Raw genomic sequence first — 72,089 nt, 5'->3', positions numbered from 1 at the left:
CACTTCCAGCTTGAGTCAGGTCATTCCTCTCATCAGGCTTTGACAGAAGCATCTGGAGAAATTGAAGGAGGAGCTAATAATGAGCGATTATTGATGATTGAGCCCTACATTCGCTTTGCCAGGATTCAAGCATGGTCAATCTGTTGAAACCAGAGAACTACATTTTGATCCCCATGCTCGATCCTAGGTTTAAAGCCTGTGTTGTATCACTCTTTCCAGCAGAAAAGAGTCTGCAGAGATTCACAGACCTGCTAGTGAGAAAATTGTCAACTCAAGTAGAACATGATCCATCGACAGCTCCTCCTTAATTTTCTCCCGCAACTGGGGCTGCAAGGAAAAGGATAAAATTTCCTAGCCCATCCGCTGGCAGCAATGCAGGGCAGTCAGGAGCAAGTGTTGACATCTGGTCTGGACTGAAGGAGCTACTTACAATTACTGACATGTCTACTGTCACTGCATATGATGCTGTCATCATTGAAAGAATGGTGGAGGATAATATGGGTGACAGCATCCAAGTAGGCATGTCAGACAGCCCGCATGTATACTGGCAGGAAAAAGAGGCAATTTGGAGGCCCTTGCACAAACTGGCTTTATTTTACCTAAGTTGTCCCCCCTCCAGTGTGTTCTCCAAAAGAGTGGTTAGTGCAAACCTTGTTAGCGATCGGCACAGGAAGTTACTTCATCAAAATGAATGATAAATTCCTCCAGGAAGACCTTTACCAGAAATTGCCTCCAGAAAGTACACAGGGACCTGTGATGGTGGATTCCAGTTGGGATGAATTAATACTCTGTGAAGATGAGGATGTACACAGTGAAAGTAGTGAGGAATTGGAGGATGAGGATGAGGACGACATCTTGCCTCTGTAGAGCCAGTTTGTGCAATGAGAGAGTAATTGCTTTTTTTTGGTTGGGGAATTAATTGCTTCTTTTTTTGTGGGGGCCCAAACATACCAATCATTTAAGCCACAGTCATGTGGTAGACTCTGTCGCTTGAAATGATTGGTTTGTTAAAGTGTGCATGTCCTGTTTATACAACATAAGGGTGGCTGGGAGGTCCCAAGGACAATTCCATCTTGCACCTCTTTTTTTTTCTTTGCATTATGTGCTCTTTGGGGCCTAGTTTTTAAAACTGCACTCCTGTTTGCCACTGCAGTGTCACTCCTAGATGAGCCAGGTTTTTGTGCCACACACTTGTGTCGCTTAGCTTAGTCTTCCAGTGACCTCGGTGCAACTTTTTGGCCTAAGAACAATAATATGAGGTGTGATGTGTTCAGAATAGACTGAAAATGAGTGGAAATTAATGTTATTGAGGCTAATAATACCGTAGGATCAAAATTACCACCAAATTCTGTGATTTTAGCTGTTTTTATATTTTTTTCAAAAAACATCCAAATCCAAAACCAAAACTAAAAACATGAAAAGGGTGGTTTGGGCAAAACCAATCCAGATCCAAAACATGAGTGGAAATCCAGATCCAAAACTAAAACACAAAACCTGAAAAGTGTCCGCCGCACATCTCTACTAGCAACTATACAAAATTCTCAATAGAGCAAGCCTTTAGTCCAGGTATTCATGTACAGCAGCTGCGTTACTTCATGCATGACTGATCTCCAGGATATCAAAGAAAGGGCTAGATCTATTATCGCTTGGAGAGTGATAAAATGGAAAGATAAAAAGTCCCCACCAAAGAGCTCCTAACTGCTTTGTTACAGACTGTGAGAGAAAAATGACAGGAGTAGGTTATCTGTTAGTTTATCACTCTCCATTTTATCACTCTCAAAGCGATGACGCTTCTAGCCAACAATGTACTTTTGACCATGACTTGGGATTCTTGGAGGCAGTTTTGTGCACTTCTACACATTTCCCTTTTTCACTCCTTTTTCCTCCCCTTGTTGGAGTTAATCCCCGAGTTGGTAGATGTCAGAATGCCACAGCTACAGAGCAAACTTCCACAACTGTATATCCTGCTCTTTCCTTACCTTCACGTGATGGGCTACTTACATAGATATTGTAGTCGCTGACTGACGGAGATAAGCAATATGAAGAAATATACATACATTGGGAATCTAATACAATTTAGAAGAAAGTTGAACACAGCAACAACATTTTTTATTATGTTATCTACCTAAATGTTGTGTTATGTTAGGAATTTCACATATTTTTTGCATATTATTGTAGTGTATACACCAGAATACAAAATTATGTTATCTGTGCAGAAAAAATATACTGTATATCTGTGTAATTGAAATATTTTATTGTCAATTAACTATAAAAAAAAAGATACAATTGAATGCATATGTAGATAATGGGTGGTTGTGTCATGCAAATGGCGCTACTCAGTGATCCAATATGTTTACTGTTCAGAAATCAATCCTATAAGATATAATTAAAAAATACCTTATTTAATATAAATCACAATAGATAAACAAATAAAAGCAATTGCAATTTATTAAAATAATTTTTAAAAAGACATAAGAGTCATAAGAGATGAGGCATACCACATCTGGTGTGAAGGAGCAGCAGGTGTCGTTGGAAAGAACTGCAGAGTACCTGGTATACCTTGCATTTGGCTCCAGGTGCACTCCACCTATGGATAATAGAAACTTCATTTGGACCAAACTGGGGAACGGAGGTACCACCCACTGGTATAAGCTCAGGAGCCAAATGCAGGGTAAACCAGGTACTCTGCAGTCCTTTCCAATCACACCTGCATCTCATTCACGCCAGATGCGGTAGGCCTCATCTCCTATGACTCTTATGTCTTTTAAAAAATAATTTTAAAGAATGCAATTTCTTTTATTTGTTTATCTGTTGTGATTTATATTAAATAAGGTATTTTTTAATGATATCTTATACGATTGATTTATGAACAATAAACATATTGGTTCACTGAGTAGCGCCATTTGCATGACACGACCACCCATTATCTACATTTATTATTCAGGCTTTATTGGGGAAGCCCTGTGTCGTTTATTGGGGTGTAGTATGGTATGCTGGCTGCCGGGCTCCCGGCAACCAGCATACCGGCGCCGGGAGCCCGACCGCCAGCATACCGACAGCGTGGCGAGCGCAAATGAGCCCCTTGCGGGCTCGCTGTGCTCGCCACGCTGCGGGCACGGTGGCGTGCTACGCGCGCGCCATGCTATTTATTCTCCCTCCAGGGGGGTCGTGGACCCCCACGAGGGAGAAAATCTGTCGGTATGCTGGCTGTCGGGATTCCGGCGCCGGTATACTGTGCGCCGGGATCCCGACAGTCGGCATACTGAAGACCACCCGTTTATTGGCTTGCTAAAGCTCAGAGAAAGCGCCTAGTAAAACCCCTCAAACCCACATTTTCTCACAATTGGATGCATTTTGAGTTGGATGATATGGTCAGTCATTTTCAATGTAATATGAGAATTATGTTGTAAAGTTTATATTAATTTATATTTTATGCAGTAAATGGTTTAGAAGAAAAAGCACAGGGTGTTCTGTAAAAATCATGTTTTGCTGCAGAAAATAAAAGATAAAATATTTATTCTAATTTACATTTTTAATAAACAAATTAAAGACTAAGCAGACTAATGTTTTGAAGAAATTAAAATTACTGTTGGAATCCTTCCTCCATGTCCTTCTGCGACAGTTGTATAGATTATCTCATATCATCCATCTTTGTAGATAGTTATTGTAAATTAAATTACTTCAAATAGTCAACTGGAAAACAAAAACAAGTGTGCACATTGGCCCTCATTTCGAGTTGTTCGCTCGCTAGCTGCTTTTAGCAGCATTGCACACGCTAAGCCGCCGCCCTCTGGGAGTGTATCTTAGTTTAGCAGAATTGCGAACGAAAGATTAGCAGATTTGCGAATAGAAAATTCTTAGCAGTTTCTGAGTAGCTCCAGACTTACTCAGCCATTGCGATCAGTTCAGTCAGTTTAGTTCCTGGTTTGACGTCACAAACACACCCAGCGTTCGCCCAGACACTCCCCCGTTTCTTCAGACACTCCCGCTTTTTTCCCAGAAACGCCAGCGTTTTTCCGCACACTCCCATAAAACGGACAGTTTCCGCCCAGAAACACCCACTTCCTGTCAATCACACTCCGATCACCAGAACAATGAAAAATCCTTGTTATGCCGTGAGTAAAATATCTAACTTTTGTGTAAAATAACTAAGCGCATGCGCTCTGCGAACCTTGCGCATGCGCAGTAAGCGACTAATCGCAATATAGCGAAACTCGGCAACGAGCAAACAACTCGGAATGAGGGCCATTGTGTGCTATAGGTAAATTTCATGGAGGTTTCTGAATAAGAGTTACTGAGCTGATGCAAATTTGATGCAAGTTGGCTGTAATTGGTCCAGCACAGCGACATATATTACATATATATATATATATATATATACATATATTATAAATATACATATATTCCCTAGTATGAAAAGTTGCCAGATTGTTCCTTCCTATCCTATTGGCTTAATAATCAGCAACACCATCTGTGTGCACTTGCATCAGCCCTGTTCTTGCTGCAAAATATATATCTGAGCAAGACAGTTCTACATATCCAAACAGTTGCATTAACATTCCCTCATTGAACATTGTCTGTGTGATAACACTACATAACATCACAGTTAAGGTGCATACACATGGTGCAATTCTGCATAAAGGACGATTTTGACTTTGCGATTTCCCTTGAACTTCCCGGAGCCCAGGACCACCAATATTGACTATAAACATGGTGCGATTCTGACTATGTGTAATTTTAACTATATACAATTTTGACTAAACTAGAAACTAGATTATACACTTTATAGTCAAAATTGAGCAGCCTGCACAGTCTATTTTTTCTTGCGATACCAACCCCACAGGAGCGTGCATTGGCATCGCAAGCAGTATACACATGGGGGGTCATTCCGTGTTGTTAGCTCGCTAGCAGTTTTTAGCAGACGTGCAAACGCATTGTCGACGCCCACCGAGGAGTGTATTTTCGATTTGCAGAAGTGCGAATGCCTGTGCAGCAGAGCGCCTGCAAAATCTTTTTGTGCAAAACAAGACCAGCCCTAGACTTACTCTTCGCGTGTGTTGATTCTAATGTTGGAGGGTTGGCTTTTGACGTCAAACACCCACCCAGCGTTCGCCCAGCCACGCCTGCATTTTCCCTGGCACACCTGCATTTTCCCAAATACTCCCAGAAAACAGTCAGTTGACACCCAGAAATGCCCCCTTCCTGTCAATCTTCCTGCATTGTGCCGTGCGACTGAAAGCTTTGCTAGAACCTGTGCAAAACCACAAAACACTTTGTACCCATTTGTCGCGTGTGAGCATTGCAGTGCATATGCATGTGCAGATTAGCCATTTTTTTCACTGATCATTGCGCTGCGAACAACGGCAGCTAGCGATCAACTCATAATGACCCCCATGGTACAATACGTGCTATGTTTTCTACCAATATGGACTATATACTCCATATCGGTAGTTAAAATTGCACCGTGTGTATGCACGTTTACTCTCCTTCAGTAGAGAGTTGAGATGAGATGTTGCCAAGTATTAAGTCTAAGGGGAGTATTCAATTGGCCCTGATCATTTTTCTCCCAGAAAATCTGGCTGATGGTTATTATCGGGCTATTCAAATAAAGCCTGTTTTTTTTCAAGAGAAAATGTCCCATTTTTGAGCGATAACACATGCGACCTGGGGTAAGTATCTGGACCCATGTGTTTTCACAGGTTTTAAGGGCTTCTTATCAGAGATCATGCTTGAGGCACCCAAAGCATAATCCCTGATAAGTGCCAGTATCGGGTGTTAATTGAAAAGCCCCTGACAAATCCATTAGCTGCAGTAAATTACTGTAGCTAATTGAATACCCCCTAACCCAGCCGTGGCCAACCTGTGGCTCTTGAGCCACATGTGGCTCTTTCTTTATTCAAATGTGGCTCTGGACATGACCACAATAGATCCGGAAACTGCTGCACTCCAGCCAGACAGGCAGCAGCACTACGGTGGCTGAGAACTGAGGGAGCCAGATACTAGAGGTGAGACACCCACTGGCAAACAGAGGACACATAAGGAGCTGCTGCAATGGCAAAAGACAAGGGGGTATATTTACTAATATTCGTGGTTTTGCCGTTTTTAAGGGTGTTTGATCTCAAATGGTATCAGGTGCATTTTACTGCAACTTTTTGAATTCTGATACGGTCATTTACTAAGCTGCCGGGTTTTCCACAGTCGTATTTTCCGATGTCGATGTGATTTGTAATGTCAGGCAGTGTTTTACGGGAGTGATTAGTAAAACACTGCCTGACAAAACCCAATGAATCCCGGCCGGATCTGTGAGATCCGTGCAGGGCTTCATTGTGTGCATTGTGAGTAGTGCAGAATGGGTTAAAAACTGAAAAAAAATTGCGTGGGGTCCCCCCTCCTAAGCATAACCAGCCTCGGGCTCTTTGAGCAGGTCCTGGTTGTAAAAATACAAGGAAAAAATTGACAGGGGATCCCCCATATTTTAACAACCAGCACTGGGCTCTGCGCCTGGTCCTGGTGTAAAAAATATGGGGGACAAAAGACATAGGGGTCCCCCATATTTTTCACACCAGCACCGGGCTCCACTAGTCAGAGAGATAATGCCACAACCGGGGGACAATTATATATCGGTCCCTGCAGCCCTGGCATTAAATCAGCAACTAGTCACCCCTGGCCGGGGTACCCTGGAGGAGTGGGGACCCCTTAAATCAAGGGGTCCCCCCCCTCCAGCCACCCAAGGGCCAGGAGTGAAGCCCGAGGCTGTCCCCCCCATCCAGGGTGGCGGATGGGGGGCTGATAGCCTTTTTTGTAAAAAAAGAATATTGTTTTTTGTAGCAGAACTACAAGTCCCAGCAAGGCTCCCCTGCAAGCTGGTACTTGGAGAACCACAAGTACCAGCATGTGGGGGGGAAACGGGCCTGCTGGCACCTGTAGTTCTACTACAAAAAACAAAAACAAAAAAGCACAACACACACACCGTGATAGTACAATTTTATTACATACATGCACACTTACACCAGGGCTGAAACTAGGAGTTTTGGCACCCGGGGCGAGCCATTAACTTCATACACACATATAGCAGTCACAGAAACACACAGTGCCCCTTCCCAGAGTACTCACTGTTTAGGCTGTGCTGCTCTTCCCTCTCCCCATGCTGTTGCTGGCTGGCATGGCACTGTGTGTACAGTGCCGTTTAGCCCCGCCCCCTTTTTGGAATTTCATGTACACTGCAGCAGTGGCTGCAATGATTAAAGGCACTAACAGTGGGGTGAGGGGGGGGAGTAATTTCTCCCCTGTGCCCCCTCTTAATGCGGCTCTGCACGCTGCAGAGATGAAACTGAAAGTAAAGTACAACTCCCGGCTGCAAGGGCTGCTGGGAGATGTAGTTTAATTTCAGTGTCTTTCTGCGATGCAGTGTGTGTGCCTGCTGGCTAGACGGGAGCTTGCAAAGTCTGGAGCTCAAGCTGCCCGGCTCTATGCTATCGCTGCCGCATAGGGAGGGGGCGTTAGGGGGGAATTAAAGTGACAGTCTCGGCGCCCTCTCCAGTCTGGCGCCCAGGTTACATGCCCCCCTAGCCCCCCCCCCTAGTTTCGGCTCTGCTTACACACATACATACTTACCTATGTTGACATGAAGCAGTCGGTCCTCTTCTCCAGTAGAATCCAGGGGTACCTGTAAATAAAATTTTACTCACAACAATCCAGTGTAGATCGGTCCTCTTCTGTTTGTAATCCACGTACTTGGCAAAATAAAAAAACGAAAAAGTCGAGCCACGCACTGAAAGGGGTCCCATGTTTACACATGGGACCCCTTTCCCTGACTGGCGGGACCCCCCGTGACTCCTGTCAAAGAGGGTCCCTTCAACCAATCAGGGAGCGCCATGTCATGACACTCTCCTGATTGGCTGTGCGCGCCTGAACTGTCAGTAAGGCGGCGCACTGTAGAGATACAATTTAGCGCAGAGGCGCTACACTATATCCAATGGTGGGAACTTTGCTGTCAGCGGTAGACCGCGAGGTTAAGTGGGGCCAACCACAAGAGTGACCCCACTTAAACTTGCAGTCTACCGCTGACCGCAAAGTTACCACCATTGGATATAATGTAGCGCCTCAGTGCTACATTGTATCTCTACAGTGCGCCGCCTGACTGACAGTTCAGGCGCGCACAGCCAATCAGGAGAGTGCCATGACGTGGCGCTCCCTGATTGGCTGAAGGGACCCTCTTTGACAGGAGTCACGGGGGGTCCCACCAGTCAGGGAAAGGGGTCCCATGTGTAAACATGGAACCCCTTTCAGTGCGTGGTTCGGCTTTTTCGTTTTTTTTATTTTGCCAAGTACGTGGATTACAAACAGAAGAGGACCGATCTACACTGCATTGTTGTGAGTATAATTTTATTTACAGATACCCCTGGATTCTACTGGAGAAGAGGACCGACTGCTTCGTGTCAACATAGGTAAGTATGTATGTGTGTAAGTTTGCATGTATGTAATAAAATTGTACTATCACGGTGTGTGCATTGTGTTTTTATAGGGGTATTTTTTTGTAGTAGAAATACAGGTACCAGCGGGCCCATTTTTCCCCTGCATGCTGGTACTTGTGGTTCTCCAAGTACCAGCTTGCAGGGGAGCCTTGCTGGGACTTGTAGTTCTGCTACAAAAACAATATTTTTTTTTTACAAAAAATTCTATCAGCCCCCCATCTGCCGCCTTTGGATGGGGGGACAGCCTCGGGCTTCACCCCTGGCCCTTGGGTGGCTGGAGGGGGGCGATCTCTTGATTTAAGGGGTCCCCACTCCTCCAGGGTACCCCGGCCAGGGGTGACTAGTTGGTGATTTAATGCCAGGGCCACGGGGACCAATATAAAATTGGCCCCCGGCTGTGGCATTATCTCTCTGACTGGTGGAGCCCGGTGCTGGTGGAAAAAATACGGGGGACCCCTATGTCTTTTGTCCCCGTATTTTTTACACCAGGACCAGGCGCAGAGCCCGGTGCTGGTTGTTAAAATATGGGGGATCCCATGTCAATTTTTTCCCTGTATTTTTACAACCAGGACCGGCTCAAAGAGCCCGAGGCTGGTTATGCTTAGGAGGGGGGACCCCACGCAATTTTTTTCAGTTTTTACACTAAACAGACCCTTTCCCTTAGATAACCATGCACAGATCTCACTGATCCATGCATGATTATCCAAACTCGCCTGGAAAAAGCAGGTCTATTTTTTTGCTGTTTCTTTTAACGAATCGCAAAAAATACACCCGCATTTGAGCATTCAGAGACTAACACCCAAATACGAATTAATAATAAATTCCCGTGTTGTATGAACAAACAGCCGCGTTTGACCGATGGTCTATTCATTCGTATTTCTGAACTTAGCCGTGAAATCCATTATGAATAGCCCAAACACTGCCGAGATTTGTGCTTGGTAAATTCCCGTGTTAGGCCTTTGAGAAAAAATCCACAAATCGGACAAACACGAAATTTTAGTAAATATACCTCAAGGGAGTAAATTTACTAAGATGGGGGTTCTATTTAAGATTGGATGTTGCCCATAGCAGCCAACCAGATTCAAGATATTATCTTCTAGAAAGTGCTAGATAAATGAGAAGTAGAATCTGATTGGTTGCTATGGGCAACATCTCATCTTAAATAGAACTCCCATCTTAGTAAATTTACCCCAAGGTGTGTGTGGGGGGGAAACTGTAGTGAAACTTGAGGGTCCTGGCAGGAGTGACATAGGAGAGTGCTGGCAGGAATGACTCATGGGGGAGCTGGATGGAGTGACATGGGAGTGTGCTAGCAGGAGTGACACTTGAGGGAGCTGGCTGGAGAGACATATGGGGGAATTGAAGTGTATTATGTGAATCTGGCTTTTTCAATATATTTTATGTGGATCTTTCTTCCTCAATTATTTTATATGGAAGTGGCTTTTTAAAATGTATTTTATGTTGGATCTGGCCTTTTAAATGTATTTAATACCAGGGAAATAGCCTACCAGGCACAAGGAAACACCCCATTTTTGTTTGCATGCTTTCGGCTCAATGCCGACTCTTTGACGTACCTAATAAGATTTTTTGCTCTTTGCCTCTGACTGGTTGGTCACCCCTGCCCTAACCATACCGAACATGTTATGAACAGGAATACTGTATTTTTTCTTCCCTTAAAATGGCATACAATACTGTTTCAAAATGTCTTTAAGATAGAGATTTGCGCTGGCCCATTTTTGCTTGTTTTGGTTCTAATTTTTCGTTGGGTTTTGGTTTTGTCAAAACCTCCTCACATGTTTTGGATCTGTAGGTTTTTTGTTTTTTTCAAAAATTGATAAATCAGATAAATCACATAATTTGGCCCTTTTTGTTCCTGCTGTATTGTAAGCTCAATAATATTAATTTCCAGTCAGTTTTGTCCACATCACAGCTTACAATATTGTTTCCAACTTTTCACCAATATCGGCCAATAGTTGCAGCAAGCTGGCTGGTTAATCTAAGAGAGAGAGCATTGGCACAAATACACAGCACTTTACACATTACGCCGCACAGTAGTGTCCATTATTCACATTACACCACACAACAGTCCCTTATACATTTTACACCACATACAGATGTAGCCATACTCAACTTTGCTGTGATCCAGCATGCTACATCATGACTTTCTGCATTGTGTGACAGGCTGTGACTATTGGCAGCTGGCGATCGCTCCATTAATTCCTATGGATGTATGCGGGTGTACGTGTGCATGCATCCTAATGGCTGTCCCATATACAGTTTTTGTGCCAATTTTTGGCTTCATCTGTCATAGTACCCCTTATACATATTACACCATACAGTAGTACCCCTTGTACATGTTACACTACAGTAGAGGCATTACGCTACAGAAGAGCCACTTATGCACATTATACCATGGTAGATCCCCTACTCCTCATTTCTCTTCAGTTATGATCATCTTCATTCCACCTTCCCCTCCCTCCACTGCACCGGCATACACACACAGGGTTATACCACACTGCACCCACACACATACACAGAGTTACAACGCACTGCACCAGCGCGCACACAGGGTTACACCACCCTGCACCAGCTTATACACAGGGTTACTCCACACTGCACACCACCACATACACAGGGTTACACTTCACTTCATTAGCACACACAAGGGGTTATATAGTAGAGTGTTTTTATTTATTAGGAGGCTAGGAGGAGGAACGGACAATATAGTAAGCACACATCAGGGCCACCTCACCCCAACACATAGTAGTGGTAAGTACCCCTTCCAATACACACTACACACAGCAACAGCAGCAGCCCCTCAGCAACACTCACAACAGTCAACGCACCCCCATCTGTCCTTTGCTGTCTGGAACACAGCATCGGCCGGCAGCCCCCCTCCCACTGCCACCAGATTGGTTGCCAGAGAGTACAACCCCCATCCCAGTAAGCAGCTGCAGCCGGCATAACTCCCCCACCCACAATCAGCAGCAGCCGGCTTCCCTGCTGATGGACAGGTCGCTCCGCTGGGTATACAGTACATGCTCAGTTAAAATAACTGTCAGACTTAAAGACATATAGTATTGGGATAAATTTACAGATGTGTCCCACTTAGTGATGAGCGAGTTCGGTTCCTCGGAATCCGAACCCGCCCGAACTTCACCTTTTTTTTACACGGGTCCGAGCGACTCGGATCCTCCCACCTTGCTCGGTTAACCCGAGCGTGCCCGAATGTCATCATCCCGCTGTCGGATTCTCGCGAGACTCGGATTCTATATAAGGAGCCGCGCGTCGCCGCCATTTTCACACGTGCATTGAGATTGATAGGGAGAGTACGTGGCTGGCGTCCTCTCCGAGTCCGTTGTATTATATTAGAACTTAGTTAGTTATAATTGTGGGGAGGATTGGGGATGGGGAGCAGCTGTTAGGGAGTACAGTGCAGGGTTTTGAGTTTAATCCGTTGTTTCTCTGCCTGAAAAAAAACGCTCCACCATATCTGTGCTCACTCAGTGTGCTGCACTGCTGCATGATATATCTGTGCTGAGTGCACTGCTCACACTGCCTAATTGTGGGGACTGGGGAGCAGTTATAGCAGGAGTACAGTGCACAGTTTTGCTGACAGTGACCACCAGTCCAGTATACGTTTGTCTGCCTGAAAAACACTGTGGTGTTTTTTTTTTTTCTTTCTTCATGCTAGTTTGTTTAGCAGTCTGCTGACACTGCAGTGTCCACCAGGTCCGTTATACAGTATATTATATATATAATTAAGCACTAAGCAGCAGTACGGTAGGCCACGGCTGTACCTACCTCTGTGTCGACTCGTCACTCGTCGTCCATAAGTAGAAGTAATACTATCCATCCATCTACATTGTATACCTGTGGTGTTTTTTTTTTTTTCTTCATACTAGTTTAGCAGTCTGCTGCTGACACTGTCCACCAGGTCCGTTATACAGTATATTATATTTATATATAAGCACTAAGCAGCAGTACGGTAGGCCACGGCTGTACCTACCTCTGTGTCATCACTCGTCGTCCATAAGTATAAGTAATACTATACTATCCATCCATCTACATTGTATACCTGTGGTGTTTTTTTTTTCTTTCTTCATACTAGTTTAGCAGTCTGCTGACACTGTCCACCAGGTCCGTTATACAGTATATTATATTTATATATAAGCACTAAGCAGCAGTACGGTAGGCCACGGCTGTACCTACCTCTGTGTCGTCACTCGTCGTCCATAAGTATAAGTAATACTATACTATCCATCCATCTACATTGTATACCTGTGGTGGGTTTTTTTTCTTTCTTTATACTAGTTTAGCAGTCTGCTGACACTGTCCACCAGGTCCGTTATACACACAGTATATTATATTTATATATAAGCACTAAGCAGCAGTACGGTAGGCCACGGCTGTACCTACCTCTGTGTCGTCACTCGTCGTCCATAAGTATAAGTAATACTATACTATCCATCCATCTACATTGTATACCTGTGGTGGTTTTTTTTCTTTCTTCATACTAGTTTAGCAGTCTGCTCACACTGTCCACCAGGTCCGTTATACAGTATATTATATTTATATATAAGCACTAAGCAGCAGTACGGTAGGCCACGGCTGTACCTACCTCTGTGTCGTCACTCGTCGTCCATAAGTATAAGTAATACTAAACTATCCATCCATCTACATTGTATACCTGTGGTGGTTTTTTTTTCTTTCTTCATACTAGTTTAGCAGTCTGCTGACACTGTCCACCAGGTCCGTTATACACACAGTATATTATATTTATATATAAGCACTAAGCAGCAGTACGGTAGGCCACGGCTGTACCTACCTCTGTGTCGTCACTCGTCGTCCATAAGTATAAGTAATACTATACTATCCATCCATCTACATTGTATACCTGTGGTGGCTTTTAGTTGTGCGCAAAATATGGAGAACAAAAATGTGGAGGTTAAAAAAATAGGGAAAGATCAAGATCCACTTCCACCTCGTGCTGAAGCTGCTGCCACTAGTCATGGCCGAGACGATGAAATGCCATCAACGTCGTCTGCCAAGGCCGATGCCCAATGTCATAGTACAGAGCATGTAAAATCCAAAACACAAAAGATCAGTAAAAAAATGACCCAAAAATCAAAATTAAAAGCGTCTGAGGAGAAGCGTAAACTTGCCAATATGCCATTTACGACACGGAGTGGCAAGGAACGGCTGAGGCCCTGGCCTATGTTCATGGCTAGTGGTTCAGCTTCACATGAGGATGGAAGCACTCATCCTCTCGCTAGAAAAAAGAAAAGACTTGCGGCAAAAGCACAGCAAAGAACTGTGCGTTCTTCGAAATCACAAATCCCAAAGGAGAGTCCAATTGTGTCGGTTGCGATGCCTGACCTTCCCAACACTGGACGGGAAGAGCTTGCGCCTTCCACAATTTGCACGCCCCCTGCAAGTGTTGAAAGGAGCACCCGCAGTCCAGTTCCTGATAGTGAAATTGAAGATGTCAGTGTTGAAGTACACCAGGATGAGGATATGGGTGTTGCTGGCGCTGGGGAGGAAATTGACAAGGAGGATTCTGATGGTGAGGTGGTTTGTTTAAGTCAGGCACCCGGGGAGACACCTGTTGTCCGTGGGAGGAATATGGCCATTGACATGCCTGGTGAAAATACAAAAAAAATCAGCTCTTCAGTGTGGAAGTATTTCAACAGAAATGCGGACAACAGGTGTCAAGCCGTGTGTTGCCTTTGTCAAGCTGTAATAAGTAGGGGTAAGGACGTTAACCACCTCGGAACATCCTCCCTTATACGTCACCTGCAGCGCATTCATAATAAGTCAGTGACAAGTTCAAAAACTTTGGGCGACAGCGGAAGCAGTCCACTGACCAGTAAATCCCTTCCTCTTGTAACCAAGCTCGCGCAAACCACACCACCAACTGCCTCAGTGTCAATTTCCTCCTTACCCAGGAAAGCCAATAGTCCTGCCGGCCATGTCACTGGCAAGTCTGACGAGTCCTCTCCTGCCTTGGATTCCTCCGATGCATCCTTGAGTGTAACGCCTACTGCTGCTGGCGCTGCTGTTGTTGCTGCTGGGAGTCGATCGTCATCCCAGAGGGGAAGTCGGAAGACCACTTGTACTACTTCCAGTAAGCAATTGACTGTCCAACAGTCCTTTGCGAGGAAGATGAAATATCACAGCAGTCATCCTGTTGCAAAGCGGATAACTGAGGCCTTGACAACTATATTGGTGTTAGACGTGCGTCCAGTATCCGCCGTTAGTTCACAGGGAACTAGACAATTTCTTGAGGTAGTGTGCCCCCGTTACCAAATACCATCTAGGTTCCACTTCTCTAGGCAAGCGATACCGAGAATGTACACGGACGTCAGAAAAAGACTCCACAGTGTCCTAAAAAATGCAGTTGTACCCAATGTCCACTTAACCACGGACATGTGGACAAGTGGAGCAGGGCAGACTCAGGACTACATGACTGTGACAGCCCACTGGGTAGATGTATTGCCTCCCGCTGCAAGAACAGCAGCGGCGGCACCAGTAGCAGCATCTCGCAAACGCCAACTCGTTCCTAGGCAGGCTACGCTTTGTATCACCGCTTTCCAGAATACGCACACAGCTGAAAACCTCTTACGGCAACTGAGGAAGATCATCGCAGAATGGCTTACCCCAATTGGACTCTCCTGGGGATTTGTGGCATCGGACAACGCCAGCAATATTGTGCGTGCATTACATCTGGGCAAATTCCAGCACGTCCCATGTTTTGCACATACCTTGAATTTGGTGGTGCAGAATTATTTAAAAAACGAAAGGGGCGTGCAAGAGATGCTGTCGGTGGCCAGAAGAATTGCGGGCCACTTTCGGCGTGCAGGCACCACGTACAGAAGACTGGAGCACCACCAAAAAAACCTGAACCTGCCATGCCATCATCTGAAGCAAGAGGTGGTAACGAGGTGGAATTCAACCCTCTATATGCTTCAGAGGATGGAGGAGCAGCAAAAGGCCATTCAAGCCTATACATCTGCCCACGATATAGGCAAAGGAGGTGGAATGCACCTGTCTCAAGCGCAGTGGAGAATGATTTCAACGTTGTGCAAGGTTCTGCTGCCCTTTGAACTTGCCACACGTGAAGTCAGTTCAGACACTGCCAGCCTGAGTCAGGTCATTCCCCTCATCAGGCTTTTGCAGAAGAAGCTGGAGGCATTGAAGGAGGAGCTAAAACAGAGCGATTCCGCTAGGCATGTGGGACTTGTGGATGGAGCCCTTCATTCGCTTAACCAGGATTCACGTGTGGTCAATCTGTTGAAATCAGAGCACTACATTTTGGCCTCCGTGCTCGATCCTAGATTTAAAACCTACGTTGGATCTCTCTTTCCGGCAGACACAAGTCTGCAGGGGTTCAAAGAACTGCTGGTGAGAAAATTGTCAAGTCAAGCGGAACGCGACCTGTCAACATCCCCTCCTTCACATTCTCCCGCAACTGGGGGTGCGAGGAAAAGGCTACGAATTCCGAGCCCACCCGCTGGCGGTGATGCAGGGCAGTCTGGAGCGACTGCTGATGCTGACATCTGGACCGGACTGAAGGACCTGCCAACGATTACTGACATGTCGTCTACTGTCACTGCATATGATTCTCTCACCATTGAAAGAATGGTGGAGGATTATATGAGTGACCGCATCCAAGTAGGCACGTCAGACAGTCCGTACGTATACTTGCAGGGAAAAGAGGCAATTTGGAGGCCCTTGCACAAACTGGCTTTATTCTACCTAAGTTGCCCTCCCTCCAGTGTGTACTCCGAAAGAGTGTTTAGTGCCGCCGCTCACCTTGTCAGCAATCGGCGTACGAGCTTACTTCCAGAAAATGTGGAGAAGATGATGTTCATTAAAATTAATTATAATCAATTACTCCATGGAGACATTCACCAGCAGCAATTGCCTCCAGAAAGTACACGGGGATCTGAGATGGTGGATTCCAGTGGGGATGAATTAATAATCTGTGAGGAGGGGGATGTACACAGTGAAAGGGGTGATGAATCGGACGATGATGATGAGGTGGACATCTTGCCTCTGTAGAGCCAGTTTGTGCAAGGAGAGATTGATTGCTTCTTTTTTGGTGGGGGCCCAAACCAACAAGTCATTTCAGTCACAGTCGTGTGGCAGACCCTGTCGCTGAAATGATGGGTTGGTTAAAGTGTGCATGTCCTGTTTATACAACATAAGGGTGGGTGGTAGGGCCCAAGGACAATTCCATCTTGCACCTCTTTTTTCTTTTTTTCTTCTTTGCGTCATGTGCTGTTTGGGGAGTATTTTTTGGAAGGGCCATCCTGCCTGACACTGCAGTGCCACTCCAAGATGGGCCAGGTGTTTGTGTCGGCCACTAGGGTCGCTTAGCTTACTCACACAGCTACCTCATTGCGCCTCTTTTTTTTCTTCTTTGCGTCATGTGCTGTTTGGGGAGTATTTTTTGGAAGGGCCATCCTGCGTGACACTGCAGTGCCACTCCTAGATGGGCCAGGTGTTTGTGTCGGCCACTAGGGTCGCTTAGCTTACTCACACAGCTACCTCATTGCGCCTCTTTTTTTTCTTCTTTGCGTCATATGCTGTTTGGGGAGTATTTTTTGGAAGGGCCATTCTGCGTGACACTGCAGTGCCACTCCTAGATGGGCCAGGTGTTTGTGTCGGCCACTAGGGTCGCTTAGCTTACTCACACAGCTACCTCATTGCGCCTCTTTTTTTTCTTCTTTGCGTCATGTGCTGTTTGGGGAGTATTTTTTGGAAGGGCCATCCTGCGTGACACTGCAGTGCCACTCCTAGATGGGCCAGGTGTTTGTGTCGGCCACTAGGGTCGCTTAGCTTACTCACACAGCTACCTCATTGCGCCTCTTTTTTTTCTTCTTTGCATCATGTGCTGTTTGGGGAGTATTTTTTGGAAGGGCCATCCTGCGTGACACTGCAGTGCCACTCCTAGATGGGCCAGGTGTTTGTGTCGGCCACTAGGGTCGCTTAGCTTACTCACACAGCTACCTCATTGCGTCTCTTTTTTTTCTTCTTTGCGTCATGTGCTGTTTGGGGAGTATTTTTTGGAAGGGCCATCCTGCCTGACACTGCAGTGCCACTCCTACATGGGCCAGGTGTTTGTGTCGGCCACTTGGGTCGCTTAGCTTAGCCATCCAGCGACCTCGGTGCAAATTTTAGGACTAAAAATAATATTGTGAGGTGTGAGGTGTTCAGAATAGACTGAAAATGAATGGAAATTATGGTTATTGAGGTCAATAATACTATGGGATCAAAATGACCCCCAAATTCTATGATTTAAGCTGTTTTTTAGGGTTTTTTGAAAAAAACACCCGAATCCAAAACACACCCGAATCCGACAAAAAAAATTCGGTGAGGTTTTGCCAAAACGCGTTCGAACCCAAAACACGGCCACGGAACCGAACCCAAAACCAAAACACAAAACCCGAAAAATTTCAGGTGCACATCCCTAGTCCCACTACAGCTTTACTGCATATAGCAGCTTGCTGTAGCGGGATTGTGTTGTGAATGCAGCGCAGCAAGCTGCGTGTATACATATCACTGCTGGCTCCCTTAGACTTCAATGGATGGAGGGCGCATGTTCCCTCCGGCTCCCACTGAAGTTTATGCATAGTAGGAGCATACACATAGCTTATGCCATGAACTATTTGCTGCAATGTATACGAATCTCAGCAACAAAGTACAAGGACACATCTGTAAGAGGGTGTGATCAAAAGTGCGTGTACAAACTCACACCAGCCAGAAGCTGTGATGTGATGTCAGAATGATGCGCCGCACTAGTCCCGGACCATGTGACCTGATTCCAACACTAACGGTGGGGGGCTGTAAGGGTGTTTGATGGGACTATATGTTAAGCTTTCTGCATATTCTATGTTTGTATGTACTTCCTGAAGATAGGGAATGTTTTCCCAAAACATTGAAGTAAAATAATTTTGATCATCTGTCCAGTAGTGCCATGCCTGCTTGCTGCGATTGCAGTGTGCACACACACACACACACACACACACACACACACACACACACACACACACACATATATATAGTGAAGATAATCAACGGCGGCACTCAGGAGACTGATAAACGGCGAAACAAGCTGGTGTTTACTCTATCAACGTTTCGGGGTATGCAGCCCCATCATCAGGACACATACAAATGTGAGCAGTGTACAAAACAAATTTAAATACGTTACCCGGCACGCCTCCAGCCGTCCTCTCCGTACCCCCATCTGGGTTCTAGACTTCAAGCCCAGGACTCAGTCACATGACCGAATGCCAGCTTCCCGAGCCGTCACACAATCATAATACAGATCAATAAAGTGCACTTAGGACAGGCAGTTAGAAACATCCTGAAGGTGTGATACAATGTGTGTACATATGTGGCTATTACTAGCCACAACTGGTGATTTCATGAATATTAAAAAATGTGAATATCACAATATATATAATATATAAGAAACAGTGATATAATAATACAGAATTATGATTATCAGATTAAAATAGCTTCACTACAACATTTACTGTGTGCATAGGGTCACAATAAAAAATGTAATATTCAAGAAATCACCAGTTGTGGCTAGTAATAGCCACATACGTACACACATTGTATCACACCTTCAGGATGTTTTTAACTGCCTGTCCTAAGTGCACTTTATTGATATGTATTATGAATGTGTTTTGGTTTACAGCGGTAACCTAGCAACAGTGTTTAATTATTATACATATTTCTGACTCATTTATGTGACACTGTCAGTAAAGTCAACCACAGTGTGTAATTATTATATACATTTCTGACTCATTTGTGCAATGCTGTCGGTTAAGTCAACCACAGTGTGTAATTATTATACATATTTCTGACTAATTTGTGCAACGCTTTCTGTAAAGTCAACCACAGTGTGTAATTATTATATATATATTTCTAATTTGTGCGACACTGTTGATGTACCCCATTTGGGGTTGATAGAAATGGAGGACAAACAATTGTAAGATCAGGAACCACTTCCTACTACTACTGCTGACATGCTGCCACTAATCATCACATTGACAATGCAAGTCCGTCAACGTCATCTGCTAAGGCCATTGCCCAATGGCGTAGAGGGCATGTAAAAGCAAAGAAGCAATATTTTATGGTTATAAATAAAAAAAGGAAAGTTAGCTGTAGAGATGAGCGGGTTCGGTTTCTCTGAATCCGAACCCGCACGAACTTCATGTTTTTTTTCACGGGTCCGAGCGACTCGGATCTTCCCGCCTTGCTCGGTTAACCCGAGCGCGCCCGAACGTCATCATGACGCTGTCGGATTCTCGCGAGACTCGGATTCTATATAAGGAGCCGCGCGTCGCCGCCATTTTCACACGTGCATTGAGATTGATAGGGAGAGGACGTGGCTGGCGTCCTCTCCATTTAGATTAGAAGAGAGAGAGAGAGAGATTGACCTGATTTACTGGAGCTTAGGAGTACTGTAGAACTGTAGAGAGTGCAGAGTTTACTAGTGACTGACCACAGTGACCACCAGACAGTGCAGTTTTATTTAATATATCCGTTCTCTGCCTGAAAAAAACGATACACAGTGACTCAGTCACATACCATATCTGTGTGCACTGCTCAGCCCAGTGTGCTGCATCATCTATGTATATATCTGACTGTGCTCAGCTCACACATCTTATAATTGTGGGGGAGACTGGGGAGCACTGCAGTGCCAGTTATAGGTTATAGCAGGAGCCAGGAGTACATATTATTATTAAAATTAAACAGTGCACACTTTTGCTGCAGGAGTGCCACTGCCAGTGTGACTGACCAGTGACCTGACCACACTGACCACCAGTATAGTTAGTAGTATAGTATACTATATTGTGATTGCCTGAAAAAGTTAAACACTCGTATCTGACTGTGCTCAGCTCACACATCTTATAATTGTGGGGGAGACTGGGGAGCACTGCAGTGCCAGTTATAGGTTATAGCAGGAGCCAGGAGTACATATTATTATTAAAATTAAACAGTGCACACTTTTGCTGCAGGAGTGCCACTGCCAGTGTGACTGACCAGTGACCTGACCACACTGACCACCAGTATAGTTAGTAGTATAGTATACTATATTGTGATTGCCTGAAAAAGTTAAACACTCGTCGTGTGACTTCACTTGTGTGGTGTTTTTTTTTTTATTCTATAAAAAACTCATTCTGCTGACAGACAGTGTCCAGCAGGTCCGTCATTATATAATATATACCTGTCCGGCTGCAGTAGTGATATATATATATTTTTTATATCATTATTTATCATCCAGTCGCAGCAGACACAGTACGGTAGTTCACGGCTGTAGCTACCTCTGTGTCGGCACTCGGCAGTCCGTCCATAATTGTATACCACCTACCCGTGGTTTTTTTTTCTTTCTTCTTTATACATACATACTACTACTACATCTCTTTATCAACCAGTCTATATTAGCAGCAGACACAGTACAGTACGGTAGTCCACGGCTGTAGCTACCTCTGTGTCGGCACTCGGCAGTCCGTCCATAATTGTATACCACCTACCCGTGGTTTTTTTTTCTTTCTTCTTTATACATACATACTACTACTACTACATCTCTTTATCAACCAGTTTATATTAGCAGCAGACACAGTACAGTACGGTAGTCCACGGCTGTAGCTACCTCTGTGTCGGCACTCGGCAGTCCGTCCATAATTGTATACCACCTACCCGTGGTTTTTTTTTCTTTCTTCTTTATACATACATACTACTACTACTACATCTCTTTATCAACCAGTCTATATTAGCAGCAGACACAGTACAGTACGGTAGTCCACGGCTGTAGCTACCTCTGTGTTGGCACTGGGCAGTCCGTCCATAATTGTATACCACCTACCCGTGTTTTTTTTTTCTTTCTTCTTTATACATACATACTACTACTACTACATCTCTTTATCAACCAGTCTATATTAGCAGCAGACACAGTACAGTACGGTAGTCCACGGCTGTAGCTACCTCTGTGTCGGCACTGGGCAGTCCGTCCATAATTGTATACCACCTACCCGTGGTTTTTTTTTCTTTCTTCTTTATACATACATACTACTACTACATCTCTTTATCAACCAGTCTATATTAGCAGCAGACACAGTACAGTACGGTAGTCCACGGCTGTAGCTACCTCTGTGTCGGCACTGGGCAGTCCGTCCATAATTGTATACCACCTACCTGTGGTTTTTTTTCTATCTTCTTTATACATACATACTACTACTACATCTCTTTATCAACCAGTCTATATTAGCAGCAGACACAGTACAGTACGGTAGTCCACGGCTGTAGCTACCTCTGTGTCGGCACTCGGCAGTCCGTCCATAATTGTATACCACCTACCCGTGGTTTTTTTTTCTTTCTTCTTTATACATACATACTACTACTACATCTCTTTATCAACCAGTCTATATTAGCAGCAGACACAGTACAGTACGGTAGTCCACGGCTGTAGCTACCTCTGTGTCGGCACTGGGCAGTCCGTCCATAATTGTATACCACCTACCCGTGGTTTTTTTTTCTTTCTTCTTTATACATACATACTACTACTACATCTCTTTATCAACCAGTCTATATTAGCAGCAGACACAGTACAGTACGGTAGTCCACGGCTGTAGCTACCTCTGTGTCGGCACTCGGCAGTCCGTCCATAATTGTATACCACCTACCCGTGGTTTTTTTTTCTTTCTTCTTTATACATACATACTACTACTACATCTCTTTATCAACCAGTCTATATTAGCAGCAGACACAGTACAGTACGGTAGTCCACGGCTGTAGCTACCTCTGTGTCGGCACTCGGCAGTCCATCCATAATTGTATACTAGTATCCATCCATCTCCATTGTTTACCTGAGGGGCCTTTTAGTTGTGCCTATTAAAATATGGAGAACAAAATTGTTGAGGTTCCAAAATTAGGGAAAGATCAAGATCCACTTCCACCTCGTGCTGAAGCTGCTGCCACTAGTCATGGCCGAGACGATGAAATGCCAGCAACGTCGTCTGCCAAGGCCGATGCCCAATGTCATAGTACAGAGCATGTCAAATCCAAAACACCAAATATCAGTAAAAAAAGGACTCCAAAACCTAAAATAAAATTGTCGGAGGAGAAGCGTAAACTTGCCAATATGCCATTTACCACACGGAGTGGCAAGGAACGGCTGAGGCCCTGGCCTATGTTCATGGCTAGTGGTTCAGCTTCACATGAGGATGGAGGCACTCAGCCTCTCGCTAGAAAAATGAAAAGACTCAAGCTGGCAAAAGCAGTAGCACCGCAAAGAACTGTGCGTTCTTCGAAATCCCAAATCCACAAGAAGAGTCCAATTGTGTCGGTTGCGATGCCTGACCTTCCCAACACTGGACGTGAAGAGCATGCGCCTTCCACCATTTGCACGCCCCCTGCAAGTGCTGGAAGGAGCACCCGCAGTCCAGTTCCTGATAGTCAGATTGAAGATGTCAGTGTTGAAGTACACCAGGATGAGGAGGATATGGGTGTTGCTGGCGCTGGGGAGGAAATTGACCAGGAGGATTCTGATGGTGAGGTGGTTTGTTTAAGTCAGGCACCCGGATAGACACCTGTTGTCCGTGGGAGGAATAGGGCCGTTGACATGCCTGGTGAAAATACCAAAAAAATCAGCTCTTCGGTGTGGAAGTATTTCACCAGAAATGCGGACAACAGGTGTCAAGCCGTGTGTTCCCTTTGTCAAGCTGTAATAAGTAGGGGTAAGGACGTTAACCACCTCGGAACATCCTCCCTTATACGTCACCTGCAGCGCATTCATAATAAGTCAGTGACAAGTTCAAAAACTTGGGCCGACAGCGGAAGCAGTCCACTGACCAGTAAATCCCTTCCTCTTGTAACCAAGCTCACGCAAACCACCCCACCAACTCCCTCAGTGTCAATTTCCTCCTTCCCCTGGAATGCCAATAGTCCTGCAGGCCATGTCACTGGCAATTCTGACGAGTCCTCTCCTGCCTGGGATTCCTCCGATGCATCCTTGCGTGTAACGCCTACTGCTGCTGGCGCTGCTGTTGTTGCTGCTGGGAGTCGATGGTCATCCCAGAGGGGAAGTCGTAAGCCCACTTGTACTACTTCCAGTAAGCAATTGACTGTCCAACAGTCCTTTGCGAGGAAGATGAAATATCACAGCAGTCATCCTGTTGCAAAGCGGATAACTGAGTCCTTGACAACTATGTTGGTGTTAGACGTGCGTCCGGTATCCGCCGTTAGTTCACAGGGAACTAGACAATTTATTGAGGCAGTGTGCCCCCGTTACCAAATACCATCTAGGTTCCACTTCTGTAGGCAGGCGATACCGAGAATGTACACGGACGTCAGAAAAAGACTCACCAGTGTCCTAAAAAATGCAGTTGTACCCAATGTCCACTTAACCACGGACATGTGGACAAGTGGAGCAGGGCAGGGTCAGGACTATATGACTGTGACAGCCCACTGGGTAGATGTATGGACTCCCGCCGCAAGAACAGCAGCGGCGGCACCAGTAGCAGCATCTCGCAAACGCCAACTCTTTCCTAGGCAGGCTACGCTTTGTATCACCGCTTTCCAGAATACGCACACAGCTAAAAACCTCTTACGGCAACTGAGGAAGATCATCGCAGAATGGCTTACCCCAATTGGACTCTCCTGTGGATTTGTGGCATCGGACAACGCCAGCAATATTGTGTGTGCATTAAATATGGGCAAATTCCAGCACGTCCCATGTTTTGCACATACCTTGAATTTGGTGGTGCAGAATTTTTTAAAAAACGACAGGGGCGTGCAAGAGATGCTGTCGGTGGCCAGAAGAATTGCGGGACACTTTCGGCGTACAGGCAACACGTACAGAAGACTGGAGCACCACCAAAAACTACTGAACCTGCCCTGCCATCATCTGAAGCAAGAAGTGGTAACGAGGTGGAATTCAACCCTCTATATGCTTCAGAGGTTGGAGGAGCAGCAAAAGGCCATTCAAGCCTATACAATTGAGCACGATATAGGAGGTGGAATGCACCTGTCTCAAGTGCAGTGGAGAATGATTTCAACGTTGTGCAAGGTTCTGATGCCCTTTGAACTTGCCACACGTGAAGTCAGTTCAGACACTGCCAGCCTGAGTCAGGTCATTCCCCTCATCAGGCTTTTGCAGAAGAAGCTGGAGGCATTGAAGAAGGAGCTAAAAGGGAGCGATTCCGCTAGGCATGTGGGACTTGTGGATGCAGCCCTTAATTCGCTTAACAAGGATTCACGGGTGGTCAATCTGTTGAAATCAGAGCACTACATTTTGGCCACCGTGCTCGATCCTAGATTTAAAACCTACCTTGGATCTCTCTTTCCGGCAGACACAAGTCTGCAGGGGTGCAAAGACCTGCTGGTGACAAAATTGTCAAGTCAAGCGGAACGCGACCTGTCAACATCTCCTCCTTCACATTCTCCCGCAACTGGGGGTGCGAGGAAAAGGCTCAGAATTCCGAGCCCACCCGCTGGCGGTGATGCAGGGCAGTCTGGAGCGACTGCTGATGCTGACATCTGGTCCGGACTGAAGGACCTGACAACGATTACGGACATGTCGTCTACTGTCACTGCATATGATTCTCTCAACATTGAAAGAATGGTGGAGGATTATATGAGTGACCGCATCCAAGTAGGCACGTCAGACAGTCCGTACTTATACTGGCAGGAAAAAGAGGCAATTTGGAGGCCCTTGCACAAACTGGCTTTATTCTACCTAAGTTGCCCTCCCACAAGTGTGTACTCCGAAAGAGTGTTTAGTGCCGCCGCTCACCTTGTCAGCAATCGGCGTACGAGGTTACATCCAGAAAATGTGGAGAAGATGATGTTCATTAAAATGAATTATAATCAATTCCTCCGCGGAGACATTGACCAGCAGCAATTGCCTCCACAAAGTACACAGGGAGCTGAGATGGTGGATTCCAGTGTGGACGAATTGATAATCTGTGAGGAGGGGGATGTACACGGTGATATATCGGAGGATGATGATGAGGTGGATATCTTGCCTCTGTAGAGCCAGTTTGTGCAAGGAGAGATTAATTGCTTCTTTTTTGGTGGGGGTCCAAACCAACCCGTCATATCAGTCACAGTCGTGTGGCAGACCCTGTCACTGAAATGATGGGTTGGTTAAAGTGTGCATGTCCTGTTTATACAACATAAGGGTGGGTGGGAGGGCCCAAGGACAATTCCATCTTGCACCTCTTTTTTCTTTTATTTTTCTTTGCGTCATGTGCTGTTTGGGGAGGGTTTTTTGGAAGGGACATCCTGCGTGACACTGCAGTGCCACTCCTAGATGGGCCCGGTGTTTGTGTCGGCCACTAGGGTCGCTAATCTTACTCACACAGCTACCTCATTGCGCCTCTTTTTTTCTTTGCGTCATGTGCTGTTTGGGGAGGGTTTTTTGGAAGGGACATCCTGCGTGACACTGCAGTGCCACTCCTAGATGGGCCAGGTGTTTGTGTCGGGCACTTGGGTCGCTGAGCTTAGTCACACAGCTACCTCATTGCACCTCTTTTTTTCTTTGCGTCATGTGCTGTTTGGGGAGTGTTTTTTGGAAGGGCCATCCTGCGTGACACTGCAGTGCCACTCCTAGATGGGCCAGGTGTTTGTGTCGGCCACTAGGGTCGCTTAGCTTAGTCATCCAGCGACCTCGGTGCAAATTTTAGGACTAAAAATAATATTGTGAGGTGTTAGGTATTCAGAATAGACTGAAAATGAGTGGAAATTATGGTTTTTGAGGTTAATAATAATATGGGATCAAAATGACCCCCAAATTCTATGATTTAAGCTGTTTTTTAGGGTTTTTTGAAAAAAACACCCGAATCCAAAACACACCCGAATCCGACAAAAAAAATTCGGTGAGGTTTTGCCAAAACGCGGGCGAACCCAAAACACGGCCGCGAAACCGAACCCAAAACCAAAACACAAAACCCGAAAAATTTCAGGCGCTCATCTCTAGTTAGCTGATGAGAAATGTACAATTGTTAATATTCCGTTCACTACACAGAGTGGCAAGGAACAGCTAAGGCCTTAGCCTGTGTTTATGACTGGTGGTTTTGCATCTCATAATGATGATGTAAGCCATCCTTCCAGTAGAAGAGTTACAAAAGTTAAACTTGCTAAGGCACAGGAACCAACTGTGCATTCAGAAATGTAACCAATCCCCAAGGAGAGTCCAAGTGTGTCCACAGTTGTGATGTATAAGCCTGACCTTTCCAATACTGTATGGGAAGAGGAGGCTCCTTCCACCATTTGCACACCCTCTGCAAGTGCTGGGAGGACCACAGCCAGGCTAGTTGCTGATATTGAGGATGTCACTGTAGAAGAACACCAGGATGAGGAGGCTATGGGTGTAGCTGGTGCTGCGTTGGAAGTTGAAGATGAGGATTATGATGGTGAAGTGGTTTGTTTCAATAAGGCACAAGTGGAGACAGTTGTTGGCCATGGTATGAAAAAGCCCATTGTTGTGCCTGGGCAAAAGACAAAAAAATCTGCCTCTTCTGTATGGAATTATTTCTCCCCACACCTGGACAATAACTGTGTAGCCATCTGTAGCCTTTGTAAAGTCATTGTAAGTAGAGGTAGGGACCATAACCACCTAGGAACCTCTTTCTTGTTACGCCACTTGAAGCGCATACGTCACAAGTTGTTGAAACATTCAGAAACTTTGGATAAGAACGTAACCAGTCCAGCGACACTTAGCTCGCTTTTCTCTGTTGGATCCAAGCGCCTGCAATCCCCACCACCAACACCCTCATTGTCAGTTTCCTCCTCAGTCAGGATTGGAAGTAGTCCTATATCCAATTCCTCCAGAGGATCCTTGAGTGCTACGCCTACTGCTGCTGCAGTTTCTGCTGGGAGTTGATCTGTATCCCAGAAGGAGACCAGGAAGACTACTTGTAGTTTAACAAAACAATTGACTGTTCAACAATCCTTTGCAAGAAAGATGTAGTATGACAGGCACTCACCTAGTTGCAAAGAGGATTACTGAGGTCATAACAACTATGCTGGTGTTAGACATTCATCCAGTATCCGCCATTAGTGCAGTGGGATTTAGACAGTTGATGGACATATTGTGTCCCCGGTACTAAATCTCATCTAGATTCCACCTCACTAGACAAGAAATTCCCAGCCTGTACAATAACATTAAAAAAGTGTTATTAGTGTCCTCAGAAATGCCGTTGTACCCAATGTCCACTTAACCATGGATAGGTGGACAAGTGAAACAGGGCAAACTAAAGACTATATGACTGTGACATCCCGCTGGGTGTATGTATTGCCTTCCACAGCACCAACAGCAGCAGCATCTCACATATGCCAACTCATACAGAGGCAGGCTATGTTGTGTATCAATGGTTTCAGTAAGAGGCACACCGCTGAGAACCTCTTTGAAAAACTTAGGGAAATCATTGAACATGGCTTACTCCACTTAAACTCTCCTTGGGATTTGTGATATCTGGCAATGCCAGCAATATTGTGAGAGCATTAAATCTAGGCCAATTCCAACACATCCCATGTTTCATTTGGTGGTGCAAACACTCTTAAATTTGCCCTGCCATCATCTGAAGCAAGAGGTAGTAACAAGGTGGAATTCTACCCTTTATATGCTTCAGCAGATGGAGGAGTAGCAAAAGGACATTCAAGCCTACACATTCACCTATAATATAGGGAAAGGAGTGGGAATGCACCTGAGTCAAGCACAGTGGAGAATAATTTCTGTGTTGTGCAAGGTTCTCAAACCCTTCGAAGTTAGTTCAGATACTGCCAGCTTGAGTCAGGTCATTCCCCTCATCAGGCTTTTTCAAAAATGGCTGGAGAAAGTGAAGGAGGAGCTGAAATGGAGTGTATCCGCTAAGTATGTCGGACTTGTAGATGAAGCCCTTCCTTTACTCTGCCAGGATTCCAGAGTCATCAATCTCTTGAAATCAGATCACTATATTTTGGCAACAGTACTTGATCCTGAGTTTAAGTCATACGTTGTGTCTTTCTTTCCAATGGGCATAAATCTGCCGAGATACAAAGAGCTGTTTGTGAGAAAATTGTCAGCTCAAACGGAATGTGACATGGCAACATCTACTCCTCCATTTTCTCCGGTAACTGCGACTGCAAGGAAAATACTAAATTTTCCAAAGAGACTCGCTGGTGGTGATACAAATCAGTCAGGAACAAGTTTTGACATCTGGTCCGGACTGAAGGAGCTGCCGACAATTTCTGACATGTCTATTGTCACTGCATATGATGCTGTCACCATTGAAAGAATGGTTGATGACTATTTCAGTGATAGCATCCAAATAGGCATGCCAGACAGCCTGTTTCAATACAGTCAGGAAAAAGGGGCAATTTGGAGGCCATTGCACAAACTGGCTTTGTTTTACTTAAATTGCCCACCCCCCAGTGTGTACTCAGAGAGAGTTTTAGCGCAGCCGGGAAACTTGTCAGCGATCAGAGTAGGAGGTTACTTACCCATAATGTGGAAAAGATGATGTTCATCAAAATGAATTACAAATTCCATGAGGAATACCTTTATCAGCAATTACCTCCAAAAAGTACAGAGCAACGTGTGATGGTGGATTCCAGTGGGGATGAATTAATAGTCTGTGAAGAAGAGGATGTACACACTGATGTGGATGAGGAATCGGATGCTGATGATAACATTGTTCCTATTTAAAGTAATAAAGCCTGTTTCTGGACTGCCCATTGCCAGCTTGTTTTGTGGGGATACAAACAAGCCAATCATTTCAGCCACAAGTCCCTGTCACTGAAATAATTGGTTTGTTAAACTTTGCATGGCCTGTTTAATATATACAACATAAGGGTGTGTGGGAGGGCCCAAGGACAATTCCATCTTGCACCTCTTTATTTTGTATTATATGCTCTTTGGAGCATTTTTTTTTTGCATAGTTTCTAAAAGTGATATCCTGTCTGCCATTGCAGTGCCACTCCTAGATGTGCCACATGTTTGTGCCGCCCACTTCTGTCGCTTAGCTTAGTCATCCAGCTACCTCAGTGCAACCTTTTAGCCTAAACTGGATGATAACAAAATTGTGAGCTGTAAGGTGTTCAGAATAGACTGGAAATGAATGGAAATTAATATTATTGAGGTTAATAATACTGCAGGAACAAAAACACCCCAAATTCTGTGATTTTAGCTGTTTTTATGATTTAAAAAAAAAAATACAGATCCAAAACCAAAACCCGCAAAGGCGGTTTTGGCAAAACCTATACAGATCCAAAACACGAAGGAGATCCAGATCCAAAACTAAAACATGAAACCCAAAAAATGGCCCGGCGCACACCCCTACTACATACTGTACATACTTCAACTTCTATGGGCCTCTAATCTAGTTATTATTTATTGATTAATGAAAGCTTTCTTGGTTACTTACTATGGGGTCGTATAGTTTATTAAACAGCCACCCTGTCTGCCACTGCAGTGCCATGTTAGAATGTTAAGTGCCACATGTTTGTGCCACCTAATGCTGTCGCTTAGCTTAGTCATCCAGCTGCCTTGGTGCAACCTTTTGGCCTAAACTGGATAAAAATAATATTGTGAGCTGTGAGGTGTTGAGAATGGTATCCGTTCTCTAGGTCGATAAGACATAGGTTGACAGTGTCTAGGTCGACCACTATTGGTCAACAGTAAGTAGATCACCATGGTTTCTAGGTCAACAAGGACTCTAGGTCGACATGACAAAAGGTCGACATGAGTCTTTTTTTAAAATAAAAATTATTTTTTTTAACTTTTTCATATTTTACGATCCACGTGCACTACCATTGGGATCGGTAACCTGTGCCAAGCGCAGCGGTATCGGAGCGAGGTACCTTGCCCAAGGCATGGAGAGTGAAGCGAGCCATGTGTGGGGACAGGGTGCACTAACTGGGGTTCCCGGTTACTTTATGAAGGAAACGACACCAAAAAAGTGAAAACACTCATGTCGACCTTATGTCATGTCGACCTAGTACATGTCAACCTAGAGTCCCTGTCGACCTTGAACCCAAGTTGACCTACTTACTGTCAACCAATAGTGGTCCACCTAGACACTGTTGACCTAACTCTTGTCGACCCTCCATATCACACCCGTTCAGAATAGGACACATCTGTATGAACTGTACATGTGAAACCAATATACAGTAAAACAAAGCTTACAATTGATAAGCAAACACATAACTGACACAGGCTACATAGAGATGAGCGGATCTAACAAACAGTTAAGTGACACACAATGCAAAAATTGTTTTAAGAAAATATTAACAGTCAAATATAAAAGCTCACATTAGACACGCAATACATTTCATCTGTAAATGACCTCAATATTCCTCCATTGTCAAAAAAAGATAAAGCAATCAATTTTTCAGGTAATTTATTTATTCTTATAAAATATCTTGGATGAATAACCCAAATGTACAATATTATTATTTAAAGTAACAGACCACAGTTTCCATATTTTTCATTTGAATACATTTGAATTTCAGAAGTACAGATGTAGTTAACAGGCAAGGTCACTTTTGAAAAATAAAAGCATTCCATTTTATTGATTGGCACAGTCCGTGCCTAAACTTCTCCTATAGTGCCGCATTCAATTTATAAATTGTACTTAATTTAGAAAATGTTCCTCATATTGTCCCAAACAATAGACTTGCAAATACATTTTCCTGCTTGCTGGAAGATTAAAGTGATTGCAGGCAACACTTATAGAATAATTTCTCATTGCATTTTAGATAATCCATTAAAAATAAATCACAATAAAAAAAACCTGTAAAATAATGGCTCAACCCACCTATGAAGGTATATCTGAAATAATGAATCAGGTTTAAATACTTTTCACCACTGCAGCCGAGAGGGGGGCTGGTACTATCTATCCAGGTCTGGGCCTGATGCAGTGGCCTGGGTTCTCCGCCGCCTCCCCTCCCCTTCTGACCTGTACCAGCAGCAGCAGCAGCTTCCTTCTGCACTGTGGTGGTGCAACAGCAGCAGTCTCTTTTGCCTGGGAGGGGAACAATCACACTGATCGTGCCCCCCTTTTTTTCATGAATATATATAAGGGGACGTGGCCACATCTCTGATGATTAGGCCAAACACACTAGCAGGAGGTGTGGCAATGCCTACTTATACAGATTGACGGGGAAAAAAGTATTTCCAGCGAAGCTATATACAAGGAAGCTAAAAATACAAAATCTGCTTATTTGAACTAAATTGTATCTGAAAACAGGTATCTGCATGTGCATACATACAGCTTGCTATAAAAATGCAATAGAATTGGCAAATAAAATAGATACATTAAAAAATATTGCGTCTAAAACATAAGCATATGTTGAAAGGAGAATGAGCCTTTTTATATAGGCATTGGGGTGAAATTTGCTAAGAATCAATTTTACAAATCGCCCATAATCACCAGTTACCACCCCAAATCGCTGGAATAAAAATCCCAAATTTACTAACAATCATTTTGGCTTGCATGATGTCTTTCAATGATGTTTGTGGTCAAATTTTGGAGTGTGCAATTTTTAGTGCGATTATGCAGCTTTGGCATGGGAAGTCGCTTTAGAAGTTGCACATGAAAGTACTGTAAGTCACATTAGAATGTCTCAGAATTCACGTCAACATAAACCAACTCGCACCTCAATTTGTACTATAAATTGCACCACAAGTTGCCATAAAGAAACAAAATCACCCAAAAACATTTTGCCCTGCTGGTTCCTCTGTTCTTTTTCTTGTCCCGGGCCCATTCAGTCAGCTGGGGCAGGCCACATGAAATAACTGCCTATGTCCGAGCTACTCCAAAACAGTTTCTGCCATGGCTGAGAGCAGTACGTGAGTGCTGCAGTTAACTTGGTGGACTTTTATTAGCATTCTGATTGGTTAAGTTATAATGGTTTTCACATGTTGCTTTTTGGAAGTGATGCATTGAAGTGCATTTTTTGTGTGATTTTTTAGTGATTTTGGTGGAGCTTTGTATGGTACACAGGAGAAAAACGATTCTCACATGTCAACACCCTCAAAAAAATACCAGTGCATTGATTTTGTGCATTTAGGTGCGATTTAGATAAAAATGTATGCACATGTTCAAAGATAATTCTTAGTAAATGTGTGATTTCCATTGCTACCAGTGATATTTTGATGATGTTTGTACCAATGGTGAGTTGTCATGGTTTGGAGTGCAAAGTCGCATTTGACATGCAACTTCCATGCAAATTGATCGTGCCCCCCTTTTTTTCCATGAATATATATAAGGGTACTTGGCCACATCTCTGATGATTAGGCCAAACACACTAGCAGGAGGTGTGGCAATGCCTACTTATACAGATTGACGGGGAAAAAAGTATTTCCAGCGAAGCTATATACAAGGAAGCTAAAAATACAAAATCTGCTTATTTGAACTAAATTGTATCTGAAAACAGGTATCTGCATGTGCATACATACAGTTTGCTATAAAAATGCAATAGAATTGGCAAATAAAATAGATACATTAAAAAATATTGCGTCTAAAACATAAGCATTTGTTGAAAGGAGAATGAGCCTTTTTATATAGGCATTGGGGTGAAATTTGCTAAGAATCAATTTTACAAATCGCCCATAATCACCAGTTACCACCCCAAATCGCTGGAATAAAAATCCCAAAGTTACTAACAATCATTTTGGCTTGCGTGATGTCTTTCATTGATGTTTGTGGTCAAATTTTGGAGTGTGCAATTTTTGTGCGATTATGCAGCTTTGGCATGGGAAGTCGCTTTAGAAGTTGCACATGAAAGTACTGTAAGTCACATTAGAATGTCTCAGAATTCACGTCAACATAAACCAACTCGCACCTCAATTTGTACTATAAATTGCACCACAAGTTGCCATAAAGAAACAAAATCACCCAAAAACATTCTGCCCTGCTGGTTCCTCTGTTCTGTTTCTTGTCCCGGGCCCATTCAGTCAGCTGGGGGCAGGCCACATGAAATAACTGCAAAGGTCCGAGCTACTCCAAAACCTGTTTCTGCCATGGCTGAGAGCAGTACGTGAGTGCTGCAGTTAACTTGGTGGACTTTTATTAGCATTCTGATTGGTTAAGTTATAATGGTTTTCACATGTTGCTGTTTGGAAGTGATGCATTGAAGTGCATTTTTTGTTGATTTTTTTGAGTGATTTTGGTGGAGCTTTGTATGGTACACAGGAGAAAAACGATTCTCACATGTCAACACCCTCAAAAAAATACCAGTGCATTGATTTTGTGCATTTAGGTGCGATTTAGATAAAAATGTATGCACATGTTCAAAGATAATTCTTAGTAAATGTGTGATTTCTGTTGCTACCAGTGATATTTTGATGATGTTTGTACCAACGGTGAGTTGTCATGGTTTGGAGTGCAAAGTCGCATTTGACATGCAACTTCCATGCAAATTGATCCTTAGTAAATTCGTGAGTAGAAAAATTCTGATTTTGTTTGCAGATAGATAGATAGATAGATAGATAGATAGATAGATAGATAGATAGATAGATAGATAGATAGATTGATTAGATCATATTTGGCTGTGTTCCAGAATCACATCTTAACACCAGAACGTTTTGCACCACAAATCGCTCATTTCCTATGAATCATGTTTTCTTGCATGTTGTCATTGTTGTGGATACTACGGAATTTTCATGACAAATATGACTGATCTTGCACCTAATTTCGTAAGGGAATCAGAGTAAATTGGTAAAATGGCAAACATATTCCAATTGGTCAGAATTTGCACTTGCTACAGTGGCGTCACCATGTTGTGAACAAAAATGCTCCCAAACCATGAAAAAACATGTACATTGGTGGCACGTGTGTTGGTTTGAGCATACACAATGATTGGAGAGTCGCCTTTTGGCTAGCGACTCAAATGGATTCTTGGTTGGTTGTGTAAGTTGCCCTTTTCTGTATGTTGTTAGGTTTGAAAGTCTTTTTTTGTCTTGTGTCATTTCATGCAGGTAGTCCTTACTCAGGCCTGGGGCTGTCGGAGAGGCCTAGAAGGGGCTCGGGATCCACTGTCAGCCACTTCCCTGTTACAGGCAGTGTGCAGACAAGGGGAAAGGACTGACTGCTGCTGCTTCAGCAGCCTCTCTCCCCCAGCGCAGCACATGCTGTTGTGTGCTGGCTAAGGAGAGAGGCAGCAGCAGCAGTCAGCCTCTCTCCAACGTGCAGTGGAGAGGTGATTCCACCTGCGCACAACTGCGCACTGTCACAACTGAGGGCTGGTGCTGACCAGGGGGAAGCCTCAGTTGTAGGGGCTGAGGTATATGTGTACCTGGGAGGCAGTACAGGGTTCTTGGACATGCAGGGAACCTTTAGAACAAATGCCCAAAGGCGTGACCATTAGAGATGAGCGGGTTCGGTTTCTCTGAATCCGAACCCGCCAGAACTTCATGTTTTTTTTCACGGGTCCGAGCGACTCGGATCTTCCCGCCTTGCTCGGTTAACCCGAGCGCGCCCGAACGTTATCATGACGCTGTCGGATTCTCGCGAGGCTCGGATTCTATCGCGAGACTCGGATTCTATATAAGGAGCCGCGCGTCGCCGCCATTTTCACACGTGCATTGAGATTGATAGGGAGAGGACGTGGCTGGCGTCCTCTCCGTTTAGAATAGATTAGAGAGACACTTGATTTACTAATTTTGGGGAGCATTAGGAGTACTCAGTACAGTGCAGAGTTTTGCTGATAGTGACCAGTGACCACCAGTTTTATTTATAATCCGTTCTCTGCCTGAAAAAAGCGATACACAGCACACAGTGACTCAGTCACATACCATATCTGTGTGCACTGCTCAGGCTCAGGCCAGTGTGCTGCATCATCTATTATCTATATATAATATTATATATATCTGTCTGACTGCTCAGCTCACACAGCTTATAATTGTGGGGGAGACTGGGGAGCACTACTGCAGTGCCAGTTATAGGTTATAGCCGGAGCCAGGAGTACATAATATATTATATAGTGAGTGACCACCAGACACACAGTGCAGTTTATTTAATATATCCGTTCTCTGCCTGAAAAAAGCGATACACACAGTGACTCAGTCAGTCACATACCATATCTGTGTGCACTGCTCAGGCTCAGGCCAGTGTGCTGCATCATCTATATATATTATATATCTGTCTGACTGCTCAGCTCACACAGCTTATAATTGTGGGGGAGACTGGGGAGCACTACTGCAGTGCCAGTTATAGGTTATAGCAGGAGCCAGGAGTACATAATATTATATTAAAATTAAACAGTGCACACTTTTGCTGCAGGAGTGCCACTGCCAGTGTGACTAGTGACCAGTGACCTGACCACCAGTATATATAATATTAGTAGTATACTATCTCTTTATCAACCAGTCTATATTAGCAGCAGACACAGTACAGTGCGGTAGTTCACGGCTGTGGCTACCTCTGTGTCGGCACTCGGCAGCCCGTCCATAATTGTATATACCACCTAACCGTGGTTTTTTTTTCTTTCTTTATACATACATACTAGTTACGAGTATACTATCTCTTTATCAACCAGTCTATATATTAGCAGCAGACACAGTACAGTGCGGTAGTTCACGGCTGTGGCTACCTCTGTGTCGGCACTCGGCAGCCCGTCCATAATTGTATATACCACCTAACCGTGGTTTTTTTTTCTTTCTTTATACATACATACTAGTTACGAGTATACTATCTCTTTATCAACCAGTCTATATATTAGCAGCAGACACAGTACAGTGCGGTAGTTCACGGCTGTGGCTACCTCTGTGTCGGCACTCGGCAGCCCGTCCATAATTGTATATACCACCTAACCGTGGTTTTTTTTTCTTTCTTTATACATACATACTAGTTACGAGTATACTATCTAGAGATGAGCGGGTTCGGTTTCTTTGAATCCGAACCCGCACGAACTTCACTTTTTTTTTCACGGGTCCGAGCGACTCGGATCTTCCCGCCTTGCTCGGTTAACCCGAGCGCGCCCGAACGTCATCATGACGCTGTCGGATTCTCGCGAGACTCGGATTCTATATAAGGAGCCGCGCGTCGCCGCCATTTTCACACGTGCATTGAGATTGATAGGGAGAGGACGTGGCTGGCGTCCTCTCCATTAGAATAGATTAGAAGAGAGAGAGAGAGAGATTGTGCAGACAGAGTTTACCACAGTGACCAGTGCAGTTGTTGTTAAGTTAACTTTTATTTAATTTATCCGTTCTCTGCTATATCCGTTCTCTGCCTGAAAAAAACGATACACAGCAGTCACACAGTGTGACTCAGTCTGTGTGCACTCAGCTCAGCCCAGTGTGCTGCACATCAATGTATAAAAGCTTATAATAATTGTGGGGGAGACTGGGGAGCACTGCAGGTTGTTATAGCAGGAGCCAGGAGTACATAATATTATATTAATTTAAAATTAAACAGTGCACACTTTTGCTGCAGGAGTGCCACTGCCAGTGTGACTAGTGGTGACCAGTGCCTGACCACCAGTATAGTAGTATATTGTTGTATACTATCTCTTTATCAACCAGTCTATATTAGCAGCAGACACAGTACAGTGCGGTAGTTCACGGCTGTGGCTACCTCTGTGTCGGCAGTCGGCACTCGGCAGGCAGTCCGTCCATCCATAATTGTATAATTATATACCACCTAACCGTGGTATTTTTTTTTCTTTCTTTATACCGTCGTCATAGTCATACTAGTTGTTACGAGTATACTACTATCTCTTTATCAACCAGTGTACAGTGCGGTAGTTCACGGCTGTGGCTACCTCTGTGTCGGCAGTCGGCAGGCAGTCCGTCCATCCATAATTGTATTATTATAATATATACCACCTAACCGTGGTTTTTTTTTCATTCTTTATACCGTCATAGTGTCATACTAGTTGTTACGAGTATACTACTATCTCTTTATCAACCAGTGTACAGTGCGGTAGTTCACGGCTGTGGCTACCTCTGTGTCGGCAGTCGGCAGGCAGTCCGTCCATCCATAATTGTATTATAATATATACCACCTAACCGTGGTTTTTTTTTCATTCTTTATACCGTCATAGTCAGTCATACTAGTTGTTACGAGTATACTACTATCTCTTTATCAACCAGTGTACAGTGCGGTAGTTCACGGCTGTGGCTACCTCTGTGTCGGCACTCGGCAGGCAGTCCGTCCATCCATAATTGTATTATAATATATACCACCTAACCGTGGTTTTTTTTTCATTCTTTATACCGTCATAGTGTCATACTAGTTGTTACGAGTATACTACTATCTCTTTATCAACCAGTGTACAGTGCGGTAGTTCACGGCTGTGGCTACCTCTGTGTCGGCAGTCGGCAGGCAGTCCGTCAATCCATAATTGTATTATAATATATACCACCTAACCGTGGTTTTTTTTTCATTCTTTATACCGTCATAGTGTCATACTAGTTGTTACGAGTATACTACTATCTCTTTATCAACCAGTGTACAGTGCGGTAGTTCACGGCTGTGGCTACCTCTGTGTCGGCAGTCGGCAGGCAGTTTGTCCATCCATAATTGTATTATAATATATACCACCTAACCGTGGTTTTTTTTTCATTCTTTATACCGTCATAGTCAGTCATACTAGTTGTTACGAGTATACTACTATCTCTTTATCAACCAGTGTACAGTGCGGTAGTTCACGGCTGTGGCTACCTCTGTGTCGGAACTCGTCAGGCAGTCCGTCCATCCATAATTGTATTACAATATATACCACCTAACCGTGGTTTTTTTTTCATTCTTTATACCGTCATAGTCAGTCATACTAGTTGTTACGAGTATACTACTATCTCTTTATCAACCAGTGTACAGTGCGGTAGTTCACGGCTGTGGCTACCTCTGTGTCGGCACTCGGCAGGCAGTCCGTCCATCCATAATTGTATTACAATATATACCACCTAACCGTGGTTTTTTTATACCACCTAACCGTGGCAGTCCGTCCATAATTGTATACTAGTATCCAATCCATCCATCTCCATTGTTTACCTGAGGTGCCTTTTAGTTCTGCCTATAAAATATGGAGAACAAAAAAGTTGAGGTTCCAAAATTAGGGAAAGATCAAGATCCACTTCCACCTCGTGCTGAAGCTGCTGCCACTAGTCATGGCCGAGACGATGAAATGCCAGCAACGTCGTCTGCCAAGGCCGATGCCCAATGTCATAGTACAGAGCATGTCAAATCCAAAACACCAAATATCAGTAAAAAGCCTCTTTTTTTCTTTGCGTCATGTGCTGTTTGGGGAGGGTTTTTTGGAAGGGACATCCTGCGTGACACTGCAGTGCCTCTCCTAGATGGGCCCGGTGTTTGTGTCGGCCACTAGGGTCGCTAATCTTACTCACACAGCTACCTCATTGCGCCTCTTTTTTTCTTTGCGTCATGTGCTGTTTGGGGAGGGTTTTTTGGAAGGGACATCCTGCGTGACACTGCAGTGCCACTCCTAGATGGGCCCGGTGTTTGTGTCGGCCACTAGGGTCGCTTATCTTACTCACACAGCGACCTCGGTGCAAATTTTAGGACTAAAAATAATATTGTGAGGTGTGAGGTATTCAGAATAGACTGAAAATGAGTGTAAATTATGGTTTTTGAGGTTAATAATACTTTGGGATCAAAATGACCCCCAAATTCTATGATTTAAGCTGTTTTTTAGTGTTTTTGGAAAAAAACACCCGAATCCAAAACACACCCGAATCCGACAAAAATAATTCGGTGAGGTTTTGCCAAAACGCGTTCGAACCCAAAACACGGCCGCGGAACCGAACCCAAAACCAAAACACAAAACCCGAAAAATTTCAGGCGCTCATCTCTAATACTATCTCTTTATCAACCAGTCTATATATTAGCAGCAGACACAGTACAGTGCGGTAGTTCACGGCTGTGGCTACCTCTGTGTCGGCACTCGGCAGCCCGTCCATAATTGTATATACCACCTAACCGTGGTTTTTTTTTCTTTCTTTATACATACATACTAGTTACGAGTATACTATCTCTTTATCAACCAGTCTATATATTAGCAGCAGACACAGTACAGTGCGGTAGTTCACGGCTGTGGCTACCTCTGTGTCGGCACTCGGCAGCCCGTCCATAATTGTATATACCACCTAACCGTGGTTTTTTTTTCTTTCTTTATACATACATACTAGTTACGAGTATACTATCTCTTTATCAACCAGTCTATATTAGCAGCAGACACAGTACAGTGCGGTAGTTCACGGCAGTGGCTACCTCTGTGTCGGCACTCGGCAGCCCGTCCATAATTGTATATACCACCTAACCGTGGTTTTTTTTTCTTTCTTTATACATACATACTAGTTACGAGTATACTATCTCTTTATCAACCAGTCTATATATTAGCAGCAGACACAGTACAGTGCGGTAGTTCACGGCTGTGGCTACCTCTGTGTCGGCACTCGGCAGCCCGTCCATAATTGTATACTAGTATCCAATCCATCCATCTCCATTGTTTACCTGAGGTGCCTTTTAGTTGTGCCTATTAAAATATGGAGAACAAAAATGTTGAGGTTCCAAAATTAGGGAAAGATCAAGATCCACTTCCACCTCGTGCTGAAGCTGCTGCCACTAGTCATGGCCGAGACAATGAAATGCCAGCAACGTCGTCTGCCAAGGCCGATGCCCAATGTCATAGTACAGAGCATGTCAAATCCAAAACACCAAATATCAGTAAAAAAAGGACTCCAAAACCTAAAATAAAATTGTCGGAGGAGAAGCGTAAACTTGCCAATATGCCATTTACCACACGGAGTGGCAAGGAACGGCTGAGGCCCTGGCCTATGTTCATGGCTAGTGGTTCAGCTTCACATGAGGATGGAAGCACTCAGCCTCTCGCTAGAAAAATGAAAAGACTCAAGCTGGCAAAAGCAGCACAGCAAAGAACTGTGCATTCTTCGAAATCCCAAATCCACAAGGAGAGTCCAATTGTGTCGGTTGCGATGCCTGACCTTCCCAACACTGGACGTGAAGAGCATGCGCCTTCCACCATTTGCACGCCCCCTGCAAGTGCTGGAAGGAGCACCCGCAGTCCAGTTCCTGATAGTCAGATTGAAGATGTCAGTGTTGAAGTACACCAGGATGAGGAGGATATGGGTGTTGCTGGCGCTGGGGAGGAAATTGACCAGGAGGATTCTGATGGTGAGGTGGTTTGTTTAAGTCAGGCACCCGGGGAGACACCTGTTGTCCGTGGGAGGAATATGGCCGTTGACATGCCAGGTGAAAATACCAAAAAAATCAGCTCTTCGGTGTGGAGGTATTTCACCAGAAATGCAGACAACAGGTGTCAAGCCGTGTGTTCCCTTTGTCAAGCTGTAATAAGTAGGGGTAAGGACGTTAACCACCTCGGAACATCCTCCCTTATACGTCACCTGCAGCGCATTCATAATAAGTCAGTGACAAGTTCAAAAACTTTGGGTGACAGCGGAAGCAGTCCACTGACCAGTAAATCCCTTCCTCTTGTAACCAAGCTCACGCAAACCACCCCACCAACTCCCTCAGTGTCAATTTCCTCCTTCCCCAGGAATGCCAATAGTCCTGCAGGCCATGTCACTGGCAATTCTGACGAGTCCTCTCCTGCCTGGGATTCCTCCGATGCATCCTTGCGTGTAACGCCTACTGCTGCTGGCGCTGCTGTTGTTGCCGCTGGGAGTCGATGGTCATCCCAGAGGGGAAGTCGTAAGCCCACTTGTACTACTTCCAGTAAGCAATTGACTGTTCAACAGTCCTTTGCGAGGAAGATGAAATATCACAGCAGTCATCCTACTGCAAAGCTGATAACTGAGTCCTTGACAACTATGTTGGTGTTAGACGTGCGTCCGGTATCCGCCGTTAGTTCACAGGGAACTAGACAATTTATTGAGGCAGTGTGCCCCCGTTACCAAATACCATCTAGGTTCCACTTCTCTAGGCAGGCGATACCGAGAATGTACACGGACGTCAGAAAAAGACTCACCAGTGTCCTAAAAAATGCAGTTGTACCCAATGTCCACTTAACCACGGACATGTGGACAAGTGGAGCAGGGCAGGGTCAGGACTATATGACTGTGACAGCCCACTGGGTAGATGTATGGACTCCCGCCGCAAGAACAGCAGCGGCGGCACCAGTAGCAGCATCTCGCAAACGCCAACTCTTTCCTAGGCAGGCTACGCTTTGTATCACCGCTTTCCAGAATACGCACACAGCTGAAAACCTCTTACGGCAACTGAGGAAGATCAACGCGGAATGGCTTACCCCAATTGGACTCTCCTGTGGATTTGTGGCATCGGACAACGCCAGCAATATTGTGTGTGCATTAAATATGGGCAAATTCCAGCACGTCCCATGTTTTGCACATACCTTGAATTTGGTGGTGCAGAATTTTTTAAAAAACGACAGGGGCGTGCAAGAGATGCTGTCGGTGGCCAGAAAAATTGCGGGACACTTTCGGCGTACAGGCACCACGTACAGAAGACTGGAGCACCACCAAAAACTACTGAACCTGCCCTGCCATCATCTGAAGCAAGAAGTGGTAACGAGGTGGAATTCAACCCTCTATATGCTTCAGAGGTTGGAGGAGCAGCAAAAGGCCATTCAAGCCTATACAATTGAGCACGATATAGTAGGTGGAATGCACCTGTCTCAAGTGCAGTGGAGAATGATTTCAACGTTGTGCAAGGTTCTGATGCCCTTTGAACTTGCCACACGTGAAGTCAGTTCAGACACTGCCAGCCTGAGTCAGGTCATTCCCCTCATCAGGCTTTTGCAGAAGAAGCTGGAGGCATTGAAGAAGGAGCTAAAAGGGAGCGATTCCGCTAGGCATGTGGGACTTGTGGATGCAGCCCTTAATTCGCTTAACAAGGATTCACGGGTGGTCAATCTGTTGAAATCAGAGCACTACATTTTGGCCACCGTGCTCGATCCTAGATTTAAAGCCTACCTTGGATCTCTCTTTCCGGCAGACACAGGCCTGCTGGGGTTGAAAGACCTGCTGGTGACAAAATTGTCAAGTCAAGCGGAACGCGACCTGTCAACATCTCCTCCTTCACATTCTCCCGCAACTGGGGGTGCGAGGAAAAGGCTCAGAATTCCGAGCCCACCCGCTGACGGTGATGCAGGGCAGTCTGGAGCGACTGCTGATGCTGACATCTGGTCCGGACTGAAGGACCTGACAACGATTACGGACATGTCGTCTACTGTCACTGCATATGATTCTCTCAACATTGATAGAATGGTGGAGGATTATATGAGTGACCGCATCCAAGTAGGCACGTCACACAGTCCGTACTTATACTGGCAGGAAAAAGAGGCAATTTGGAGGCCCTTGCACAAACTGGCTTTATTCTACCTAAGTTGCCCTCCCACAAGTGTGTACTCCGAAAGAGTGTTTAGTGCCGCCGCTCACCTTGTCAGCAATCGGCGTACGAGGTTACATCCAGAAAATGTGGAGAAGATGATGTTCATTAAAATGAATTATAATCAATTCCTCCGCGGAGACATTGACCAGCAGCAATTGCCTCCACAAAGTACACAGGGAGCTGAGATGGTGGATTCCAGTGGGGACGAATTGATAATCTGTGAGGAGGGGGATGTACACGGTGATATATCGTAAGGTGAAGATGAGGTGGACATCTTGCCTCTGTAGAGCCAGTTTGTGCAAGGAGAGATTAATTGCTTCTTTTTTGGGGGGGGTCCAAACCAACCCGTCATATCAGTCACAGTCGTGTGGCAGACCCTGTCACTGAAATGATGGGTTGGTTAAAGTGTGCATGTCCTGTTTTGTTTATACAACATAAGGGTGGGTGGGAGGGCCCAAGGACAATTCCATCTTGCACCTCTTTTTTCTTTTCTTTTTCTTTGCATCATGTGCTGATTGGGGAGGGTTTTTTGGAAGGGACATCCTGCGTGACACTGCAGTGCCACTCCTAGATGGGCCCGGTGTTTGTGTCGGCCACTAGGGTCGCTAATCTTACTCACACAGTCAGCTACCTCATTGCGCCTCTTTTTTTCTTTGCGTCATGTGCTGTTTGGGGAGGGTTTTTTGGAAGGGACATCCTGCGTGACACTGCAGTGCCACTCCTAGATGGGCCCGGTGTTTGTGTCGGCCACTAGGGTCGCTAATCTTACTCACACAGCTACCTCATTGCGCCTCTTTTTTTATTTGCGTCATGTGCTGTTTGGGGAGGGTTTTTTGGAAGGGACATCCTGCGTGACACTGCAGTGCCACTCCTAGATGGGCCCGGTGTTTGTGTCGGCCACTAGGGTCGCTAATCTTACTCACACAGCTACCTCATTGCGCCTCTTTTTTTCTTTGCGTCATGTGCTGTTTGGGGAGGGTTTTTTGGAAGGGACATCCTGCGTGACACTGCAGTGCCACTCCTAGATGGGCCCGGTGTTTGTGTCGGCCACTAGGGTCGCTAATCTTACTCACACAGCTACCTCATTGCGCCTCTTTTTTTCTTTGCGTCATGTGCTGTTTGGGGAGGGTTTTTTGGAAGGGACATCCTGCGTGACACTGCAGTGCCACTCCTAGATGGGCCCGGTGTTTGTGTCGGCCACTAGGGTCGCTTATCTTACTCACACAGCGACCTCGGTGCAAATTTTAGGACTAAAAATAATATTGTGAGGTGTTAGGTATTCAGAATAGACTGAAAATGAGTGTAAATTATGGTTTTTGAGGTTAATAATACTTTGGGATCAAAATGACCCCCAAATTCTATGATTTAAGCTGTTTTTTAGTGTTTTTTGAAAAAAACACCCGAATCCAAAACACACCCGAATCCGACAAAAAAAATTCGGTGAGGTTTTGCCAAAACGCGTTCGAACCCAAAACACGGCCGCGGAACCGAACCCAAAACCAAAACACAAAACCCGAAAAATTTCAGGCGCTCATCTCTAGTGACCATGACAACAAAGGAAAGTTCAAAGGTTTTATTAAACACAGTTCAGAGGAATATTGATGACTTGGTACCGGTAATAGGAAACACAGTTCAGAGGAATACTGATGATAGCAAACCGATGGTGACTTGGGATCGATGGCGTTACACCGATGGTAACTTGGGATCGATGGTGGAACACCGATGATGACTTGGGATCGATGGCGGAACACCGATGGTAATTTGGGATCGATGGCGGAACACCGATGATGACTGGAGATCGATGGTGGAACACCGATGGTTACTGGCAGGGCAGAGCACTGCTGGAAGCTGGTGTCGGTAACTGCCAGTCACAGGATGCAATGATGAGACACTGCAGAGTCAGGCTGTACTGCAGAGAAAGTCCATGGGAGGACTGCACACTGGAATCACTGAAGACAATTGAAGCACTGACATCTTTCCACCCCAGGAACAAGATATTTATACCAGCTGGGAAACAGGGATTGGCTGGCTGATTAACCAGAGACCAGAGTGCAGCTGCTGGGTAATCAGGATGAGAGCAGAGTGCAGCTGAAAGGCTGAAAAGCAACATGTGATGAAAGCAAACATGGCTGCGCCCATGTTTGCTTTTGGAGGGAAAGATTGTTTGTAACTTGCATGTGAGCTTTAACCATGAAGCTGCCAGAATCACAGTGAAGAGTTTTGAGACAAAGAGATGCAGCGTGCTGCACACAGACAGTGCAGATGGAATCCAGGCTTGGAACGCTGGGACAGTCTCAGGAGGCATTTGGAAGGTAAATACTGATAAGGAATTACCTGGATCGTGACAGCACCCCCTCCTTTAGGAGTGGCCCCAGGACACTTCTTATAAATTCTTTACCTGAACAAACGGAAGAATCTAGATTGAATCCTGATGAACTTGAACTGGCTGGAACCAGAGGAGACTGTACTGGACCTATGGATGAGACCAGATTGAGTCCAGACAAACTTGAACCGGCTGAGACCGGCGGAGTCTTTAGACCGACGGATAGGACAGAATTAGATCCGAAGGTACTAGAATCGGCTGGAACCGAAGGAGGCTGATTCGGACAGATGGATGGGACCGGATTGAGTCTGGAGACAGTTGAATCAGCTGGAACTGAAGGAGTCTTTGGACCTACGGCTGGAACCGGAGGAGGTAGCCCATCATTGGAGCCACTCAGGCTGGCTGGAACCAGTGGAATCTTACTGGAATCGGCTGGAACCGAAGGAGGCTTACTGGAATCGGCTGGAACCGAAGGAGGCTTACTGGAATCGGCTGGAACCAAAGGAGGCTTACTGGAATCGGCTGGAACCGAAGGAGGCTGATCTGGACAGACGGATGGGACCGGATTGGGTCCAGAAAAGCTTGAATCGGCTGGAACCGGAGGAGTCCTCGGACTGACGGATAGGACCGGATTTGATCCGAGGATGCTGGAACTGCTGGGACCTGTAGTTCCACAGGTCCAATACACAGGGGTTTCTCTGCAGTCAGAGGACTGCAAACAGGAGACGCCTGTTCACAGAATGTGACGTGTTGTCCAAGGAGATGAGACTGAGCCAGGAACTGGAGTTTATACCCCTTGGTCAGTGCTTACTGTCACAACTGAGGGCTGGTGCTGACCAGGGGGAAGCCTCAGTTGTAGGGGCTGAGGTATATGTGTACCTGGGAGGCAGTACAGGGTTCTTGGACATGCAGGGAACCTTTAGAACAAATGCCCAAAGGCGTGACCACGACAACAAAGGAAAGTTCAAAGGTTTTATTAAACACAGTTCAGAGGAATATTGATGACTTGGTACCGGTAATAGGAAACACAGTTCAGAGGAATACTGATGATAGCAAACCGATGGTGACTTGGGATCGATGGCGGAACACCGGTGGTAACTTGGGATCGATGGCGGAACACCGATGATGACTTGGGATCGATGGCGGAACGCCAATGGTAACTTGGGATCGATGGCGGAACACCGATGATGACTGGAGATCGATGGTGGAACACCGATGGTTACTGGCAGGGCAGAGCACTGCTGGAAGCTGGTGTAGGTAACTGCCAGTCACAGGATGCAATGATGAGACACTGCAGAGTCAGGCTGTACTGCAAAGAAAGTCCATGGGAGGACTGCACACTGGAATCACTGAAGACAATTGAAGCACTGACATCTTTCCACCCCAGGAACAAGATATTTATACCAGCTGGGAAACAGGGATTGGCTGGCTGATTAACCAGAGACCAGAGTGCAGCTGCTGGGTAATCAGGATGAGAGCAGAGTGCAGCTGATAGGCTGAAAAGCAACATGTGATGAAAGCAAACATGGCTGCGCCCATGTTTGCTTTTGGAGGGAAAGATTGTTTGTAACTTGCATGTGAGCTTTAACCATGAAGCTGCCAGAATCACAGTGAAGAGTTTTGAGACAAAGAGATACAGCGTGCTGCACACAGACAGTGCAGATGGAATCCAGGCTTGGAACGCTGGGACAGTCTCAGGAGGCATTTGGAAGGTAAATACTGATAAGGAATTACCTGGATCGTGACACGCACTTGCTACTGCTTCCCATCAAATATAATATAGGTGCCCCCCCTGCATGCCTGCAATTTGCTGCTTACATTCGTTTTTTTTTCTTATTGTGCAAGGAGGCCTGGCCACACCTCCCCTGTTGGCACCACTGGTGGACAATGGGGACACACAGACACCTCCATGTGTACAGCCATTTAGTGAGTATTTGCAAAGAAATATTAAAAGCCTTACCATGTTTTCTTTCTTGCATAAACCTTTTTAAGATCTTTGGAAATATCTAATTTAGGGTTTCACAAAAGTAAAAAGTGGTGAAGTAGCACAGTCAGGAAGTTGAGCATAGGCAAGAATCTGCATCTAAAGAACATTTTACAGCCTTCTTAATAAATGCCTCTGCTATGCTACATATTTGCGATGGTCAACTCCACAAAGGTCTAACTCTTGCACTATTTTAAAATAGAGATGAGCAGGTTTGGTTCTCTGCTGTATAAGTCCAGTTCATTGCAGTGGTGCTGTGTTGTCCTGCATCAGTCCAATGGTGGTGTCCCTGTGCTGCATCAGTCCAGTCACAGTGGTGGTGTCCTCTTCTGCCATATGTCCAGTGCTGCTGAATAAGTCCAGTCCATTGCAGTGGTGCTGTGTTGTCCTGCATCCGTCCAGTGTTGGTGTCCCTGTGCTGCATCAGTCCAGTCACAGTGGTGGTGTCCTCTGCTGCTATTTGTCCAGTGCTGCTGTATAAGTCCAGTAAATTGCAGTGGTGCTGTGTTGTCCTGCATCTGTCCAGTGGTGATGTTCCTGTGCTGCATCAGTCCAGTCACAGTGGTGTTGTCCTCTGCTGCCATATGCCCAGTGCTGCTGTATAAGTCCAGTCCAGTGCAGTGGTGCTGTGTTGTCCTTTATCAGTATAGTGGTGGTGTTCCTGTGCTGCCATAAGTCCGGTGGTACTGCCATATAAATACAGTGGTACTGCTGTATAAATCCAGTCCAGTGGTACTGCTGTATAAGTCCAGTGATACTGCCGTATAAATCCAGTGATACTGCCATATAAGTTCAGCGATACTGCCGTATAAGTCCAGTGGTACTGCCATATAAATCCAGTGATACTGTCGTATAAATCCAGTCCAGTGGTACTGCCATATTAGTCCAGTGATACTGCCATATAAGTCTAGTGGTATTGCTGTATAAGTCCAGTGGTACTGCCGTATAAATCCAGTCCAGTGGTACTGCCATATAAGTCCAGTCCAGTGCTGCTGCCATATAAGTTCAGCAGTGCTGTCCTGTGCTGTATATTAATTACTCCAAATAAAGGGGTTATTAATATTTAATCCAAATAATTTTTACAGGGTTTGCCCTGTGTGGTTTAGAGGTACGACCTCCTGTGCTGCATATTGTTATATAACTCCAGAAAAATAATGGAGAACAAAAATGTTGAGGATAAAATAGGGAAAGATCAAGAACCACTTGCTCCTACTGCTGCTGCTGCCACTGCTGTTGTTGCTGCTGGGAGTCGATCGTCATCCCAGAAGGGAAGTTGGAAAACCACTTGTACTACTTCAACTAAGCAAATGACTGTCCAATAGTCCTTTGTGAGGAAGATGAAATATTACAGCAGTCATCCTGTTGCAAAGCGGATTACTGAGGCATTTGACAGCTATGTTGGTGGTAGATGTGCCTCTGGTATCCACCATTAGTGCAGTGGGATTTCCACAATTGATGGAGATAGTGTGTCCCCGGTACCAAATCCATCTTGATTCCACTTCACTAGGAAGTACAGGGACATTAAGAAAAGTGTCCTCAGTGTCCTAAAAAATGTGGTTGTACCCAGTGGGGGTAATTCCAAGTTGATCGCAGCAGGAAATTTTTTAGCAGTTGGGCAAAACCATGTGCACTGCAGGTGTGGCAGATATAACATGTGCAGAGAGAGTTAGATTTGGGTGGGTTATTTTATTTCTGTGCAGGGTAAATACTGGCTGCTTTATTTTTACACTGCAAATTAGATTGCGGAATGAACACACCACACCCAAATCTAACTCTCTCTGCACATATTATATCTGCCTCCCCTGCAGTGCACATGGTTTTGCCCAGTTGCTAACAGAATTCCTGCTGTGATCAACTTGGAATTACCCCCAGTGTCCACTTAACCACGTACATGTGGACAAGTAAAGCAGGGCAAACTAAGGACTACATGACTGTGATAGGCCACTGGGTAGATGTATTGCCTCCCGCAGCAACAACAGCAACGGCACCAGTTGCAGCATCTCACAAATGCCAGCTCATTCCTAGGCAGGCTACACTGTGTATCACGGGTTTCCGTAAGAGGCACACCGCTGACAACCTCTTATGGAAACTCAGTGACATCATCGCACAATGGCTTACCCCACTTAGACTCTCCTGGGTATTTGTGGTATTGGACAATGCCACCATTATTGTGTGTGCATTATATCTGGGCAAATTCCAGCACATCCCATATTTTTCACATACAAATAATTTGGTGGTGCAGACATTTTTGAGAAATGACAGGGGCGTGCAGAAGATGCTGTCGGAGGCCCGAAAAAGTGCGGAAACTATTGACATTCAGCCACTGCGTGCCACTCCTAGATGGGCCAGTGTTTGTGCTGCACACTTCTGTCGCTTAGCTTAGTCATACAGCAACCTTGGTGCACCTATTTTTCTACTTTGCATCATGTGCTGTTTGTGGACTACTTTTTTTAAGTGCCATCCTGTCTGACACTTCAGTGCCACTCCTAGATGGGCCAGGTGTTTGTGCCGTACACTTGTGTTGCTTAGCTTAGTCATACAACTACCTCACTGCACCTCTTTTACTTCTCTGCATGATGTGCTGTTTGGGGCCTAGTTTTTTTTAAGTGCCATCCTGTCTGCCACTGCAGTGCCACACCTAGATGGGCCAGGTGTTTGTGCTGCACGCTTGTGTCACTTAGCTTAGTCATATAGCTACCTCATTGCACTTCTTTTACTTATTTGCATGATGTGCTGTTTGGGGACTAGTTTTTTAAGTGCTATCCTGTCTGACACTGCAGTGCCACTCCTAAATGGGCCAGGTGTTTGTGCCGCACACTTGTGTCGCTTAGATTAGCCATCCAGCTACCTCATTGCACCTCTTTTTCTTCTTTGCACGATGTGCTGTTTGGGGACTATTTTTTTTAATTGCCATCCTGTCTGCCACTGCAGTGCCACTCCTAGATGGGTCAGGTGTTTGTGCCGCACACTTTTGTCGCTTAGCTTAGTCATCCAGCGACCACGGTGCAACCTTTTGGCCTAAAAACAATATTGTGAGGTGTGAGGTGTTCAGAATAGACTGGAAATGAGTGGAAATTAATGTTTTTGAGGTTATTAATACCGTATGATCAAAATGACTCCCAAATTCTGTAATTTTAGCTGTTTTTGTGTTTTTCCCCCCAAAATCATCCAGATCCAAAACCAAAACCCGAAAGGGTGGTTTTGGCAAAACCAATCCAGATCCAAAAGACAAGCAGGGATCCAGATCCAAAAACAAAACACAAAACACAAAAAGTGCCCGCCGCACATTAACGACAGCCATTACCCCTCCCCCCCCCCCCCCCACCCACCGTAGCTCCCTTCCCCTTTGGCATCGGCAAGTGTGTATGCACTTGCCAATGCCGGCACCCTGCCGGGTCCCCACCGCTGCCATTATCGGAGTTGGTGGGGGTCGTTTAGTGTGTATGGGCCTTAAGTGTGACACCAGCCATCCTGCCATTAATGCAAGTTTATTGCTGCTAAATGATAATGTTAGTAAGTTTAATACCAATTTCAGTGGTCATTTTGAAATGATGACAATAATATTAGACTTACTGTACAAAGATATGTAAACATTAGTTTTAAGAAAAGTTTTTTTTAAGGATGTTCCAAAATCAAAACATTGCTCTTAGGGACAAGAACCAAAATATTATGTCTTTAGGGGCACAAGTTGTTAACTAACTCCCTAAAGCAACATATAGCACCACTAGCAGTTTAAAACCCCTCACCCAGAGCCAGATTAAGGTCCTCATGGGCCTGGAGCTGAAATTTATGAAGGGCCTATTGTGTGCTGGTGCAAGGGGGTGTGCAGCATGTTGGGGTTAACATAGTAACATAGGCCCTCATTCCGAGTTGTTCGCTCGGTATTTTTCATCGCATCGCAGTGAAAATCCGCTTAGTACGCATGCGCAATGTTCGCACTGCGACTGCGCCAAGTAACTTTACTATGAAGAAAGTATTTTTACTCACGGCTTTTTCTTCGCTCCGGCGATCGTAATGTGATTGACAGGAAATGGGTGTTACTGGGCGGATACACGGCGTTTCAGGGGCGTGTGGCTGAAAACGCTACCGTTTCCGGAAAAAACGCAGGAGTAGCCGGGGAAACGGTGGGAGTGCCTGGGCGAACGCTGGGTGTGTTTGTGACGTCAACCAGGAACGACAAGCACTGAAATGATCGCACAGGCAGAGTAAGTCTGGAGCTACTCTGAAACTGCTAACTCGTTTGTAATCGCAATATTGCGCGTACGTCGGTCGCAATTTTAAGAAGCTAAGATTCACTCCCAGTAGGCGGCGGCTTAGCGTGTGTAACTCTGCTACATTCGCCTTGCGAGCGAACAACTCGGAATGAGGGCCATAGTTTTTAAGGTTGAAAAAAGACAATTTGTCCATCGAGTTCAACCTGTTAGTCTTAAAAACATTACAGTATAGGAGATCAATAATTTTTACTTTGGTTAATGTTTAACCATTATGTCAATTCCTCCTTTTTTTTATATAGTTTTTACAGTTATTTTATTTTATTACCATAGTACATAATTTACCCACCATAACCCTGTATATCCTTATCCATTAGTTATTTATTTAGCCCATTCTTAAAAGTAATGACCGCCATTACTACTTTCTCAGGCAGAGAATTCAAAGAACGTACTCTCCTTACTGTGAAAAAACCTTTCCATCTCTCTGTGCAAAATGTGTGGTGTGGCTACTGATATGAGGGTGTGACCAAAGCTGTATATATATTTATGTGTGTGTATATATGTGTATGTATGCATGTTTGACACATATAAAAATCTCAGCGCCTAAATGCCAAATTATATCTCCAATAAATCAATTATTGAAAAAAAGACACACAGCTGTGTGTGATGTTATTTCAATTAGTGATGTGCACCGGACATTTTTCGGGTTTTGTGTTTTGGTTTTGGATTCGGTTCCGCGGCCGTGTTTTGGATTCGGACGCGTTTTGGCAAAACCTCACCGAAAATATTTTGTCGGATTCGGGTGTGTTTTGGATTCGGGTGTTTTTTACAAAAAACCCTAAAAAACAGCTTAAATCATAGAATTTGGGGGTCATTTTGAACCAATAGTATTATTAACCTCAATAACCATAATTTCCACTCATTTCCAGTCTATTCTGAACACCTCACAATATTATTTTTAGTCCTAAAATTTGCACCGAGGTCGCTGGATGGCTAAGCTAAGTGACACAAGTGGCCGACACAAACACCTGGCCCATCTAGGAGTGGCACTGCAGTGTCAGGCAGGATGGCACTTCAAAAAAATAGTCCCCGAACAGCACATGATGTAAAGAAAAAAAGAGGCGCACCAAGGTCGCTGTGTGACTAAGCTAAGCGACACAAGTGGCCGACACAAACACCTGGCCCATCTAGGAGTGGCACTGCAGTGTCAGGCAGGATGGCACTTCAAAAAAATTGTCCCCAAACAGCACATGATGCAAAGAAAAAAAGAGGCGCACCAAGGTCGCTGTGTGGCTAAGCTAAGCGACACAAGTGGCAGACACAAACACCTGGCCCATCTAGGAGTGGCACTGCAGTGTCAGGCAGGATGGCACTTCAAAAAAATTGTCCCCAAACAGCACATGATGCAAAGAAAAATTAAAGAAAAAAGAGGTGCAAGATGGAATTGTCCTTGGGCCCTCCCACCCACCCTTATGTTGTATAAACAGGACTTGCACACTTTAACGAACCCATCATTTCAGCGACAGGGTCTGCCACACGACTGTGACTGAAATGACTGGTTGGTTTGGGCCCCCACCAAAAAAAGAAGCAATCTATCTCTCCTTGCACAAACTGGCTCTACAGAGGCAAGATGTCCACCTCATCATCATCCTCCGATTCCTCACCCCTTTCACTGTGTACATCCCCCTCCTCACAGATTATTAATTCGTCCCCACTGGAATCCACCATCTCAGGTCCCTGTGTACTTTGTGGAGGCAATTGCTGCTGGTGAATGTCTCCACGGAGGAATTGAGTATAATTCATTTTGATGAACATCATCTTCTCCACATTTTCTGGAAGTAACCTCGTACGCCGATTGCTGACAAGGTGAGCGGCTGCACTAAACACTCTTTCGGAGTACACACTGGAGGGAGGGCAACTTAGGTAGAATAAAGCCAGTTTGCGCAAGGGCCTCCAAATTGCATCTTTTTCCTGCCAGTATACGTACGGACTGTCTGACGTGCCTACTTGGATGCGGTCACTCATATAATCCTCCACCATTCTTTCAATGGTGAGAGAATCATATGAAGTGACAGTAGACGACATGTCAGTAATCATTGGCAGGTCCTTCAGTCCGGACCAGATGTCAGCACTCGCTCCAGACTGCCCTGCATCACCGCCAGCGGGTGGGCTCGGAATTCTTAGCCTTTTCCTCGCACCCCCAGTTGCGGGAGAATGTGAAGGAGGAGCTGTTGACGGGTCACGTTCCGCTTGACTTGACAATTTTCTCACCAGCAGGTCTTTGAACCTCTGCAGAATTGTGTCTGCCGGAAAGAGAGATACAACGTAGGTTTTAAATCTAGGATCGAGCACGGTGGCCAAAATGTAGTGCTCTGATTTCAACAGATTGACCACCCGTGAATCCTGGTTAAGCGAATTAAGGGCTCCATCCACAAGTCCCACATGCCTAGCGGAATCGCTCTGTTTTAGCTCCTCCTTCAATGTCTCCAGCTTCTTCTGCAAAAGCCTGATGAGGGGAATGACCTGACTCAGGCTGGCAGTGTCTGAACTGACTTCACGTGTGGCAAGTTCAAAGGGTTGCAGAACCTTGCACAACGTTGAAATCATTCTCCACTGCGCTTGAGTCAGGTACATTCCCCCTCCTTTGCCTATATCGTGGGCAGATGTATAGGCTTGAATGGCCTTTTGCTGCTCCTCCATCCACTGAAGCATATAGAGGGTTGAATTCCACCTCGTTACCACCTCTTGCTTCAGATGATGGCAGGGCAGGTTCAGGACTGTTTGCTGGTGCTCCAGTCTTCTGTACGCGGTGGCTGAATGCTGAAAGTGGGCCGCAATTCTTCGGGCCTCCGACAGCATCTCTTGCACGCCCCTGTCGTTTTTTAAATAATTCTGCACCACCAAATTCAATGTATGTGCAAAACATGGGACGTGCTGGAATTTGGCCAGATGTAATGCACGCACAATATTGCTGGCGTTGTCCAATGTCACAAATCCCCAGGAGAGTCCATTTGGGGTAAGCCATTCTGCGATGATCTTCCTCAGTTTCCGTAAGAGGTTGTCAGCTGTGTGCCTCTTCTGGAAAGCGGTGATACAAAGCGTAGCCTGCCTAGGAACGAGTTGGCATTTGCGAGATGCTGCTACTGGTGCCGCCGCTGCTGTTCTTGCTGCGGGAGGCAATACATCTACCCAGTGGGCTGTCACAGTCATATAGTCCTGAGTCTGCCCTGCTCCACTTGTCCACATGTCCGTGGTTAAGTAGACATTGGGTACAACTGCATTTTTTAGGACACTGGTGACTCTTTTTCTGCGGTCTGTGTACATTTTCGGTATCGCCTGCCTAGAGAAATGGAACCTAGATGGTATTTGGTACCGGGGACACAGTACCTCAATCAAGTCTCTAGTTGCCTCTGTATTAACGGTGGATACCGGAACCACGTTTCTTACCGCACAGGCTGCCAAGGCCTGAGTTATCTGCTTTGCAGCAGGATGACTGCTGTGATATTTCATCTTCCTCGCAAAGGACTGTTGGACAGTCAATTGCTTACTGTAAGTAGTACAAGTGGTCTTCCGACTTCCCCTCTGGGATGACGATCGACTCCCAGCAGCTACAACAGCAGCGCCAGCAGCAGTAGGCGTTACACTCAAGGATGCATCGGAGGAATTCCAGGCAGGAGAGGACTCGTCAGACTTGCCAGTGACATGGCCTGCAGGACTATTGGCTTTCCTGGGTAAGGAGGAAATTGACACTGAGGGAGTTGGTGGTGTGGTTTGCAGGAGCTTGGTTACAAGAGGAAGCTATTTAGTGGTCAGTGGACTGCTACCGCTGTCACCCAAAGTTTTTGAACTTGTCACTGACTTATGATGAATGCGCTGCAGGTGACGTATAAGGGATGATGTTCCGAGGTGGTTAACGTCCTTACCCCTACTTATTACAGCTTGACAAAGGCAACACACGGCTTGACACCTGTTGTCCGCATTTGAGTTGAAATAATTCCACACCGAAGAGCTGATTTTTTTTGTATTTTGACCTGGCATGTCAATGGCCATATTCGTCCCACGGACAACAGGTGTCTCCCCAGGTGCCTGACTTAAACAAACCACCTCACCATCAGAATCCTCCTTGTCAATTTCCTCCCCAGCACCAGCAACACCCATATCCACATCCTGGTGTACTTCAACAGTGACATCTTCAATTTGACTATCAGGAACTGGACTGAGGGTGCTCCTTCCAGCACTTGCAGGGGGCGTGCAAATGGTGGAAGGCGCAAGCTCTTCCCGTCCAGTGTTGGGAAGGTCAGGCATCGCAACCGACACAATTGGACTCTCCTTGGGGATTTGTGATTTAGAAGAACGCACAGTTCTTTGCTGTGCTTTTGCCAGCTTAAGTCTTTTCATTTTTTTAGCGAGAGGATGAGTGCTTCCATCCTCATGTGAATCTGAACCACTAGCCATGAACATAGACCAGGGCCTCAGCCGTTCCTTGCCACTCCGTGTCGTAAATGGCATATTGGCAAGTTTACGCTTCTCATCAGATGCTTTCAATTTTGATTTTTGGGTCATTTTACTGAACTTTTGTTTTTTGGATTTTACATGCTCTCTACTATGACATTGGGCATCGGCCTTGGCAGATGACGTTGATGGCATTTCATCATCTCGGCCATGACTAGTGGCAGCAGCTTCAGCACGAGGTGGAAGTGGATCTTGATCTTTCCCTATTTTAACCTCCACATTTTTGTTCTCCATTTTTTAATGTGTGGAATTATATGCCAGTATCAATAGCAATGGCCTACTACTATATATACTGCGCACAACTGAAATGCACCACAGGTATGGATGGATAGTACACTTGACGATACAGAGGTAGGTAGAGCAGTGGCCTTCTGTACCGTACTGCTATATATACTGGTGGTCACTGTGTCAGCAAACTACAAAACTAAAATGCACCACAGGTATAGAATGTAGATGGATAGTATACTTAATGACGACACAGAGGTAGGTACAGCAGTGGCCTTCCGTACCTACTGCTATTTATAGTATACTGGTGGTCACTGTGTCAGCAAACTGCAAAACTAAAATGCACCACAGGTATAGAATGTAGATGGATAGTATACTTAATGACGACACAGAGGTAGGTACAGCAGTGGCCTTCCGTACCATACTGCTATAAATAGTATACTGGTGGTCACTGTGTCAGCAAACTGCAAAACTAAAATGCACCACAGGTATAGAATGTAGATGGATAGTATACTTAATGACGACACAGAGGTAGGTACAGCAGTGGCCTTCCGTACCTACTGCTATTTATAGTATACTGGTGGTCACTGTGTCAGCAAACTGCAAAACTAAAATGCACCACATGTATAGAATGTAGATGGATAGTATACTTAATGACGACACAGAGGTAGGTACAGCAGTGGCCTTCCGTACCGTACTGCTATATATAGTATACTGGTGGTCACTGTGTCAGCAAACTGCAAAACTAAAATGCACCACAGGTATAGAATGTAGATGGATAGTATACTTAATGACGACACAGAGGTAGGTACAGCAGTGGCCTCCGTACCGTACTGCTATATATAGTATACTGGTGGTCACTGTGTCAGCAAACTGAAAAACTAAAATGCACCACAGGTATAGAAAGTAGATGGATAGTGTACTTAATGACGACACAGAGGTAGGTACAGCAGTGGTCTACTGTACCGTAATGCCATATATTATATACTGGTGGTCACTGGTCAGCAAAACTCTGCACTGTACTCCTCCTATATAATATTATACTGGTGGTCCCCAGTCCCCACAATAAAGCAGCACACTGAGCACAGATTTGGAGTGTTTTTCAGGCAGACAACGTATACTGGTGGTCACTGTCAGCAAAACTCTGCACTGTACTCCTGCTATATAATACAGCTGCTCCCCAGTCCCCACAATTAAGCAGTGTGAGCACAGATATATGCAGCACATTGAGCACAGATATGGAGTGCTTTTCAGGCAGACAACGTATTACTGGTGGTCACTGTCAGCAAAATTCTGCACTGTACTCCTCCTATATACAGCTGCTCCCCAGTCCCCACAATTAAGTAATAAGCAAGCACAAAATATTTGCAATGCATCAACATAAACGGAGAGGACGCCAGCCACGTCCTCTCCCTAACATTTCCAATGCACAAGTGAAAATGGCGGCGACGCGCGGCTGCTTATGTAGAATCCGAATCTCGCGAGAATCCGACAGCGGGATGATGATGTTCGGGCGCGCTCGGGTTAACCGAGCCATACGGGAGAATCCGAGTATGGCTCGGACCCGTGTAAAAAGGGTGAAGTTCGGGGGGGTTCGGTTTCCGAGAAACCGAACCCGCTCATCACTAGTTTTTATGAGAATAAATATGTGTGTTTTCTAAACTTGCTGCACCATGAGAGATTTCTATGGGGGTAATTCCAAGTTGATTGCAGCAGGATTTTTGATAGCAATTGGGCAAAACCATGTGCACTGCAAGGGGAGCCAGATATAACCTGTGCAGAAAGAGTTAGATTTGGGTGGGTTATTTTATTTCTGTGCAGGGTAAATACTGGCTGCTTTATTTTTACACTGCAATTTAGATTGCAGATTGAACTCACCACACCCAAATCTAACTCTCTTTGCACATGTTATATCTGCCTCCCCTGCAGTGCACATGGGCCCTCATTCCGAGTTGTTCGCTCGCAAGGCGATTTTAGCAGAGTTACACACGCTAAGCCGCCGCCTACTGGGAGTGAATCTTAGCTTCTTAAAATTGCGAACGATGTATTCGCAATATTGCGATTACAAACTACTTAGCAGTTTCTGAGTAGCTTCAACCTTACTCGGCATCTGCGATCAGTTCAGTGCTTGTCGTTCCTGGTTTGACGTCACAAACACACCCAGCGTTCGCCCAGACACTCCTCCGTTTCTCCAGCCACTCCCGCGTTTTTTCCGGAAACGGTAGCGTTTTTATCCACACGCCCATAAAACGCCGTGTTTCCGCCCAGTAACACCCATTTCCTGTCAATCACACTACGATCGCCGGAGCGAAGAAAAAGCCGTGAGTAAAAATACTATCTTCATAGCAAAATTACTTGGCGCAGTCGCAGTGCGAACATTGCGCATGCGTACTAAGCAGAAAAACGCTGCGATGCGAAGAAAAATACCGAGCGAACGACTCGGAATGAGGGCCATGGTTTTGCCCAATTGCTAACAAAAATCCTGCTGCGATCAACTTGGAATTACCCCCTATGTCTGTTACATGTTCATTTGGATGGAAGAAACCGCTACATGTTTAGCACAGCAGTAAAATAAGTAAGCAGTGTGAGCATCTATCAGCTTCCACATATTTCTACAAAGTGAAATTTTGTGAATATAAAGATACCTTTCAATATTTTATTCACCTGTATTTAAAGTAAGCAAAATGTGAGCAATCATTTCCTATTTGCACAATATCACAGTAGAGCTTTTATGATCAGTAAACCCTGCACTCCCCATCCATGGGAAAGAGCTGCGGTTCTCCTAGATAATGGCCCTCATTCCGAGTTGTTCGCTCGTTATTTTCCTTCGCATCGGTGCGAGTTTCCGCTAACTGCGCAATGTTCACACTGCGGCTGTGTCAAGTAAATTTGCTAAGAAGTTTGGTATTTTACTCACGGCATTACGAGGTTTTTTCTTCGTTCTGGTGATCGGAGTGTTATTGACAGGAAGTGGGTGTTTCTGGGCGGAAACTGGATGTTTTATGGGTGTGTGTGAAAATACGCTGCCGTTTCTGGGAAAAACGCGGGAGTGGCTGGAGAAACGGGGGAGTGCCTGGGCGAACGCTGGGTGTGTTTGTGACGTCAAACCAGGAACGAAACTGACTGAACTGATCGCAGTGGCAGAGTAAGTCCCGAGCTACTCAGAAACTGCTAAGAAATTTCTATTCGCAATTTTGCGAATCTTTCGTTCGCAATTCTGCTAAGCTAAGATTCACCCCCAGAGGGCGGCGGCTTAGCGTGTGCACTGCTGCAAAAAGCGGCTAGCGAGCGAACAACTCGGAATGAGGGCCAATGTTTCCAATCTGGGTTTCTGGTCTATTCTATCCTTAACAATTACATGTGAGTGTTCATAGGGCTAATTGCCTTTCTTTTCTTCCTTTCATATTCCTTTCATATTCCAAACCCTATTGAGCGATACTGGATTGAAAAGGTATAAAGGAAAGAGTTCTGAATATAAAACTATTATTCAGAAGTGAACCCCTTGGACACTATTTTCAATAAAACATTTGGAAAAAGTTTGGCGCAAGGACATGTCATAAATTCCTGTTTTTGATACTATTTGTACAAGGTTTGGTGACCTGTTTGTATGTTTATATCTATGCTGCCTATCTAGCAGCACCCAGAGTTTGTATTTTATTTCTTCTTTTAAACTCCTCTGCTGTTTGTTGGAGTGCAGCTGCTCTGCATATGACATCAGGCGCATGCACTGCAGAGATCAGGAACTGGATGGGGGGGATCTTCCCTTTCAATTCTTCATTACTGACATGCCGGCCACACTCAATGGGACACAACACAGTACACAGTTGTCTTGGTACAGTACAGTAAATGGCGACCCCCCCCTCACTACTCTGGGTTCAGGGCTAGGTTGCCCTAGGAAATGGTTATGCCACATATGCCCCTGCCTATTTGGATGTCTGCACAGTACTAGTAGATGAACCTTATGAGATCAAATATTTGTATAAAAAGGGTTCTTTGTTAGCAATTATAGGGGTGAGCGGCGGCTGTGATGCAGGGATGGGGAGAGGCAGAGAGACGGGGTGGGGGAAGACGGGTTGAACCGTGGCCAGACAGGGGAGAGCAGCGCTACAGCAGTGGCTATATAGCCGCTGCTGTAGCGCTGCTCTCCCCCGTCTGCCCGTAGCTCTCCCCTGTCTCAGTTCCCGCATCTCAATTCGACTTTTTTTTAAAGTCGAATTGAGATGACATTGAATAGCCCAGGTCGAATCCATTCCGACAAATAAATATCAGAATGAATCCGACTTCAATTGAATATACCCCATAGCAGTAGAAGTAATTACATTTCATGTTAGCAATCTTAACCAGAAATAATATTTCTCATAGGGAAAAAGCATGGCTGTATGAGCAAAAATATGTATGTCATATGATAAAGCTTAAGAGGAAATATTTTTCCTCTAGTGTTTACCAATCTGCGTCTACTAAATACTGTATAACATCACTAAATGTACTTTATTGTCTATAAATGGTCCATCCCTGTTATTTCAACCTATTTTCTGAAGATCTGTGTAACACATGGCTCCTGCTCTCTTACATTGTACCTCAGGGATGCACTATTACTTGAGGTTTATGTATTTTTATAAGTAGAGATAGAGCTCTGTAAAACAGACTGTGAGCTTGCTTTGCCTTGTTTATAGGGACACAAATCTGGCTTAGCAGCATTGCTGTCACACTGAATAAAAAACACTACTAAAGGTTATCACGAGCACTCTTTTAACATGCTTAGCTTGAAAATTGTTACGATGAAAAACATTCACATTCGCAACAATATTTTTGGACTCATAAAAGACTAAGCAGTGGTTACAGTATTAAAACTAAACTATAATTTTCTCGCAACACAAGACACTCATCTCATTTATGAAGCATACTGGGTGTGAATCTCAGTGGGTCTGAATTAAAGGTGGACACACACGTGCCTGTGGCTGCATCTTGTGGTGGTCGCACATCTGTGACTTTATGCTGCAAAATCCTTCTCTTGTGTACATCCATATAAAAAGACACCCAGTTTTCAGCATACGTAGTCGTAAATGCTGTTATACCACCTAGTGCAGCTTTAGAAGCCATCATAAGTTGCTCTATAAAACATGCACCAGCCTTATGCCAGGTGCAGATTTACCATCTGAGTACAGCCTCCAAAGTGAACAATTGAATATCTGTGTACGCAAACACTTCAGTGACACACCCGCCACATTCCCATCTCCTTGCGTCTCTTTAGCCACCTCCCAGAAATACCCAGCACTTTAACAAGACATCTCTGATACAGCGTCATTTGCAGTAGCGCCTTCGTGAGCAAACTCATAACACATGCACTGGTGCAGTTTTTAGGGACTTTCATTCATATGCAGTAGCAAAACGTCAGTCCGTGAGCATCGGGAATGATTACGGCTCTGAATCAGGCTCAAAATATCTTGGCTTTGCACCAATGCATCGAAATGTTCTCCCAGTGCACATAAAGGGACATGCTGTATACCTTCTGAAAAATGCCTGTGAAAATCAGAATTGCCCATTTCATTACATGTACTTTTTTGTGGTATCTGGATGGTAGGATGACATGGGCCCTCATTCCGAGTTGTTCGCTCGCAAGCTGCTTTTAGCAGCTTTGCACATGCTAAGCCGCCGCCTACTGGGAGTGAATCTTAGCTTATCAAAATTGCGAACGAAAGATTAGCAAAATTGCGAATAGACGCTTCTTAGCAGTCTCTGAGTAGCTCCACACTTACTCGGCATCTGCGATCAGTTCAGTGCTTGTCGTTCCTGGTTTGACGTCACAAACACACCCAGCGTTCGCCCAGACACTCCTCCGTTTCTCCAGCCACTCCCGCGTTTTTCCCAGAAACGGTAGCGTTTTTTCGCACACACCCATAAAATGGCCAGTTTCCACCCAGAAACACCCACTTCCTGTCAATCACATTACGATCACCAGAACGAAGAAAAAACCTCGTAATGCTGTGAGTAAAATACCGAACTGCATAGCAAATTTACTTGGCGCAGTCGCACTGCGGGCATTGCGCATGTGCATTAGAGACTAATCGCTCCGTTGCGAGAAAAAAATAACGAGCGAACAACTCGGAATGACCCCCATGGATTAGATTGACAGTCAATAGGTTGGCCACTTTTGGTCGACACTGACATGGTCGACACAGGCAAAGGTCGACATGTTAAAATGCTATATACCAGAAAAGAAATTGGTTGCAGATACCACTAGGAGCACAGTGGAAACAACAAATGGCAATATTGATAAACAATGTTTCAGCTTTGAGAAAGACTCCAGGAAGCAGGAGTTGAAACGCGTTGGTCAGCACCATTTGTTTTCAGCTTTAAGCAGACGAGCTGTGCTTGCAAGGACCAGGGGTTTCCCAGTTTCCAGACCCGGGCGGATCCTTGGTGTTTAAAGAACTTGTCTGAGAACTGTTTATTACCAGTTCTCAGACCCTCTGGCTGATCCATGTTGTCATATGCTTTGAGGAGGAGGCCTGAAGTTTGAGGATTGGACCCTTCAATATAAGGGATGTATATTTGTTGCATTGTTTATCAATATTGCCATTTGTTGTTTCCACTGGGCGCCTAGTGATATCTGCAACCAATTTCTTTTCTGGTATATAGTATTTATCAGTGTTTTGGAGAGACACTCTTTTGGATGCAGGAATTATAAGGCGGCCCTCCCACATAACTGCGCAACACATGGGATGACTGAGAATATTTTGTATTTCAACATGTTAAAATGGTCGACACTGGACAGGTCGACACATGAAGGTTGACATGACATTTTTAACATTTTTATTTTATTTTACTTTTTCATACATTAACAGCCACGTGGACTACAATTGTGAACAATAGCCTTTGCTGAGCGCAGAGGTAAGAGAGCGAGGCACCTTGTCCACAGCATGGGGAGCACTACTTGTGGTTTGTGGTTTGTGGTCATGTTATGCAAAAAACAACACCAAAAAAGTATAAAAATGTCATGTTGACCTTTTCATGTGTCGAACTGTCCCGTGTCAGCCATTTTGACGTGTCGACCTTTTTTCATGTGTCGGCCATGTCAACAAATTGGCTGTCGACCTAAGTAAGGTTGACCCATTGATCCATAACCTTTTTCTGTTTACCTCCTAAAATGCTGCTCAGTTTAGTGATTAATGGGTCTATTCATGAAGCAGTGAAAAGAGTGGAGAAGTGAGCCAGTAGAGAAGTTGCCCATGGCAACCAATCAGCTGCTCTGTATGATTTTATAGTATGCAAATTATAAATATTACTTCAATGCTGATTGGTTCTTCTCCACTTGCTCACTTCTTCACAGTTTTCATTGCTTCATGAATAGACCCCTAAGAGGTGTAAGTGGACACTGAAACTGTCTTTATTACGGGTGGTCTTCAGTATGCCGACTGTCGGATACCGGCGCACAGTATACCGGCGCTGGAATCACGTCAGCCAGCATACCAACACTTTTTCTTCCTTGTGGGGGTCCACGAACCCCCTGGAGGGAGAATAAAATAGCGTGCGCGCCACCGTGCCCGCAGCGTGGTGAGCGCAGTGAGCCCGCAAGGGGCTCATTTGCGCTCGCCACGCTGTCGGTAAGCCGGCAGTCGGGCTCCCGGCGCCGGTATGCTGGTCGCCGGGAGCCCTGCCGCCGGCATACCATACTACACCCTTTATTACATGTGAACACGACACTTGTATGTTTAAAGCTCTCCATGGGATGAATAGTCTGCAGATATTTAGCATCTCCAATAGGCAACAAATATTGGCTAAACTGCACCAAGCTAGTTTTTCCCTTCTTAATTGATGGGCTGTACAAATCAAGGTAAAAACATTGGAACAACCTATGCTGTCTGGTTCTACTGCCATCTGCCATGTTATGTTATCAATATAATTAATCACATATTAAATGCTACAATAAATGCATTTGATTGGGATATTCATAACTGATTTCAAGACTCTCATATGTGCACTGTTGTTTGCCATAAGAAAGTTGTAACATATCTTTGCTGGGAAAAGGAGCTTATACTGCACATTTCTGACCAATAGAGCATTGGGCCTAAATCAGAGTTGATAACAAATTTGTTAGTAGTTGGGCAAAACCATGGGGGTCATTCTGACCCTTTCGCAAGCAGCGGTTCTTCGCTGTGGTGCGAACGGGTCTGAACTATGGCTGCGCGGTGCCTGCATTGCACACGTGCGTCGTTGCCCAGCGATGGCAGTCACCAGGAAACTACGCCAGGACCAAAAAAAAGCTATCGCAGGCCCGATCGCAAGAAGGTTGACAGCGGGAAGGAGGATCGGGGCATCTACTCACAGTTTCCCGGGCGGGGTAAGGCGAATGCAGGCGTATCCAGGCGTTTGGAGGGCGGATGTCTGACGTCACAGCCGGGACCTTCATCGCTGGATCCGTCGCACTGGGTAAGTAGCTGCAGGGCTGGTCTTGTTTTGCAGGAAACTTTTTTAGCATAGCAGGGCTGCACAAGTGTTCGCAGCCCTGCTATGCTAAAATACACTCCCCCATAGGCGGCGTCAAGTTAATCACACGAGCAGCAAAAAGTTGCTATGTGCGATCAACTCGGAATGACCACTCATGTGCATTGCGGGGGGGGGCAAATATAACATGTGCAGAGAGAGTTAGATTTGGGTGGGGTGTGTTCAAACTGAAATCTAAATTGCAGTGTAAAAATAAAGCAGCCAGTATTTACCCTGCATAGAAACAAAATAACCCACCCAAATCTAACTCTCTCTGCAAATGTTATCTCTAAAACACCTGCAGTGCACATAGGGGGTCATTCCGACCTGATCGCACGCTAATTTTTTTTTGCAGCGCTGCGATCAGGTCAAAACTCGGCAAAACGTATGGACCGCAATGCGCAGGCACATTGTACGGTTACAAAGCGGATCATTGCTGGGCGATGGATTTAACGAAGAATCCATTCGCACAGCCGATCGCAAAAAGATTGACAGGAAGAAGGCGTTTATGGGTGGCAAGTAACCATTTTCTGGGAGTGGTTGGAAAAACGCAGGCGTGTTCAAGCGCTTGCAAGGTGGGTGTCTGACGTCAATTCCGGGACCAGACAGGCTGAAGTGATTGCAGTGGCTGAGTAAGTTCAGACCTACTCAGAAACTGCACAAAACTTTTTTGTACCACTCGGCTGCACAAGCGTTCACACACTTGCAAAGCAAAAATACACATCCCCATAGGCGGCGACTATCTGATCGCAGCACTGCAAAAAATAGCTAGCGAGCAATCAACTCGGAATGACCCCCATGGTTTTGCCCAACTGCTAACAAATTTGCTGTTGCGATCAACTCTGAATTAGACCCATTGGGGGTAATTCCGACCCGTTCGCACTCAGCGGTTTATCGCTGCAGTGCGAATGGGTGCGGAATGCGCATGCACGGCATCCGCTGTGCGCGTGTGCGACATTGCCCGGCGACAGAGGTCGCCGGTTTACTACGCGTCTAAAGAAGAAAGCGGTCGCAGGATGGACCGCAAAGAAGATTGACAGGGCGGATGCATAGCTGGGCGGATCCGGATCGTTTGGAGACGTTTTCGGGGAGTGGTGAGTATAACGCAGGCGTGCCCAGGAGAACGGATGGCGGAGGAGTGACATCAAAGCCGGGCCCCTCATAGCTGGATCCATCGCACAGGGTAAGTATGTCCAGCCCTAGTCTAGTTTTGCTAAGCTAAAATACACTCCCCCATAGGCGTGGACTATTGATCGCAGCAGCAGCAAAAAGTTGCTGGCTGCGATCAACTCGGAATGACCACCATTGTCTGGTTTGTACTCCATAACATAAAGTAACTATAGTGAAAAAATCAGCAAGAGGATAGATAGATAGATAGATAGATAGATAGATAGATAGATAGATAGATAGATAGATAGATATCATCAACATGAATACCATTCAATCCATACTTACCTAATTCTTGAGTCTCCTGTTCAGGAAAAGCTCAGACCAGAGACTATTGGAGGAGATTGAACTTAAATGACACAATTCACATAATTGAGCGCCACCCACACCACACAGCATTGTGATTCTGATGATTATCTCCCCATCCTGACCGCTTCACTTGGAAGCAGGCGGGTTACGAGCGGTCCGCCCACTAATCTGGGGGTCTGAGTGACAGGGCTGTTCTAGACAATTTGGCTCTCAATGCGAGCATTAAAAAAATGTGCCCCCCTCATAGACGTTCAAAAATGTGTCCCTCCCATAGACATGAAAAACCCTAATTTGTGCGAGCCGAAGGCATGTGCTCTCCCGGCAAGGGGGCATTGCCTTACTAAAATGGGCGTGTCCACACAGGAAAAAACGACCTTACACTGCAGTTTTTGACCCTGCAACAACAGACCTCGGCCACCATAGGAAAAAAAAAAACATTCCACCATATTAAGCCCCAAACAGTAATGCCCCTTGCACCATATTATGCCATACACCGCAATGGCCGTAATACATTATGCCCTACAGTAAAGATTCTAATTACATTTAAATTACCTGATAGTTGCCAGGGGATTCATGCACTGCGTGTCATGCTCATTGCCAGAGGCTTCATGCTCTGCGATCCCTGCTCATTGCCAAGAGTAATGCTTATTACCAGGGGTGCATACTTGGCACTGCTATCCTGCTCCCCCTCTTCTTGCCCATAGTACTCCGCCTGGGGGGGCTGAGTTTAACAAAATGATGCACTGGCGTCAAGACGCAAGATCATCATTCCAAAAAACTCCACCCCCGAGTGGGGTACTATTAGAACTAGAAGGGAGGAGAGGGAACAGGATAGGAGCCACAAGGTGCTGGTGCCGGGTGCCCCTTGCAATCGCACAGCTCGCCCCCTCTTAGGAATGGCACTGATGAAGGAATACACAAAAAATTGTAGGTCTCACGTAACTTCTGGCAGAGTAGGCAAGTATGATTCCATCTCTTCCATGGACTAGCATTTACAGTGTTACAAAAAAACATAGTATAAAGGTTATATTCATTAAGAAAATAACACAGAAAAAGAGAGGGACTATATAGGAGTTTTATCAAATGATAGAGATACAGTAGATAGAGAGCTAAAGGCCCTCATTCCGAGTTGATCGCACCAAGCAACTTTTGCTGCTGGTGCGATCAACTAATCTCCACCTATGGGGGAGTGTATTTTAGCATAGCAGGGCTGCGAACGTTTGTGCAGCCCTGCATACTAAAAAAGATTCACTCAAAACAAGATTAGCCCTGCAGCTACTCACCCAGTGCGACGGATCCAGCGATGAAGGTCCCAGTCCTGACGTCAGACATCCGCCCTCCATTCGCCTGGACACGCTTGCGTTCTTCTTACCACTCCCCGAAAACGGCTGGAAACGGTGAGTATCCACCCCGGAATGCCCCCCACTGGTCCATCTTCATGCGCTCGCTGCTGCGATCACATTTATCGCTGGCGGCGTCGTTGCCCGGCGATGATCGTAGCCCAGCAACGAAGCGCATGTGCAATGCGTCCGCCACGCATGCGCATTTCCGACCCGTTCGCATTGCAGCAAAGAACTGCTGCATGTGAACGGGTCGGAATGACCCTCAAAGTACCAACCAAAAAGATTCTGTTATTCTAACTGTTATTTCCCAGGCTGTGCTAGAAAATCTCCCCTTATGTTTTTTGTTTTAATTACATGGTTGTTCCTCTTGTTTATTTATTTATTTATTTTCATTTCCGTTTTTATAACAGTCTGTATTTGTGGCTTGAGATATACAGTATACTGTATATATAACTAATTTGGCCTACACATGGTGCAATTCTGCCTATGGATGATTTTGACTATGCAATTTCCCTTGAACTCCCTGAAGCCCAGACAGTGCCGTTTCTTGCGGCGGGCGAGCCGTGCAATCGCACGGGGCGCCCGCCGCGGCACTTTGCAGCTCCCTTTATCCCCCTCCTCCGTCTTCTCGAGCACTCCTGCTCGAGGGGCGGAGTTTCGCGGAATGACGCGACTGCGTCATGACGCAATCGCGTCATTCCGCAAAACCCCGCCCCCTGAGCAGGATTACTCGGAAGACGGAGGAGGAGCAGACAAGCTGGAAGGAACCGAGGAGACGGCCGGCGCGAAGAGCGGGAAGATCCTGATTGCTGTTCATGGGTAAGTAATCTCGCCCCCCCTTCCTCTCCCCCCCCCCACTTGACACTTGCCTGCCGTACTGAGTAAAGTGGGGACACTTGCCTGCCATAATGGGGACACTTGCCTGCCGTACTGAGTAAAATGGGGTCACTTGCCTGCCATAATGGGGACACTTGCCTGCCATACTGAGTAAAATGGGGACACTTGCCTGCCACACTGTGTAAAATGGGGACACTTGCCTGCCATAATGGGGACACTTGCCTGCCATACTGAGTAAAATGGGGACACTTGCCTGCCGCAATGTGTAAAATGGGGACACTTGCCTGCCGCAATGTGTAAAATGGGGACTATTGCCTGCCGCACTGTGTAAAATGGGGACACTTGCCTGCCATAATGGGGGACACTTGCCTGCCGAACTGAGTAAAATGGGGACACTTGCCTGCCATACTGAGTAAAATGGGGACTATTGCCTGCCGCACTGTGTAAAATGGGGACTATTGCCTGCCGCACTGTGTAAAATGGGGACTATTGCCTGCCGCACTGTGTAAAATGGGGCTATTGCATGCCACACTGTGTAAAATGGGGCTATTGCATGCCACACTGTGTAAAATGGGGACACTTGCCTGCCGCAATGTGTAAAATGGGGATTCTTGCCTGCCGCAATGTGTAAAATGGGTATTCTTGCCTGCCGCACTGTGTAAAATGGGGGCACGTGCCTGCCGCACTGTGTAAAATGGGGATACCTGCCTGCCGCTCTGTGTAAAATGGGGATTCTTGCCTTCCGCACTGTGTAAAATGGGGGCACGTGCCTGCCGCACTGTGTAAAATGGGGATACCTGCCTACCGCTCTGTGTAAAATGGGGATTCTTGCCTGCCGCACTGTGTAAAATGGGGATTCTTGCCTGCCGCACTGTGTAAAATGGGGATTCTTGCCTGCCGCACTGTGTAAAATGGGGACACTTGCCTGCCGTACTGTGTAAAATGGGGACTTCTGATTTTATTTTATTTTTTCCCCTGCGGTGGTCGTGATGATATCAGATGAGGCCATGCCCATTTTAATGAGGTCACGCCCCCTTGCCGGGAGCGAGAGCGCCTTGGCCCCCTCATGATTTTTCTTTTAATAGCTATGGGGGAAGGGAGCGCATTTTTTTTTTATATAAAGGGGGGGGGGCGCATTTTGAAATCTCGCACTGGGAGCCAAATTGGCTAGAAACAGCCCTGAGCCCAGAACTACCGATATTGACTATATATACATGGTGCGATTCTGGCTATGGACGATTTTGACTATACTAGAAATAGCTCATTGTAGATTGTACACTTTCTAGTCAAAAGTGAGCAGCCTGCACGGTCTACTTTTTCCTGCGATACCGACCCCACGGGAGCGCGCATCGGCATCACAAGCTGTTTACATACAGTGCGATATGTACAGTACTATGTTTTCTACAATAATGGACTATATAGTAGAGATGAGCGGGTTCGGTTTCTCTGAATCCGAACCCGCCAGAACTTCATGTTTTTTTTCACGGGTCCGAGCGACTCGGATCTTCCCGCCTTGCTCGGTTAACCCGAGCGCGCCCGAACGTCATCATGACGCTGTCGGATTCTCGCGAGGCTCGGATTCTATCGCGAGACTCGGATTCTATATAAGGAGCCGCGCGTCGCCGCCATTTTCACACGTGCATTGAGATTGATAGGGAGAGGACGTGGCTGGCGTCCTCTCCGTTTAGAATTAGAATAGATTAGAGAGACACTTGATTTACTAATTTTGGGGAGCATTAGGAGTACTCAGTAGTGTACAGTGCAGAGTTTTGCTGATAGTGACCAGTGACCACCACTTTTATTTATAATCCGTTCTCTGCCTGAAAAAAGCGATACACAGCACACAGTGACTCAGTCACATACCATATCTGTGTGCACTGCTCAGGCTCAGGCCAGTGTGCTGCATCATCTATATATATTATATATCTGTCTGACTGCTCAGCTCACACAGCTTATAATTGTGGGGGAGACTGGGGAGCACTACTGCAGTGCCAGTTATAGGTTATAGCAGGAGCCAGGAGTACATAATATTATATTAAAATTAAACAGTGCACACTTTTGCTGCAGGAGTGCCACTGCCAGTGTGACTAGTGACCAGTGACCTGACCACCAGTATATAATATTAGTAGTATACTATCTCTTTATCAACCAGTCTATATTAGCAGCAGACACAGTACAGTGCGGTAGTTCACGGCTGTGGCTACCTCTGTGTCGGCACTCGGCAGCCCGTCCATAATTGTATATACCACCTAACCGTGTTTTTTTTTTCTTTCTTTATACATACATACTAGTTACGAGTATACTATCTCTTTATCAACCAGTCTATATATTAGCAGCAGACACAGTACAGTGCGGTAGTTCACGGCTGTGGCTACCTCTGTGTCGGCACTCGGCAGCCCGTCCATAATTGTATATACCACCTAACCGTGGTTTTTTTTTCTTTCTTTATACATACATACTAGTTACGAGTATACTATCTCTTTATCAACCAGTCTATATATTAGCAGCAGACACAGTACAGTGCGGTAGTTCACGGCTGTGGCTACCTCTGTGTCGGCACTCGGCAGCCCGTCCATAATTGTATATACCACCTAACCGTGGTTTTTTTTTCTTTCTTTATACATACATACTAGTTACGAGTATACTATCTCTTTATCAACCAGTCTATATATTAGCAGCAGACACAGTACAGTGCGGTAGTTCACGGCTGTGGCTACCTCTGTGTCGGCACTCGGCAGCCCGTCCATAATTGTATATACCACCTAACCGTGGTTTTTTTTTCTTTCTTTATACATACATACTAGTTACGAGTATACTATCTCTTTATCAACCAGTCTATATATTAGCAGCAGACACAGTACAGTGCGGTAGTTCACGGCTGTGGCTACCTCTGTGTCGGCACTCGGCAGCCCGTCCATAATTGTATATACCAGTGACCTAACCGTGGTTTTTTTTTCTTTCTTTATACATACATACTAGTTACGAGTATACTATCTCTTTATCAACCAGTCTATATATTAGCAGCAGACACAGTACAGTGCGGTAGTTCACGGCTGTGGCTACCTCTGTGTCGGCACTCGGCAGCCCGTCCATAATTGTATATACCACCTAACCGTGGTTTTTTTTTCTTTCTTTATACATACATACTAGTTACGAGTATACTATCTCTTTATCAACCAGTCTATATATTAGCAGCAGACACAGTACAGTGCGGTAGTTCACGGCTGTGGCTACCTCTGTGTCGGCACTCGGCAGCCCGTCCATAATTGTATATACCACCTAACCGTGGTTTTTTTTTCTTTCTTTATACATACATACTAGTTACGAGTATACTATCTCTTTATCAACCAGTCTATATATTAGCAGCAGACACAGTACAGTGCGGTAGTTCACGGCTGTGGCTACCTCTGTGTCGGCACTCGGCAGCCCGTCCATAATTGTATATACCACCTAACCGTGGTTTTTTTTTCTTTCTTTATACATACATACTAGTTACGAGTATACTATCTCTTTATCAACCAGTCTATATATTAGCAGCAGACACAGTACAGTGCGGTAGTTCACGGCTGTGGCTACCTCTGTGTCGGCACTCGGCAGCCCGTCCATAATTGTATATACCACCTAACCGTGTTTTTTTTTTCTTTCTTTATACATACATACTAGTTACGAGTATACTATCTCTTTATCAACCAGTCTATATATTAGCAGCAGACACAGTACAGTGCGGTAGTTCACGGCTGTGGCTACCTCTGTGTCGGCACTCGGCAGCCCGTCCATAATTGTATATACCACCTAACCGTGGTTTTTTTTTCTTTCTTTATACATACATACTAGTTACGAGTATACTATCTCTTTATCAACCAGT

This window comes from Pseudophryne corroboree, chromosome 2 (genome assembly GCF_028390025.1).
Source record: "Pseudophryne corroboree isolate aPseCor3 chromosome 2, aPseCor3.hap2, whole genome shotgun sequence".
Lineage (NCBI taxonomy): Eukaryota > Metazoa > Chordata > Amphibia > Anura > Myobatrachidae > Pseudophryne > Pseudophryne corroboree.
This window is presented reverse-complemented; position numbering follows the sequence as displayed.